The 72089-nt window shown below is 31.8% G+C and overlaps 2 protein-coding genes across 9 annotated transcripts; both read left to right on the top strand.

Moving 5' to 3' along the window:
* The first annotated feature begins 1613 nt into the window (after positions 1 to 1613).
* Positions 1614 to 20747, top strand: LOC139514310 (uncharacterized). 8 transcript variants are annotated; one of them, XM_071303392.1, is made up of 21 exons: positions 1614 to 1801; positions 2822 to 2974; positions 4383 to 4478; positions 5124 to 5324; positions 5965 to 6177; positions 6594 to 6719; positions 7384 to 7515; positions 8573 to 8701; positions 9122 to 9559; positions 9953 to 10048; positions 10454 to 10654; positions 11182 to 11394; positions 13844 to 13969; positions 14871 to 15002; positions 15232 to 15360; positions 17323 to 17433; positions 17832 to 17960; positions 18503 to 18988; positions 19738 to 19866; positions 20264 to 20317; positions 20692 to 20747. In XM_071303392.1, exons 5-20 carry the CDS (start codon positions 6006 to 6008, stop codon positions 20314 to 20316), a joined length of 2802 nt encoding a protein of 933 aa, XP_071159493.1. In that variant the 5' UTR covers positions 1614 to 1801; positions 2822 to 2974; positions 4383 to 4478; positions 5124 to 5324; positions 5965 to 6005; the 3' UTR covers position 20317; positions 20692 to 20747. The 8 variants fall into 8 exon arrangements, with proteins under 8 accessions (XP_071159493.1, XP_071159488.1, XP_071159494.1 ...); XM_071303387.1 differs by having other exon boundaries at positions 1664 to 1797; XM_071303393.1 differs by having other exon boundaries at positions 1664 to 1801; positions 7387 to 7515.
* An 11965-nt stretch (positions 20748 to 32712) lies between these two features.
* On the top strand, positions 32713 to 58194 carry LOC139514312 (uncharacterized). The gene is made up of 26 exons (XM_071303396.1): positions 32713 to 32761; positions 35549 to 35575; positions 36575 to 36676; positions 37125 to 37250; positions 38760 to 39047; positions 39590 to 39715; positions 40068 to 40187; positions 40804 to 40929; positions 41225 to 41353; positions 41851 to 41976; positions 43179 to 43307; positions 44445 to 44570; positions 45103 to 45231; positions 46072 to 46197; positions 46655 to 46783; positions 47953 to 48078; positions 49986 to 50114; positions 51284 to 51409; positions 52926 to 53054; positions 53642 to 53767; positions 54222 to 54344; positions 54931 to 55056; positions 55511 to 55633; positions 56613 to 56738; positions 57178 to 57301; positions 57768 to 58194. Exons 1-25 carry the CDS (start codon positions 32719 to 32721, stop codon positions 57267 to 57269), a joined length of 3078 nt encoding a protein of 1025 aa, XP_071159497.1. The 5' UTR covers positions 32713 to 32718; the 3' UTR covers positions 57270 to 57301; positions 57768 to 58194.
* The last annotated feature ends 13895 nt before the right edge of the window (positions 58195 to 72089 follow it).

The following is a 72089-nucleotide window of genomic DNA, read 5'->3' as shown; positions in this document are numbered from 1 at the left end:
TTTTTTGTTTTTCATTTTGGTCCAAATTGATATTGAATAACTAAACTGGACAACCGAGTGAGTTCATTCAACAATGCGGCGAACCAAATGCGTTTTCTGGAAGATTTATACAAAGAAAAACTGCTTGTTTGATAAATTTGCTCGATTTGTTTCTCAATGAATTCAAAAATAAATTATCGCTACGATCTATTTTACTACAATTGAATGGCTGCTAGGCCTTTTACCCATTAATGTTGATTTGTTGGTACGTAAAATGTAATGCCTGACCTTTAAAGTATTGTCTGGTTAATAGTCCATATGGTCCTGAACCAAAATATTAATGATATTATGTGTCCAATAATCACATGGTCAATTTCTAAGGTAACAGGCAAACATGACACATTTTGATTTATATAGCAACCATTCTAGCACCCTTATTCCAAAACTTTTCATTTTACGTCATTGACAAGAATTATTGTTAGTTCTAATGAATCAACAATTTATATTGATTGATTGATTGTTGGTTGCTGAACGTCCAGTGGCAAACATTTCATGCATATTCAGGACGAGAACAAGTTCACAATAAATACAATAGGTAGGTTGACATGAATGTGACCTACCGAATTAGACTATTTATCGGATTTGTTATCACATAAGCAACACGATGGGTGCCACATGTGGATCAGGGTCTGCTCACCCTTCTGGAGCACCTGAGATCACCCCTAGTTTTTTGATAGGGTTTGTGTTGTTTATTCTTTAGTTTTCTATGTTGTGTCATGTGTGCTGTTGTTTGTTTGTCTTTTTAATTTTTAGCCTTGGCGTTGTCAGTTTGTTTTAGATTTATGAGTTTGACTGTCCTTTTGGTATCTTTCGTCCCTCTTTGATACAATATAGACCATCTGGGATGATGGTCGGAGAAATTTGGACTGCCACTGGTAAATGAGGGTATATTGGATAGGGACATAAATTTTGCTTTCAACAGGTCACCTACGTAACCCTTAAAGAGTTGTTGTAAGGGTTCTTAACGTGCAAAGAGCGTGGCACTCTCTTTACACGAGACATCGGATTTAACGTCCCCCTTCTGTCCGGACGTGACTGCAAACTTGATACATCCCGCACAGCCAAACGGACGGCAAGCGTTTTACTGCCGGTCGGGAGGAGAGCAAGTGATCATATTTCTGTACCCCAGTCACCCTTGGGAGAATCAACAATTTTAATAGAAATCGATGCAAACATGTGTAATTTGTCAATGTTGTATAAACATTTTATAAATATGACATTGCTGTGTTATTTGCTCGGTCTTATGTTTCGAAACAATATATTAACAAATATATTCAAATGAAATCTAGTTTTTCTTCGGAATGACTGCAAAATAGGTGAAATTTCAACGCTGACTCTCATTGACTTATTTATAATGGCTACCTACACAAATGTAGCAGTATTGTTTGTGGCCTTTTTATGACTTTTTCACCTAATTATATGGAAGGTTTAATTTTCTGGAAAATCATGACTATGCGTACCGATCCCCCTATATGTATATAAGATGACTGAAGATTACATGTCGTAATTGATCTTAATGAATTGGAAACATACTTTGATAAAGTTTCTGAGGAGGAAATACAACACCGGATCAGACTTTATACTACATGTTAACATACAACAAGAAAAAAATACAAATATGTTTATTGTACTTAAACATTTTAGATGCAACATATGGTTTTGAATCTAGTATATAAGAAGGTTCTTTGGCTGATAAAACATCATCCGTCAAAATGGCTTGTGGGATACTAGTCCTACTCATTGCAGCGATTGCTGCATGTAAGTATTCTCGATAAGTTTTAATTTAATAATTAGTTTGATTTTTTTTCTCTATTGGTCAGCTTAAATTCAAACCTTAACTGCCTTCAGACAGTTAGTTTTTTTTATTTGTGTGTTCCAAGTACTAAAACTAAAAATATTTACAAAAAAAGTAAAAACAAAAGATTAAACAACTTTCAGAACTCGATAGATTGCAGACTTTTGAGTTTTGAAATGTCCCAGAAACTTAACTATATATAAATTAATTTAAAGTCATCTCATGTGCGACTCGTGTGTACAATGTACAGAATTTTTTTTCTGGAATGTCTCCATCTAACCAAAATTGAGGTTAAAGCTTTTTATATAATAGAAAAAAAAATATCAATCTTTTTTTCTATAGAGCCATTCAGTACCTTAAGAGTTATACATATTTTTTTTTTTTTTCGTTTTTTGTATAAGATCTTGTAATTAAGGAAATATTATTTGACTGTTGTTCAAAAATCATAAAGCGATAAAGCCAAAACAAAAAAAAGTCACACACCAAAATCGAGGGAAACACATAAACTAGCAGAAAACCCAATAGAAACTATTTTGGACTAATAAATAACATCGGCATTAAGATATAGAAATAGATATTTTTTTTAATTGATATACAGTAATTTTTAGTTGAGAAACAATTTTATGAATAAGTTCAGTTTAAATGTGCGTGAAATGAACTGTTGAGGGATATCATCGTCAACGATAGCACATATTATTTTCGTATTTCAATCAAATTAAATGTAATTCATTGTGTGACAAAAAAGCATTTTTTATATATAAAAAAAAGGTTACTAGAAAACTGGAATAAGATGTAAAATACTTTCCAGTGGCAAGTCTTTTTTACAGTTTTATAGTTTTATCTAATATTTTAAATAATATGCACATTACATGTATCTGTGATGGACATTAAAAGATCGGGGGGAAATCTGAAAGTTGCTATATTTACAAATTTTTATTTCTGTTTCATAATTGTTTTTTTTTTTTTTTTTTTTTTATCAAATTTCAGCTACGAATGGGTATGGCAGTAAAGACTATTATTCCGGTAATAAAGAAGACTATAGCTACAAACCTAAAGTAGTTAAATCAAGTTCATACTCAAGCTCAAGCTATGTTTCTCATGGTCACCATGCCGGTTATGCTGGGCACAAACTTATTACTGGTATGACTATTTGAGCGTTATATTTTTTTTGTGTCCGTCTGATATTGAGTTGATTGAATACATGCACGTCATGTGAACATTTTGAATATGTGATGGATAAATGTCTCATTGTCTCAGTCATACTGCATCTCCAAATTATTATATTAAGTGAGAGAATAATTGAAATAATCTCAGAAGATGATATGCTATATACTCATTCTACACCAAGTACTGATTGTATGTATTTAACCTAGTATGTAAAGGAAATTCGTCATTTTACTAAGTGATGCCCTTAGTTCTGTACTCGTGTTATTTGGCTTTGTGTACTTATTTTTGTCAACTTCCCTTACTTTATCAGGTAATAACTTTATTACCAATCGTGTTTTTGTTTTATTATTAACGAATATCTGGTTCGAAAAAAAGACAGTATCGATGCGCATGAGTTAATCGTTGGCCATCATCAGTGTTTTTGTGCTGTTCTAACTTTCATATTTTACTTTCATAATAGAAAAACAAAGAGTATGAGGTATTCATTCATAACACAAAATCAGTACAAACAGAGCAAATCCCACACAATAACCAAAAAGACTGCATTTTTATTGCTTATCTTCATCTTAAAGGCATGCTTGTGTTGTTCGGGAGTGTGTTTATATCAAAGATTTAACGAAATGAAAACATGTTCTTTTTATCAATGACAGGCATTTCTTGTGATCTTTGAGAGTCCGATTAGAATTAATACATGAAAGCTCTGACATCTTTGAAAATTGATATGAACAAATGTAATCAGTTGACAAAAAAAGAAATAGGTATTTGAATCTAAATAAAAGTGATTATTTCCATTTCTATTTTGTCGTCTGGTGTATGTCTCATTAAAGTCTGATTCATACCGATTTTTATTTTAAGTTCATCATAAAAAGAGGGAACAATTACCATTTTAGAAAAAACAATTCCCTTTAATAACAATGCTAAAAATACACGGATTTGGCAGATTCTACTTTCAGTTCTAAGGTTTATCAAAACTTGGGAATACGTGATGAAAAAATCATAAACATTACCAAATTGATAACTGTAATGCATTATATATAATGTTCAAATACAGCTGTAAAGTAACGCCAACGCCGTGATCTAAACAAATATCATCTCTTTGGATACTGATTATATCATGAACAAACTTTATTGGTATAATTGGAATTCCGACTCCGTGTCCAAACAGTTATTAACGACACAGTTCACATTGATGTCGACTTCACAGTCGTTGTCAAAGCAATATGTTTATTTTTTTTATTTGTGCATATTACAGAAAAAAGGTTAGCTAAGCTTGGGTTTTCGTCCTGCTTTGGAAGCACTTAAGCTCGTTCTTATGTGCATTTTATTGCCCTGAATTGAACATATATTTTATTATATTTTTGCTATTGTCTTGTACTTTTAGGACATGCCTACAAATTTAAAGTAGGGCGTATATTCAAACGTTTCCACAATCTTGGTGTTAAACTTATCGGACGTGGAATCAGATATAACGGATTCTGTAAGTAATATTGTACACTACGTTCGACTTTAAGAAAGAAACTTTTACGGGACTGTTATAATGTCAATGAATTTTAGGTGTGGTACATTTTGTATGAAACTTTAAGTTTTATAATTAAAGGTAAGAAATACCGAAAAAGGACTAATAAATAAAAAGGTAAAAGATCATACATTTTGCTGCAAAAATTCCAAGGAACAATTATGCGTGTTCCAAGTCTGGAGCCTTTCGCCTTTGTTAGTCATGTATGTCTGGGTTTTTTTGTTTTTTTTTAAATTTTGTCATTAATATGTTTCGGTGTTTTGAGTAACGTCTTTTTCATTGACCTAGTACACATTTGTGTTTAGGGTCCAGTTAAGCCCGCCTCTGACTGCGGGAATTTTTATTCACTGTTTTGCCTTGGGCAGTTTTTTACACTTTCATCTGATCGTTGTCTCTTTGACACATTTCCCATTTCGATTCTACATTTTATAGTGTCAAATATTGATTGAAAAATAAAAATGAAATTAATGAACAAAAAACAGTTCTTCCGTTGAGTGATTGTTATCATAGTATGACCGTAAATTTGTGTCTCTTTTTATTGTCTTTATAGATTAAGATTAAGTCTAAGCTACCCTTCATGTTATATTCATTTGTCTTTTGTTGCAGACTATGGACGTCTTTGCAGTGCAACAAAACTGTACGGTGCACTAAATTCCTGTTATGAAGATTATGGTGACATAGGGGATTGTTTCCCTGGTCTGATTAAACAAGGGTTGATTGGAAGACGCCACGTTTACCATAAATATGGTCATGGATTCGGTTTAGGTGTCACCTTTGTGAGAAGAGGCATTGTTTATGGAAGATCATGTAAGTACATATTTATTGTTTTGTAATTGAAAAATATTCCTCGAATGAGTAAACGAGAACACATCGTCTGACGTTACGTCTTGAACATATATTTTATTAGTTTACCAACATTTAGATACATTGATTTAAATTAAAAATTAGTGTCCCCACGTTATATGAGTGATTAGAAATGATAAGTAATTATTCAATAAGTATTGCGGAACAAGGGAAATGCAATTTACCCTATCGCATTTAATTACAACTGTTTCAATCTTTAAAACTGATGAGATTGTCTCCAACCATATAAAAATGACAATATGTTATATGGATTAGAATGTAAAAAATGTAGATTTTATACATGTTTTTCGTTATTTGACGTAAATTCAGTTTGACTGGGTAATCTCTCAGCTGCAAATTTGAAACACTTGAAAATAGTTTTAGCTATCTTAAGTATACATTTTGCGTACGTTGAACCGTTTCAAGCATTAACACATTGACGAACCTGTTTTCTTTATTCACCGAACGGTATGATGGTTTATGATCATTTAATGCAGTATGGTGGCCCATCGTTTTTAACAGGCTCATTTTTTAGGATCAGACTGATTGTTTCCTCATTGCCAATCTTACACATCTGATTATTTTTGATAAAATTATTTTTCAGATTACAAATATGGGTGCCGTCGGTCAAAGTTCATCCGTTATATGACTTCTTGCTACAATAAGTTCCATCATGCAAGCACCTGTGTGTCAGTTTTGAGAAAACGACATCTAATTCGATCACCTCATTCATATCATGGTCACATGCACCTTTCCGGGTACACACGTTTCCGAAGATTTAAGATTTCCCATGGAAGATTCAGATACGGAGGAAAATGTAAGTTATGTATATTTTACACAAAAACAAACGAAAATAAACAATTGACCACATACAAAACAAAAAATAAGAAAAGTACCGAAACACTATAAACGGGTGAACAGTTGAGTACAAAATAAATGCTCAACGTTATTTTGTAGTTATGTATATATGCTTCAATCATACATATATTGAATAGGATATCTCCGTGTTTTCAGCAATAGGGAACTTTTTTTTTGCTCTTAAAATCTTGAAAGAGTTCTTGATGACTTTGTAAAATTGATTGACAAATTGTCTATTCTCTAAGCAGTATGAGGTTATAACTTATCATAAGGGGTGGACGATCGGTAGTCTTTCAAAACACTTTTTTTATTCTGTTAAATATTTCTTTTGTTCTATAGATATCTTCTAGCCTCTTGTGTCTTTATTTCATATAGATTACAAACTGAGTTGCAGTAAGAGACGTTTCTACAGTTATTGGAACAGATGTTATGGTCGATACCACAGTGTTGGTAGATGTTTTGGATACCTTAGAAGGAAGCATCTGTTTTCATATTATAATGGTAATTACATGTACATTTAAAAAAAAGAAGATGTGGTATGATTGCCAATGAGACAACTCTCCACATGAGACCAAAATGACAAAGAAATTAACAACTACAGGTCACCGGACGGCCTTTAAATATGAACAAAGCCCATACCGCATAGTCAGCTATAAAAGGCCCAGAAATGACAATGTCAAACAATTCAAACGAAAAAACTAACGGCCTTATTTATGTACAAAACAATAAAGAAAAACAAATATGTAACACATAAACAAACGACGATCACTAAATTACAGGCTCTTGACTTGGGACAGGCACATGTAACACTTACAAATTCAAAGTTATAAATGCAAGGAACTGTTTTTGTTTTTATTACTAGTAAGTGGTCCATAGAATTTTAGGTTCCTAATCATGTATACATCAATGACTTTTCAGTAGTGAATTTTAGTACATTTATTTTAAAATTGGTAGAAAATTCACATTGTAAAGGCGTGAATTAATCTTATTTGTGGCAAAAAACATTGTTTTCAAATTAATATGCATTGACATTTCGTTTTGTTGTTTCGATTACTTTTTGTGGCTGTCTAAATCAGTTTACTTATCAAGTGAATATTTAAATGTTGAATGATTCTCCCCATCTTTTTCACTATCTGTTTTTAATTTTCCATTTTAATATAAATAGCAGGTTACTCAAGTGGTGGGTACGGAGCTGGTTACAGGAGTGGACATGGTGGAATTGTATATGACTATGGTTATTACAAAAGTCATCACGGATTTAGTATACACCATAATAGATTCACATATGGTGGAATTGGTAAGTAAATCTAGAAACATTAGTAGATCTATATTGAAGTAAGGTAAAATAAGGGACAAAATGGTAAACACACTGGTGGTTTAATGCATAAATGCATAACAATGAACAGCTGACATTTAACATTTTACGTTCCTATACAATTTTAATGCAATGATTTTGAAAGAATAGTAAAACAAACATGTTTAACCCCGCCGCATTTTTGCGCCTGTCCCAAGTCAGGAGCCTCTGGCCTTTGTTAGTCTTGTATTATTTTAATTTTAGTTTCTTGTGTACATTTGGAAATAAGTATGGCGTTCATTATCACTGGACTAGTATATATTTGTTTAGGGGCCAGCTGAAGGACGCCTCCGGGTGCGGGAATTTCTCGCTACATTGAAGACCGGTTGGTGACCCTCTGCTGTTGTTTTTTTTATTTGGTCGGGTTGTTGTCTCTTTGACACATTCCCCATTTCCATTCTCAATTTTAAATGGTAATGTTCATGTTAATATGATCGAACAAAACAACATACTTCAGTACTGTGGATTAAATCATAAAGACTCGTCTGAGAAAGCATATATTATTTGATAAGAAGATTATACCCAATGACAGTAATGTACACGGAGTATTGAGTCTACCTTTAACTATAGTAATTCCAGTAACCATTATGCATTTAGAATAAGACATCATAAATGTCCATATAAAGGAAACATATTGATGCCCGACTCGTAAAATACATTAAGTTAAATTGAAAACCCCAATATGATTGTATAAAGTTATAGCAATTAACTGCTTCTCATTTGTGTATTTGCAAATAAAGATAATAAAGACAGTGGCTAAAATATGAATATGGATAACATCATAATAGAAGTTGCTAACATTTCATATATTAATTTTTATCATAATACTTGCCATTGCTTTTTTTTTAATTGCTCCCATTTATGAATATTTTTATATCCAATATTTCTATCATGATTAATAACCGAGGATTCATCGTATGCAGTTCTTTTAGTTAATTAAGACTCAATCTTGCTTTTTTATAATTCAACACCCTAGAAACAAGATAGATTTTAATTACAGCATACAGACTGAAATGTAGCAGAAGCCGATTCTATAGACATTGGGGTCAATGTTATCATCGTTATCATAGTGTGGGGATCTGTTTTGATCGACTAAGAAGTCTTCATCTCTTCTACAGATACGTTGGAGGTACATTTTTCTAAATTTATATGACAGTGTATCTATTTCACTTCCTTACAAAATGAAATTGAGAAAGGAACTGTTGATGGTGTTAACGAGAAAAGTTTATAAAATACTATTTTATTTTTTTAATTTATTCTTCACCTTTTTTTTATTCATTTGTTCCATTTCACAATGTACTTCGCAACAAATAAAATTACAGCCATATCATTGATGCTATCGATTATTATAGAAATTTAATGGTTCTATCAATTTGTATTGAATACTATAAATTGCTGTTAACATGGTTGTTTTTATTTTTATTTTCTCAATTGAATGCTTTGCATAAAAAAAAAAAATCTTGAACATTTTTATATTGCATACTACATAAAACGAGCTCGATATGACATATATAGCAATAGTACAATATATGCTTCTATCATTTTACAGCCACTCATGCTATTCTGAACAAACACTTGTACCATCACAGAAGAATTGCTAACAACCATGCAAGAAGAATCCATAATGTAGCTAAGAGTCATGTCGCGAGAATATCTCATGTATCAAACAAACATATTCACAACATTCAACACCAGGCAAACAAACACGTAAGCAGAATTGCAAGCGTGGCTAGAAGTCATATGAATAGATTTAAACAACTCGTAGATTACCATCTTAGACGACTCCACAAACACACAAAATATCATTTGTCATCTGTTGAACATCAACATAAGAAGCATTTGAATGAACGCCAGTATCAGAACAACAAGCATGAATTAAACGTGAGACATCTCCATAAGAAACACGAATATTATCTTAAGAAACATGGTTATCGTTATGGTCATGGTCACAGCCTCATTCATCACAGATTTTCACATGGTGGCAAAGGTAAGATCAAATGTACCAAATATGTTTTTATCAGTCATTTTTTGACTCAATTGAATCAGTAATTTGTAACTTTTGACTTTTGCTGTGTTAAATTGATATTAATTCAGCAAACAAAGCACATAACTCCATTTAAATCAGATATTTATGAAAGGCAAACTCAAATTTATTTGGCAATACTGAAGATAAAACAAATAATACATATATAAAATTTAATAGAATCTGCAAATATATTATGCTTATTTCTGTCGACTTGTGTCTTTCACATTTAAGTTTGCTTCGTGTCTCTTTTCATTACCAAATCATAATATCAAAGGTCACACTATATTTTGATGTCACAATTTCCTACAGTTAAGGTAGATCTTATAATATTTCGCTATTGTCTTTGACTTTCAGGACATGCCTACAGATTTCATGTAGGACGCATATTCAATCGTTTCCACAGACTTGGCGTTGAACTTATCGGCCGTGGAATCAGATATAATGGATTCTGTAAGTCAACTATACACTGCACTAGACTTTTGTTGCAGAACTATTTTTTTTTCGGGATTATATTACTTAGAAATCTAATGAGGCAATTTCGTATTTACATTTCTAGTTAAATCTTACAAAATCCACAGGCAGTAAAAAAAACCTGTTCATTTCAGGTGCAAGTAACATATTTTTATTCAAAATGTTCCCAAAATTACTGTAGAACTAATATGTTTCAGTGTCAAATACTGAATGAAAAGTAATAATTATGAACAAGAAAGACAACTTTCTAAAAGTAATGGTTATAATGATTGTATATTTTCCAGGTTGAATCGGTTTTTTTCTTTATCATTTTCTTTTTAGATCTGAGCTGCATTGAATGTGTAAATGCATGTATTTATAATAATAAGTTTTTTTTTATGTCAGACTATGGACGTCTTTGCAGTTCAACAAAACTGTACGGTGCACTAAATTCCTGTTATGAAGATTATGGAGATATAGGCGATTGTTTCCCTGGTCTGATTAAACAAGGTTTGATTGGTAGACGACACGTTTACCATAAATATGGTCATGGATTTGGCTTAGGTGTAACTTTTGTAAAGAGAGGCATTGTTTACGGAAGATCATGTAAGTGCCATTTTTGTTTAAAATTGACTAATTATAATCGAATGAGCTAACAAGAAAAAGAAATTCGACAATGCTTTATCTCTTTGTATGTCTTGTACATATATTTCTAGTAGTTAACCAAAGTTCAACACTAAATTCGTTCATTTTTAAATAATACAATGCATCCATTCATATTACATTAAATCGGTTCCAATATTTAAAATAAAAATGCATTGCCCACAGAGCAGCTGTTTGTCAATATAAACAAATTGTGTACAAAATTTAATCCCAATTATGCCGATTTGTCTTCAAAACTTATTTGTATTCAAACCAGTTCTCTTTTCAATGATACACATATTTGAGCATGCACAGAATTGCTGTTTCTCTATTTTTAATTACCAAACGGTATGTTTTTGGATAATTGTAGAAGGTCGTACGGTAACATATAGATATTCACAGTATATTCCTATAGTCTCTGTTTGAATGGGTGGCTCATTTAAAATCATATTAAATCCCCTTATTCTAGAATAAACTAAACTTTTTTTTAGATTACAAATTTGGGTGCCGACGATCAAAGTTCATTCGTTATATGACTTCCTGCTACAATAAGTTCCATCATGCAAGCACCTGTGTGTCAGTATTGAGGAAAAGACATCTGATTGGATCACCTCATTCATATCATGGTCACATGCACCTTGCCGGGTACACACGTTTCCGAAGATTTAAGATTTCCCACGGGAGATTCAGATACGGAGGAAAATGTAAGTCATTTATATATCTATACATATGAAAAACAAGCAAGAATTAACTATTTCTTACACACAGAGCAACAAACAAGATAAACTGTATAACCGTATGAAATTATATATTTGGAACTGATTTTGACGATAAGTTGTGTCCATTCGCTTCATCACTTAAAAATAATAAAATAAAAACAAAAAGTTAATAATAATGTTACATTATAAATAAATACTAGAACACACCCGCGAAATCGCGGGCACATACAGCTTGTGAACTATTGTAGAATTATTTTTTAAAAAGATATTATGTATGAAGAATTTCATAAAAGGTATCAAAAGCCCTCTCCCTTTTTCCAAAGTCCGATATTTGTTTCCTTTCTGTTAAATTCAATTATTTTCGTGTTTCTGGCCTCAGACCACAATTATTCGTCTCTTTTGCTACAATGCTTTTTTTGGTAAAAGTCAAATCAAATTAAAAATTTGCACTGTTTCAAACATCAAATAAATGTAACTGCTTATATTTCAAACATCAAATAAATGTAATTGCTTATATATAGTCCATTATAAGTCTAATAAAATATGCTTCAAGGACAATCCATCAGTGCTTTTTTTCTTTTGAGTCTTACTAACATGCCAATGGTAGGATATGAATCTTGTATAAATGACTAAGACCGACTAAGGCTAATTTGAGGGGTGGTCGGAGGGGTCCTGATCCCGAAATCCCGAGATGCAGAATTTAAAGAAATTCATATTCCGAAATCCCGAAATCGAAAAATATATTCCCGGATCCCGTAAGGATCAATCCCCAAATCTCGAGTTTCAAAACACCCGATCCCGACGCCCGAAAAAGGCCCTGCCTCCTCTAATCTCTACGGCTTACTTTCATTTTTGCCAAATCACTATTTTCACTTTCAACAATAAATTGTTATGCCCCATCTAGTCTGTGCATCCGTGCGTTCGTTCGGTCGGTCGTCCGTCAGTCCGGCTTCAGGTTAAAGTTTTTGGTCGAGGTAGTTTAAGATGAAGTTAAGCATGTTTCACTTATTTTAATATATATGTAAGTGGTATGACCCCTTAAATAGTAAACATTTCAAAGAAAACAGTAGACAGAATCAGGGACTTTCTATACTAACATAGAAAGTCCCTGACAGAATACAGAGAGTCTCTATATATTAAAGTAGTATAATCGTAGTTTACATGTAGATAAACGCGAACAATAGTTGTCCTCTTTAAGGAGGTATAATAGTTGTGGTTCTTGCGATCTTTACACCATGAAATGAAACGCAAAAAATAATTGTCCTCTCTAAGGAGGTATAATAGTTGTTATTTTTGCTATCTAAACACCATGATATGGAGAACGCTCTGAATGGCTTATTTATTTTTCATTTTTGTTATCTATCATACGATTGTTTTTTTTAAATGTGTCACATGTTTTACTTATTTTAATATATATGCAACTGGTATGACCCCTTAAATAGTAAACAATTGAAGGAAAAACAGTAGACAGAATACAGAGAGTCTCTATATTAAAGTAGTATAATCGTAGTTTACATGTAGATAAACGCGAAAAATAATTGTCCTTTATAAGGAGGTATAATAGTTGTGGTTCTTGCGATCTAAACACCATGACATGGAGAACGATTTGATAGGCTTATTTATTTTTGATTTTTTGTTATCTATCATACGATTGGTTGTGTTTGTGCATGTTTCAAACCGGAAGTCTTATCTATGACTAAAAGTCAGTCTGATGACGGAATCATATCCGGACTCCTTTTTTGTCGTTTTTCTCCCAAAATAACTCAATCTGAATAATCATAAGAATGGATGACAAATGCGACTATGCATGTTACCTATAGGACACAGAGGCATGATGATTGATTTATTGTGGAAGGAAGAGAAGCGACACCCAAAATGAGGTCTTCTCGTTTAATAGTATAGATATAATATATACATGTATATATATATATACAGTTTATAACTCATTTATATATGAATATAAATGTGTATTTTATTTTATTGAAAAGATTGAGAAAAAAGTGTTCGAAGTTTTTTTATACATCTATCACTTTTCGCCGAAATAAAGAAGTTTGTGAAAAGTTGAGTAATTTTTAAATGTTCAATCTATATATGTAGTAGTAGGTACATGTCACAATTATACGGCCATTGATAGCAATGTCTTCGTGATTTCGTCCATGGAAAGCTTGATTTTCTCTTAAAAAGATTCTAAAAATGATTGAAAATTTGTCCATTCTCCAATAATGTATGGCTAGAACTCATCATAAAGACAGGCGATTGCCAGGCATTTAAAACATTCTCATTCCAACTGGCTTAGATGATTGGCAGATAGAAACATATTTCCCTGCGGCGTTTTTGTAAATTGTAATTTAGATTTTTCTTCTATATTAGTTGTGCTTAAAATTTTTGTTGCCCATTGGTATGTTCTTACTTTTCGTGTCTTTATTTCACATAGATTACAAACTGAGTTGCAGTAAGAGACGTTTCTACAGTTATTGGAACAGATGTTATGGTCGATACCATAGTGTTGGTAGATGTTTTGGATACCTAAGAAGAAAACATCTGTTTTCATATTACAATGGTAATCATATTAAATATATCATGTATACCACATACAAATTAAAGTTTAAAACTGAAGTATTTTGTTTTGGTTTAAAACATAAATGCCCTTAGGTGAACATTAGGCTATTCTTTAGAGTATATTAATTTCATTTTGCTGCCAAATATTTTTACATCATTGGTTTCAAAATAGTGATTTGAGTGATATCTGTTTAAATAAGAATAAAGGTACTGATGTTTTTTTTAAATTCGAGGGAAAAATATTTTTTTAGTCGTGATTGCTAAATAGATAATTTGTTTTAAAAGTGGTAAAAAGACAGAAATTTAATGCATGCACAAAGTATTTATTTGTATTTTGTTTTATTATTTTATATGAAAGTTAGAGAAAGCTATTAAACCAAGAGTTCCAAATGGTGAAGTTGAAATCGTCCCATCGTTAATTTTAGGGACCTCATCACGAGTTGGTTGACCGTTATGGAATAACCGTTTCACAAATGATATCGGATATGTTCCTTACGTCGTAACTACAATCCCCTTCCCTTTCATGAATTTGACCTACCGAATTAGACTTTTTACCAGATTTTTTATCACATAAGCAACACGACGGGTGCCACATGTGGCGCAGGATCTGCTTACCCTTCCGGATCACCTGAGATCACTCCTAGTTTTTGGTGGGGTTCGTGTTGATTATTCTTAAATTGTTCTATGTTGTGTCATGTGTACTATTGTTTGTCTATTTGTCTTTTTCATTTTTAGCGATGGCGTTGTCAGTTTATTTTCGATTTATGAGTTTAACTGTCCCTTTGGTGTCTTTCGTCACTCTTTTCAGAATCAATATGTTTATCAAACGATTAGTAACATGTGATTTTTTTTGTCAGCTCTTTTTAATATCAATTTTGAATTTTCTGGTTTTATATAATTAGCAGGTTACTCAAGTGTAACTCACAGTGCGTACGGAGCTGGTTATAGCAGCGGAATTACATATGACTTTGCTTATTACAAGAGCCATCATGGATTTACCATTAGAAATAATCAATTCACGTATGGCGGAATTGGTAAGCGAATCTTAAAATATTAGGAAATTCTTTTTTTTATGTGTAAAGTATATTAGAGGGTAAATCGTACATTCCTATACAATTTCCATTTAAATGCAATGCTAGAAATAATAGTAAAAAATTGAAAATGATCTTCATATTTCATCTTAATTCATATAACTTACTCGTTTGAGAAATTCAGTAGTATTTTAGTATAAACATCTGGAAATGAAAATCTCTAAAACTTCAGGATATAAACTGAAATGTGGAAGAAGCCGATTTTACAGACTATGGGGTCAATGTTATCACCGATACCACAGTGTAGGAAGCTGCTTTGGACGGCTACATCGACAACATCTATTCTATAGATACGGCGGAGGTATACTATTAAATGACAGTTTAAATATATATATAAAAAAACTGTGGTATAATTGTCAATGAGACAACTCTCCGCAAGAGACAAAATGACTTTACTTCAGCGCACGGCCTTAAGGTGGTACCAAACACCTTCACTAAGATTAATTTGGCTCGTTGAATTTTCATAAAATTTTTACAATGTATTCACTTTCACCCTATGACAAAAATATAAAAATTTCATAAAATTTGAACCTACTATTTTATCAGAAAAATTACACTAAGGCCGTGTTCCCATTGACCTAAACTCGGTGTTGTGTAAGTGTAACTCACACGTAAACTAAACAAAATTAAGTTCCCATTGATCAAACTCAATGTTTACATGTAGTGTAATTCATGTTTTGTCTACATGCAATCGATACTCGATGTAGGCCTTGTGTAGATTAAGTGTACATAAAAATAGGCATTCAAAACATTAGTTTCATCGTGCATATTTAAAGAAGAAACGATTTTTAAATACAATGGATATTTATAGCAATTATTATAAAGTTACTTACATAAATATTTGTCTAAACTTGATATATTTAATTGTTTTGTTTAGAAATAAAACTTAACGTAGCTTTATAAAGCCCTTATCAAGACTCAAAGCAGCATCATTGCCGAACACATAATTCATTTGAAAATTAAGGTCTTTCCGAATAAATTTGACTTACACAGAAATATTTGCCACTGGTCTTTACTCAAACAGCGGTTCACTCATAAATGGATTACTTAAAAAGTGTGAGGTAAATGTATTGTATGTGTAGTATCTCGGATCCTTGAAATTACACTTAGTTAAAGTTAAAAAAAAAATTACCCCCCACCCTTTTGCCAAATACTTCTTGGAGAAGAGTACCATTTGAACAAACAGAAAAGATAGAAATATAGTGATCCCTAATATATCAATCCTCCCTCTTCGTCTGTAAGCACGCTGTTCCAGCCTACGTTTTCTAATGTTGAATCGAGACATCTTTAGTATCTTTAAACTACTGCAAATCATCAAAATGGCTTTCATAAAGAAGCAACCACATAACTTTAAAAAAAAGAGGGGGGGGGGGGTATTTTGTTTATTTATCTGAGTCAGAATTATTTCCGTGCAAACGTTTTATTCCGGGTTTTTTTTTCGATGCTGGTAATCAAATTTTTTTTCTTCAAACTGTTACATTTAACTCTATCATGTATGGGGAAACTCTTGATTCACAATATTTTTTATCATCTGTAGAACCACAATTGTTTTCTTTATCCAATTGGGGATCGGAATATTTCCATTCCCCCTATTCAGAGTCAAATGGTCGTTCCCTTACTGCTAGAAAAGTTGTTCGAAAACTTTTCATTCGATTCTACGTAATGAACATTTAAATGACATAGAGTTTACAAGTGTGAACAAATCTTATGCACAGGTAATTAAACAAGGTGTATAGATGTGAACAAATTTAATGTGAAACCAATGTCCAGTGCATTACACTAATTGTAAACAAGTTTACTGTACATGGAGTTTGGTGTGAACACGGCCTAATTTTGATCATTGAGAAGCTTAATATACCCTTTACAACACAACGTAATTAAAACGTTTATCTGATTTTACAGATTTTATGCCTGTAGTGTTAGGTTCCACCTTAAGCATGTATTTTCTTTGTTATTCTTGTTTCATTTACAAATTCGATGAAATGTTGGTCCTATTATATTTAACAGTTAGTTGTCCACGTTTTTTTAACCTTACTGTATTTTTCGACATGAACCAAGAAAAAAAAAACCGTAACGAAACATTTATTCTGAGGATAAATTTTGTTCAAAATGTTCTCCGTGAAATTAAAACTGGATGCTGGTTAATATGAAAAAACTGGTATACATTAAATATTTAATTGTGAATGATTACATCGAAACATTGAAAACATGCTTTAAAACCTTTCCATCATTGAGTTTAACTATTATGTTTATCATTATGTAGAAGATTATTCCGAAATTGGTTACAGTTCCGGGCCTATATATGACCGTAGTTACTACTATAGCCATCATGGATTCAGAATAAGACATCATAGATTTTCATACAACGGAATTGGTGAGCGAATTTAAAAATACTTAAATATTTTCAAAGGGATAACGTCAATGGCGGAAATATTAACACAGTAACCATTTTGGTCGTTTATATTCATAGCAGTGATCCGCAATTTGTCCAGAATGTATGTTTATTTGTAAACAAAGAACACAAAGCCATTTGCAAATAGTATGAAAACATAAGAATATTAATAACTTATAATTCATATTTTACATTTCATACACGATACTTTTTAAATTGTGATTTATTTACACAACTCGTAATGAATGTTTGTAGTATACTTTTTAGTAGTTTTTTCATATATTTTAACTTTTTTTCATTGAGCTGTCTTATTTGACAATCCTCTTCAGGACATTTCAAGCATTCGACAGTTTTGAAAAAAAGACATTTTTTAATTGCAGCATACAAACTGAAATGTAGCAGAAGCCGATTCTATAGACACTGGGGACAATGTTATCATCGTTATCATAGTGTAGGGACCTGTTTTAGACGACTAGGAAGACATCATCTCTTCTATAGATACGTTAGACGTATGTACTTTAAACTTTATATGACAGGAGATATATTCGTATTTGTTGCTTATACTATTATTTTTGTTTGATTTTTTATACTTTTTTTATTCATAATTTCAGTTCAAAATATACATTTTATGAAAAATTATCTTCTCTTTTATAGATTCATTGGAGATAAATGTTCAAACGTAAATTGAAACTAAATACGTTTAATTCTGCATTGCTTAAAGACTTTATCGAAGACACATTACATATGATTCTTATCCTTTTTTTATATTTTGAATTTCTAAATTTTTTTTACTTTTTAAAATAAATTTAAGAGTGCGGAAATCTACGATTTTACTACCATTTTACATATCAATATGCATTGATAACTATCATCACAAGCAATTAAGGTATTTGACATTGACGATTATTTCATCACGAAATCAATTTTTAATCGGGTTATTATTTTTCGTTATTCTATTAATTCTGATATCTTAAAACATAATTGAAATATCGTAAATTTACCCACAATAATCATTACTATCAGTACATATATTTTATTTATCGTTTTACAGACCATCATGCTCTGAGAAAGCACCTGTACCGGCACAGACAAATTGCTCATCACCATACAAGAAGAATCCATAGAGTAGCCAAGAGTCATGTAGCGAGAATATCTCATGTATCAAATAAACATGTTCGCCACATTCAACACCAGGCTAACAAACACGTCAGCAGAATTGCAAACGAGGCTAGAAGTCATATAAATAGATTTAAACAACTCGTAGATTATCATGTTAAACGACTCCACAAACACACAAAACATCATTTGTCAACTGTTGAACATCAACATAAGAGGCATTTGAATACACGTCAGTATCAAAACAAGAAGCATGAGTTGAACGTGAGACATCTCCATAAGAAACACGAGTATAATCTCAAGAAACATAGTTATGCTTATCGTCATAGACACAGTCACAGGCATGTACGTTACATAGATTACTACAAGAAATATCATGGATTTAAAATCAGACAGCACAGATTTTCATATGGTGGCAAAGGTAAGAACAACTGATCAAAACAATTGAATTGACCAAAAAATATTAACGTCCACAATAATTGTTACTTCAACATGCCTACAAATGCTATAACAATGTTAATATTTCAAATAAAAAGTATTTACATTCTCTGCACGTCACAGGGTCGTGTCTTTACTTCCAATATAATTTCTCATTTAGAAAATAAATGTCGCTCATCATATTAAACCTGTCTAACTTTTAATGCAAATCAGCGAATTATTACTAGAAACGAAATATGCAAATTGGCGAATTATTACTAGATACGAAATATGCAATTCATCATTTATATTACGTGCCTTTTCAAACTGTTTTAAAATAATACTTCATTGTAAAAAGTAAATTATATATTAATCATATACATCCCATCTCGTGTTTTCCTCGAACTGACAGTCTTTTTAATATCTCAAATTAACACTGAATATAAGATACTTATGAAAGTCGTATCCATATAAACTTAATCTCAAATAGAAAAGATATATACTTTACTACAAAAATAGACGCATGCATGGGTTATTTTTTTTATACCTGGTTAGATATAGCTGCACTTGTCAAAAATAAACTAAACAACAAGCATTGTAAAAATTTTAAAATAAAAATTCTAGATGTGTTACATTAGGGAAGATTAATGTTTACCATATTACCTACAATTTATATTCGCGTTATTATGTTACTGCGAAAATCGTTAATATTAAGTTGTGGTTAACAATATGTATCATGTAATTTATTTGTAGCATACCAACTGGCATGTGGTGATAAACGATTCTGGAGGTATTGGAGTCATTGCTATTCACATTATCATAGTAGAAGCGTATGCTTTGGAAAACTAAAGAAAAGGCGCCTGTTTGATCTATATACCGACGGTAAAACACATATTTTTTATGTTTATACATATACCATTTACAGAATTTATAGAAGGTTTGGTCAACATACACCCCACGTGAACTGTAAGGTTGTTTTTCTTGGAATATATAACTCGGTTTCATGTATATTTGAATGGAAATATGTTTAACGGGCTTTTCTTGTGTTATTGACTGTTTATATTTTTTAAGGAGCCTGATTACATGCATTTGCTGTTGTCCCTAACTAGATTTCAACAGCATGCACTGTAAAGTTATGAAAAATTCTTATTGAAACTTCTTTATAAAACTTATAATCTTTACGCATGCATTGCAAAATTTGTATATTGCATAAACATAAGAAACAAAAAATTGTACGTAATCAGTTATTGCTATAATTGACATTTTTTTTAACAATTAGGATATGATGAAGAGGATGGATACGAACCAGCGGTCAAAGAAAAAGTGTACTAATGTAAGACATGATCATTTTATTATTATTTAACACAATACCAAATACAATTTATCTATTATTCTAAATAACAATGTTAAACACACTTCCTTGTGGCATAAACGATAATTAGCGAGAAAAAAAATACCAACATTTTTACCCATTTGGAAGTGACCATAAAAACGAACATAAGACCACACCTAATTCCATCCTACACAAGTCGTTTTGTTTACTATACATTTTGCCGGTATGATATGTCTCAAGTACTAGTATCTTTATCACTGTAAGAAGCTGTAGTTGCTTTAAAAGTCATATATGAACTGTTTTCTCTGCAATGTTATTGAATGTTTGTACAGAAATTTATTTGCATACTGATATTCTTTTTCTTTTTATTGTAGGAATACCTCTATATTGTATATGGAATTATGTTATTAAATAAAAACATTTTATTGTATAGCTCTTTTTTTATTTGATAGACGATTAACCGAGTAAATATTTAACAAAATTTACCCCTTGACCAATAGTATTTTAGAGTTTATAGTTATCTATTTCATTTAATTGTGAACTTAATTTTATAAATTTACTGTTTGCAAAAGTATAAATTATTCTAAATGATAAGGATGTTCTGGTAACAAACATAAAACCCTGGCCGTTTTCGGCACAACTTTTTTGATCTTTTGGTCCTCGATGCTGTTCGACTTTGTGCTTGTTTCGGCTTTCAAACTTTTGTATCTGGGCATCACTAGTAGATCTTGTGTGGATAAAATGCACTTCTGGCGTATTAAAATTTTCAACTTGTTGCCTTTTGTTGGCTGTTGTTCGTGTGTTTCTTTGTCAATTGTATTCTCCAATTTATTTATATTGTAGTCCTGTGGTGTTGAGTTATCATCTTAATGTTATATTTCACATGGCTATAAAAGGGGAGGTTTGGCATGCCACAAAACCAGGTTCAACCCGCCATTTTTCTTTAAAAATGTCCTGTACCAAGTCGGGAATATGGCCATTGTTATATTATAGTTCGTTTCTGTATGTGTTACATTTTAACGTTGCGTCGATTGTTTTCTCTTATTTTTGAGTGTAAATTCACATTGCGATAAGACGTGTCACGGTACTTGTCTATCCCAAATTCATGTATTTGGTTTCGATGTTATATTTGTTATTCTCGTGGGATTTTGTCTGTTGCCTGGTCCGTTTCTGTGTGTGTTACATTGTAGTGTTGTGTCGTTGTTCTCCTCTTATATTTAATGCGTTTCCCTCAGTTTTAGTTTGTAACCCCGATTTTGTTTTTTGTTTATGGATTTATGAGTTTGAACAGCGGTATACTACTGTTGCCTTTATTTAACACAAACAATCACAAGGTAATTTTTCATTCCTTATTGGTTTTGCTTTTCTGGCAACTTTCAATCTTCCTCCCTAATGAGTCTTATAAGATCGAATACTGACCTGAGATCAGAGGATCTCGAGATAATGTATAAGACTTTCACAATAGAAAACCTTAACATTAATCGTTAAGCCACCAAATAAAGTGAAAAAAAACCAAGGGATGGTGTCAAGACATTATTGATAATCTAAGAAAGACATGCATTTGTGCTAGTCAAAATTTAAGTATTGTTCATAACAGTATAAAATGCAGTTTTCAAAATCAATTTGAGTATCGACAAGGACAATATCCAAAGATCTTAATGCAGGTTTAAGTTGATTACTTTTACAAATAAGTGTATTCAAAAGATCCATAGGTTTATATGGATCTAACTTAAGTAAACTTCGTAAGTGACCGTAACAATTCGAACGCCATATTCCGTTTGTCGTATGATTTTTAAATCTACAGCCAACCGTCTATATCAAATAGGTGTTGTATCTATGAAATATTTTATTAAAACTTTATAAGTATTTTCATAGTTAAGAATATCTCTTTAACATTTACCAGTTAATAAAAAATAACGTTTAACCCCACTCCATCCATGGACTTTGCAAACTTGATGTGAATCATGCATTCCTACAGAAAGAAGAAAAACAACCATCAACAGTCTAATCAAGGAACATTAACAATGTGTGAAGTGTTATATCCAAATCTAGCAGACTTTTATATTAGGTTGACTCACAGACAAAGAGAAATCATTATGAGTGTCCAATGAAGATCTAGACTATAAGAATTAAAGATAAATATTGTCGATTTATAAATCGTAATAATAAGTGTGTACGCCTTAATCAAAATAGTCAAATAAAAATTTGTAAAACGAAAAAACGGTTTCGGCAAACTATTCCATTGGTAGAAAATTAAGTGTTTCAAATAATTTGATTTTGTTTGTTTGTAGATATGAAATTAACTAACTATACTTTCATCTTTTACTCATTACTATTTATAACTGGAATGCTGAAGCCAACATCGACACCGGTTGTCGCAATTCATCAGATATACCAGGCTTATAATTTGAAAACGCAAAACTCACGTTACGTATAGATAAAACTACTCAGTTGGGCTCTTATAAAACACAAACTTTAAACTAAGCTATGTATTTATTTCTACTTTGATAAAATATTAGATTGTTATAAGGTTTGGTTGATGTTTTTCACTCAGTTTTAGTTTGTAATCCTGATTTGTTTCATCGCAATCGATTTTTGACTTTTGAATAACGGTATACTATTGTTGCCCTTATTTACCTCAGCCTGTACAAATTTAACGATAGAGAGGAAAATTCATCAAACGATTTTTTAAAACTCATGAGTTGAAGATAAAAATTAACATCAGTCTACAAACAAATCATAGAAAAGACTATGCAACACTTACTCCACACACAACCGGTGATTTCAGGTGTTATGGATGATCCTGCTTAACAGGTGACACCGGTTGTGTTACTCATGCAAGTGAACGTTTGGTGATAGATCACATACAGTAATTCACATTCAAGGACAAGAAGTAGAAATTGGGATTACGGCAATTGTAACTTATCAATTGTCATTTGTGAAAATGATATTTCATTACGGTAAAAAAAACTACTATATCTAATGATGGTGTCTCATTTGTACACATCGAACGCATTCACCAGCACCTACAAGTTATGTTATATTCGGCTGCTAAAGATTAACCTATTTCAAAAATCTAGATATAAATAAAAAAAAAAAAGATGTATGCACTGAACAGGCTCATTTGGTGACTCGTACGTTGTCTTCGTCCGTTAACTTTGATGGTAATCTTGTCTATTGAAAATATAGAGAAAATATGAACAAAAACTGGAATTGACGTTAAACGTCAAAAGTAAAGCAACCAACAACACATTGTCAATGGACAGTATTCTTGAGCTAGTTTTGAAACCAGGTGTAATCTGCTATGTTCTACAAGAGGGAATGCCAGCACTAAGTCAGGAATATGACAGTTGTTATCCAATCGTTTGAGCTTTTGATTTTGACATTTCATTATGGACTTTTCGTTTTGAATTTTCCTCGGAGATCAGTAATTTTTCTATTATAGACTAGTCACTGTATTAAGAAGGGCCGTTAAGTTCAAAATTAATTTTGTTACAAGTACGCTATAGGTAAACGTAACAGGCCATTCACGTAACCTAAATAACTAGAGTTACACATAACACTTTGTTTACGTACCCTAGAGGTACACGTAACACTTTGTACACGTATACTAGAGTTATGCGTTACTAATTGTTCACATACACTTTGGGAACGTATACCATTTGTTCACGTACTCTAGAGGTACACTTAACAGTTGATTTACGTATGCTGAATAATCCTTATACCCTATGCATAAGGAACTCGTCTGTTGAAGATTTCCTATTGGCCAGAGAACAGGTGAGAAAACTCTGGCAAAATGTTTTTGTCAATTCAAATTTCATCAATGTACTTCATCGGCTACTTAGATAAGACTGAAACTGTAAATGATTCGACTAGATCACATATCTTCTGTCTTTAATACACAAATATTCAAAACTTTAATTGTTATCTTGAAATATTATAAGCATTAGTATATCGCGGAAAAACTGTCTTAAAACCATTTTGTAATTTTTAGAAGCAAACATTTAATTTAATTTGTCAGCGTTTATCTCTCTTTATTTTTACCAATAACCCCTACTTGATTCAAAGACACATACAGCGGAAGTAATTTATGTACATGTCATTCGATTTTATAACATAATAAGGAATAAATTATATATTATGTTATATAAATTTTTTGATAATTTTAAAACTCGGTTAGAATTAATGATGTAAACCTATATTAATAATTCAATATCAAACATTAAATTTAGCAACAGAATGTGTACATGCATGGTGAACACTATGTTAGGCGGATTTTAATTGTATAAATATAATGAAAATTGATGATGTTGACACAGATTATTCTTTATTCAAGAAAAGTGATGACAAGCTGTCTGTTGGGGCTAACTACACGAACTAACATATACACTTTCCTCCAAGGTACTTGAAAAAACTGGTTTGCGTATCTCTGGCGTACGTGAGCAAACTGTTACGGGTACTCATAGGAACGCAAAAGCAAAGTATTACGGGTACTCATAGGAACGCAAAAACAAAGTATTACGTGTACCTCTAGAGTAGATGATCTAAGTGTTAAGTGTACCGCTAGGGATATACGATCTAAGTGTTACGTGTACCTCTACGGTACATGATTTAAGTGTTAGGTGTACCTCTACGGTACATGATTTAAGTGTTACGTGTACCTCTACGGTACATGATTTAAGTGTTACGTGTACCTCTACGGTACATGATCTAAGTGTTACGTGTACTTCTACGGTACATAATCTTAGTGTTACGTGTACCTCTATGGTACAAGATCTAGGTGTTATGTGTACCTCTACGGTACATGATATAATTGTGACGTGTGCCTCTAGAGTATGCAAACGACCTGTTATGCGCACCTTTGGCATACGTGTCAAGAAAATGAATTATGACCCGAATGGCCCTCCATATTATATACATCCTGGTAGCTCGTCACCTTTATTCGAGTAGCAGATTCTCAATAGAACTAATAAATTCGCTATAGTTTAATAAGATGATTCCCCCAGAGAATGAGTACTCTGATTTTGTTAACTATTAAGTAGTTTAAATGATATCTTGATTTTTCTGAAGGTACTTAAATCAGATACTTATTAATATTTTCTTTATGTAGTCATGTGCGGCATGTTAGTTGGCAGGAAGGTCAAATAGGATATACCGTTAAATTATGTGTATTACCTTATTAAGTTATCTTACAAGGGCAGGAATGTTCCAAAATTAAGGATCTACCTACTGTCTGTTTATACTTTGACTATTAAATGACTTTTAAAATAAGTTATTGTCATTAAAAGACAAGCTTTTCTAAAAATAAATTGAGTTTCCTGTTATCCTGCAAAATATTTTAGATCTGAGAGAAAATGTTTATAGGACTAATTTACAGTCGACCTTTTATGTGCCTAAAATGACGTTTTTTACAAATTGTTTCCTTTTACCTAGTATGTTATAACTATAATAGATAAGAAGGTACGTATTTTTTTATGTTTGGTTTTGTTTTGCGTTTTTAGTCTATAAGGATTTCAATAATTGTTTGTGAAACCAACCGTAGAGGTCTTTGGTTTTTGCATCTATATCCAATTGTGTTGGTTCATTAATTCTGTTTTCTTAGGTTCACATATTTACCTCTCAGTTCCGATTCAATGTAGGATTATTATCATTTGTTCTAATTTTAACATTTAACGAAAATGTGAAGCAAGTAAGATATATACAGCATTCATACAGTGTAGGAAAATCTGTATTTGACGAGCTTTTGAAACAGAGAGGAAAGCGAGGTTCTCCGAATACATTTTGTTATTATATTTCCTACACTGCACGAATATAGTTTTTATCCTGCGATATAACATTGAGCTTGAACGTATGTTTTTCTTTCATCTCAATCGTTGAATTTGTTTTGAAATGAAATCGTCATGACTTAAACGCTGACCGCAATGACGACCCCAAATTGATCTGTGATGTAAACATTAATTTGACACAACTGTTCGCTCGCAACAGAAGCAGGATGCCACGAAACATTAAACTGTGTAGTATACGTTTATCGCTTTGTGTTATCTGTATACACATATTAGTGTAGTAGAAAAGTCGATTGCAGAATAAAAAATCATGTCTGATATGATATATGATCCAAGACACACTTCATTGTAAAAGTTAAAAAACGTAAATATAAAAATTAATAACAAATAGTCTTCAAGATTGCCACTGCAAAGAATCAAGTAAGAAAAATAAATACCTCATCATATAGAGAATACAGTAAGGGACAAGTGTAAAATATAACTTCACAACTAAAAGAAAAGAAAGATGTCAGTTTACGAGTTTGTATCATTACAAGAGGGGCAAAAGATACGAGAGGGACAGCCAAAATGATAGATCAACAACGCCATGGCTGAAATAGAAAAAGACAACAGACAAATAATAGTACACTAGACACAACATAAAAATATAAAGATTAAGCAACACAAACCCCTCCATAAACTGGGGAGGGGGATCTTGGGTGCTCCAAAACGGTAAGCAAATGCTGAGCCACATGTGGTACCCGTCGTATTGCGCATGTCATATAAGCTATACTTTATAAGGTATTTCACCTTCCATTTTTTATGATAATATTCTTAACAAAGCACAAAAATGTCGACATTCACCTCAAAAGCTAACAAAACCTTTAAATAGACATTATTATTAAGAAAGGATATAGTTACAATACTGTCGTCAGGTCATTAAAGATTGCATATTAGTATGTTCGCTTTAATATTGATTCACTTATAGGCCTGTACATCGGATATAAACACATGTATTCTCAAACCAGTTGTTGGCCTAATACGGGTTATATTATTCTCAAATATTTTATAATGGTAAAATACTAAACCCCAAACAAGAGGGATTGTACTTGATATTCATAAAATACATGATCGTTCAATCAGGTTATTTGAGGCCTGGAGCTGGCATGTCAGTGACTGATAGTTATTTATGTATCATTGTCACTTAGTTTAATTTCTTTGTTACCTTTTCTGCAATCGGACTCGGACTTCTTTTGCATTGAGTTTACTGTGCGTTTTGTTGTGTGTTCGTTTTTTCTACAGTTGCTAGAGGTATATAGGGAGGGTTGAGATATAAAAAAAACAACATGTTTAACCTCTGCGCTATTTTGCTTGTCCCTTTTCAGGAGCCTCTGGACTTTGTTAGTCTTGTATGATTTTTAATGTTAGTTTTTTGTGTATATTTTGGGGTTTAGTATGACTTCCATCATCACTGAACTAGTAATATATGTTTGTTTAAGGTCCACCTGTATCACACTTATGGGTGCAGGAGTTTCTCGCTGCATTGAAGACCCATTGGTGGCTTTCGGCTGTTGTTTACTTTTTGGTCGGGGTGTTGTGTCTTTGACACACTCCGCATTTCCATTCTCAATTTGATATTATATTCCCGAAATGTTATTATTAGTGAATGAATGAAATGAGACTACAACAATTCTGTATATTGAATACAGAAAAAAACAATTTATATATAAGAAGTTACAACATATGTAACAGACATACATGGTGGTGTTAAAATTTTCTAGTTATTTACTATCATTTGTCAATTTTCCAGTAGGAACATGATTAAAAGCAATATTTTCCAGTCAAAGTCTGCATTTCCTCATGGATATACAATGACATGTGTAATTCTTTATTGTTCGTTAAAAATAAATGTACTGAAACAAACTGTTGAAGCAATATTGTTGGTTTTTGTATTTTGTCATATTACTTCCGAGGTTATAGTGCATATAATCATGCGTAAATAAATCCAGTTGGTATAATATCAGATCCTTTGATATCGTCTAAAATCGCTACGTCATATTTTTTTCATTCACAAAAGTACTTGAAACATGCATTTTTTAATTGTTTTTCATAGCAAATTAAATTATCTAAGATACTTAGGCGTTCTCATTTCATAAAGCCTCTTTTCGTTTACTTATTGTATCTCGAAATTATTAATCCGGTGTAGGTGTTTAAGTTAATATTAAATATACTAAAACTTTATCGGAAACAATTTATTAGACACACCCTCTTAGAATCAGAGGACGTAAAGAAGAATCGGAGGAAACAGCCAGCGAAATACCATAATTTACAGTTTTAGGGAAGCAAAGAGCATTTGGTTGATTTGATATACCTGGTTAATAGCCATATGAAATTTGAGTGGAAATACAAACCTTTCCGATACTTGTAATTGATTGTAGCAACATACATTATTTTACAAACTCAATCCAAATCTCATTTACGTATTGTGTTCGTTATTGATTTTAAATTCAAGGCGTTTTGTTTTTGGCATTCGTCTACTGTCGACAAAAAAGGGGATTTAGCCTAACTTCCAATCTCAGTAATGGCTCAACTTTATTCTTGTACCGTGAAACTGTGTATTTATACAACCGAATAGCCAAACGTACGCAACCCTCGGAAGGGTATTTTGTCAATATAAGAGGTCAAGAGATGTTGATGTTTCTTAAACAAAGAAAATCATTTGGATTTCAAAAAAAAGAGATAAAGATATATATAGTCATTAATGCGACAGCAACCCACAAATACACAGATATATCAAAACATAACAAATTAACATAGTCTCAAGTCAGGAGCCACTGGTTTTTGGTATTCTTGTTTGTTTTTTGTTTGTTTTGGTTCATTTATACGTTCCTAAGGTTTTTATACTTAACTAGTACACATTTTTGTTTAGGGATCAGCTGAAATCAACTTCCGGGTAAAACAATTTTTTTGCTGTGTTGAAGACTAATTTTTTGCCATGGGCTGTTGTTATTGAACAATCCTTTCATAGATAATCCTTTTACCTTTCACGAATGTAAACTACCGAATTAGACTATTTACCGGGTTTGAGCAACACAACGGGTGACACATGTGGAGCAGGATCTGCTTACCCTTCCGAAGCACCTGAGGTATCACCGAGTTTTTAGTGGGGTTTGTGTTGCTTAGTCTATATTTTTCTATGTTGTGTCTTGTGTACTATTATTTGTCTGTTTGTTCTTTTCTTTGTTAGCCATGGTGTTGTCACTTTATTTCGATCTATGAATTTGACTGTCCCTCTGGTATCTTTCGCTCTTTTTGAATGTTTGGTCGGTTTGGTGTCTCTTTTTGACACATTCCCTATCTCCATTATCATTTTGTTTGTAATATAAAGATGAATACACAGATTAATAAGCTCAAAACATGCCAATTACTAAACAAATCGGAGTTTATTCAAGACCTATTTGTCGAAGATATGACAACAGGCACATTTGATTTTCTATTATTTATCGTTACAGGTATCAAAACATGTAAAGGAACACGTGTTTTTTTTTTTTTACATATATCACCTGCCCTGTTCTGGGGAAATTAAAAACGGTTTCGCAACTGTATAGTTACTGTAAAATAAATGATGATAATGGATGATGGCTAGTGGCAAATCAAATAAATTTGATATATAATTAGCAAAAAATTAATAATTGATAAATATGAGTTATTTGTAAATTAGAATTGAAAAATTTATAGATCATTTATTTAAAACAGAAATTACAAAAAATTATCAACAAACAGCTTGTGTTTATAATTTAAAACGAAACAGTTATGTATTTCAGTCGAAAGGAAAAAAATACATCCTATGGAAACATAACCGTGGACGAATTCGACACTTTAACTGCTTTATATTGTATATTCCTTTATGTTACTATTATATTTTTGATATTTAGAAACACGTTTAAATGCATATGGGATTTACATGTCCCAACTCATTTTTGGTATTCAGAAGCTTATAACCGCTACTCAGGTTTTATAAAACTTCAACAGAGTCTGAGCAGAAAGTTCATGAACCAGGTTTACGTCAACGTCCTTTTTCTGAAAAAAAGAATAAGGTCAGCGGAAACTACCATGACCTTGATGATTGTAAGTGTGTCATAATGTTATTATTTTTTATTGTATATTTTTAACCTTTATTGTTTAGTTCAGTGTTTTGGAAATGGCCCTTTGACGTGGCTCGGTATTTATACATCCTGCTATTGTGTAATTGTGCTGTAGTAATTATGTTTTTTGGAGTATTTTTGTCTTTTTTAGTTTCATTTTTGCAGATGCCATTTGCCCAAAGAATGTCTATTGTCAGTTTTGTTATTCGTAATTGACAAAGTTGTTGTTTTTAAGGCATCAATATTATATAGTACAATATGAATTGATGTATCAATATTTAAAACATGTTTACCTATTATGTCTGTTTGATTTACTCACACGTTGTTAAAATCGTATACGACTGCCATACAAATGAGTGGTTTGTTAGATAAAACAGGGTTTAATCTGTCCTTCTCTGAATACTGAAATGCATGTTCATGTACCAATTCAGGAATAAGACAGTTGTTTTGCATTCCTTTGGTGTGTTTGAGCATTTGATTTAGCATTTAATGGGGGACTTTCCGTTTTCCTAGGAGTTCAGTATTTTTCCTACTTGACTTTCTATGCATAACCAAAGGTATTGAGTTTATCGATTTATCTAGTTGGTTCATATTTTTTTGTTCGTTTAAATCATCATACCGCATGAGCATTAGTTCTAGAACATTTTAAAAACTAATGTCTATACAAAAAAGTAAAATCAAAAAAATACTGAACTTAAAGGAAAATCTAACCGGAAAGTCCATAATCACATGGCAAAATCAAAAAACAAAACATATCAAAAACGAATGGACAAGAACTGTCATTTTCCGGACTTGGTACAGGCATTTTCAAATGTAGAAAATGGTGGATTAAACCTGGTTTTATAGCGCTAACCCTCTCACTTTGATGACAGTCTCATCAAATTCCGTTCTATTTACAATGATGCGTGAACTAAACAGACATAATAAATAAAATAGTCAAAGTATGGGTACAGCAGTCATCATCGTGTAACAATTTTAAAAGGAACAATTTAACAGAAAATAAAAACTACAAACACATTCATTGATTCGCGTGTCTGACGTCAGAAAATGTATATACAAACATTTTAAAAATTTCACATAGGCAATGTTAGCATACAGGGTTAAAAAAATCAAAAGTTGGTAAGAATTAATTTCAGAAATAGACCGAGATTTAAAATAGTCCAAAAGTTATATTTAATTTATAAGAATCCAAAAATAGTTCATACCACTACGCGATTAAATAATTTTTACGTTTGAGGTTCAACGTATTTTGTAATTCATAATAGAAATATATCATAATTTAAAAGTATAGAGTCACGTTATAAGACCCAAAGAAATACAAAAAGTCGCATATTCAAAACACACCAGCAAAAAATTAAAGACAATACATACACATTGACGGGATGTTTAAGTACCGAGCCACGTTAAATGGATATCACATAAAACAATTCAAAAGTTACAGTAATATTAATATACGTGTGTTTTGATTTTGTATAAACTCAGGCTATTTCTTAGAATAGGTCTGACTCGTTTAAACTTTCTATGAACTGATTTATACATTACTCGTGCATTTTTGTCGTGGAAAACATGATACATCTATAACTTGTCATTTACTTTTGACTAGCTAAATTAACTGTTAATACTGGTACCGTGTTTTCGTCTTGGTGTCATTTTTTTTTGTAGCTTGTGCTTATTTGAATTGAAGCGTCAGGTAATTTACAAATTAATCTAAAAGTTTGTTCTCGTGTTTTGCTGAGTGATGTTAAAATACCAGAGGAACATTCAAACTCATAGAAAATAACCTGGCAATACCATGGCTAATTATAAAAAAGAAAAAAATCAACGGAATAACAATAGTTAAACAAGTAAAAACTTAGCAACAGGAGCTATACCCAAAACGGGCCTGATATTAGGTACTCCGGTAGAGTAAGCAAATCCTGCTCCACATGTGGTACCCGTCGTGTTGCTCGTGTTGGTACAAACTCGGTAATAAGTGAAAATTCGATAAGGCATATATATTTACGTTGTTTCATCATTACATTAGTCAACTTGGAGTAAAGTTGACTATTCAGTGGGGCTTTTGGTTATTGGTAAATATAAAGGTCATACCATTATCTAACGCAACTTTACTTTTAATTATGTGAATATTGTCATCATACACAAATATTACTTCACCTTCTTATGTCAGTACTGTCAGCAAAATAGATGAAAGAAAAAAAGTATGAGAAAAAAGAATGCATTCTTTAGAAATTGTATACCACTACAATCACTTACATATGTTAAAACGACTTTTGACGCAGACAAGAGCATGTTACTTTTTTTTTTATCCGGTTTGATTTTCATGTTGAATTTACAGAACACGGAAGTTTACTCGTGCAAGTACATATGTTATAACACAATAAGTAGAAATGAACACAAAAACTAAACATTTTGTGTCAATATTATACTGTAACACATGGCAAAGTTAACACAGTATAAAATAACTAAACTCCTACTTCTAATCGCATTCAATATCATGGCTCACGGAATACGTCTTCTTCTAGCTATTGCACTTGCAGGTAGTTAATTTTTTTTCTTGAATTTCTATCATCATGGCGCAAATATAAATTAAAGAATAAGACATATATTTGGTCGTTCTTAAAAGGTGTATTCTGAAATATCGATAATGCATTTAGATATAGAAGACATCATTTATATATATATGTCGTGCACATTTTTTTATTTTGTACAGGTTATTACCTGTACAAAAACTTTGTAAGAGTAATTACTTGTATGATGCCATCATACAAGTTATTACTTGTACAAATACAATTGTACGAGTAATTACCTGTACAGTATTTGTTGAGCAAAATATAATAACTTGTACAACTCGCTATTTTTAGTTTCATTTGTTTCTTCCTTCTATCTGCTTTTTAAGTAGATTATAAATAACTTCAGCAAACCACTTTGAGCATATTGGGATGAACAAATGACTTTCTATTTTAAAACTTTGATGAGTTCTAAAAAGGGAAATAACTCTTGTAGATTTCAGGCAATTTTTTTGCATTTTTATCCAGTTTTTATGAAAAAATCTTATTAGCCCACAAAATGTTTTTGCAGAAATGAGAATTATCAATCTTTTAGAATAAAAGCTATTTTTTAGTTTATTCAGGAATGGATGCGTTCTTTCATGAATTAAGAAATAATTCCTTCATATCATGCTCTTTGCTCATTTTAACATGGGTAGGCATTATATTTGTCGATATTTTACACTGAGCGTTAGCGAGGTGTAAAATGTGGTCAAATATAATGCCTACCCATGTTAAAATGAGCACAGAGCATGACATGAAGGAATTATTTCGATTCTAATAGGACAAATACAGTATTTTTATAGGTCGAAGCGTACGAAATTACCGTAAAATTGTTTGGTATAAGCCAACAGTTTTTCATATGTAACCATTAATGTTTCGTATGTCATGCAAAATAATTTATTCTTCCAAGGTATGATTCAGCTAGACAATGCATCCTGGCCTATATATTATTATAGACCAGTTTCAATGTTAGGATCCGATATTGTTTTCACCTGAAGATTTACAGGATTAACTGTCCCTTTGGTATCTTTCGTCCCTCTTTTACAGTGCAGTTTCATGTCCAGTTTATTGACAAAATTTTGACACAATTATTCATCAATTACAAGATTAGCTTAGAGAAAAATTTAAGAAGAGGCGGCTATAAAATGCGAAGAGCTGTTAATTGTTATCAATGGTAACATGCTTCTAAAACATCGATGACGTGAATAGTACCGAATAGTATGTTATGATTAAGGATCAAGCATTGAACCCAAGATGTTTAATTTATAAAACGTTCAGGATAACGTGAAGGTCGTGCTTACACTATGATACAAACATGTTGAATTTGAAAAACTGAAATTCATTGAGTCCATGGCCAGCGGCTTGGGCGAATATAAGTGTTTCAAGAGTCAAAAACCACATATTTACAGAGACAGAGGATAGTAATTGTTTTGATTCCATATTCCGAGTACCGTGTCAAAGAAACGTATGTAATAACAACTATTTACCAAAACCAATTGTGCATCAAACGATTTTATCATACTTATACATATTAAATCACGCGACGGTAGCGCGCGAAGATAGCACCAAACAGCAAGTATCACAGTTATAGTCATATTTTGATTAATTTCGGAAAATATATAAGAAAGACGTCATTAACCAAAACGAAAATCTTCTGGAACATGTGGAAGTAACTATGTATTGCTTTTTGCAAACAAATAGTTACGTTTTGAAACGATTGGCATTCTACGATTTAATATATAATAACATGTTAGATTGAACAAAAAAAAACATATCAAAATGCTCTTGACAGCAACTTTAAACTATACGTTAAATTTTGTGTTAACATAATCAGGGTTACAAATTAAAACTGAGGAGGAAAACACATCAAATATAAGAGGAGAGAAACACTATAATGCAACACATACAGAAAGGAACTTTACAATAACAACTGCCATTTCCCTGACTTGGTACAGGACATTTTGAACCTGGTTTTGCGTCTAACCAAACCTCGCGCTTTAATGACAATGTTCAATATAACACTAAGAAAACAACATTACATGACAGGACAACAGTACAAATTTAAAACACGTTAAATAGTAAAAAATTGGAATGATTCTTTAAATGCAACTCCTTAATATTTGATTTCTGTAGGGTTTGTTTAACACTTTTCCGTGTGAGTTTTTAAATATAATCTAATTGTCCGTAGAGATGATCGCCAAACATTCTGTTATGTGACTTGATTTTAATATAGTTATGGATATAACTTCACATAAAAGCACATGTATTCGTATAACGACAATATTTCTAGGCTGTTTGACTTTATTTCATAGATTAAAAATATTTAAACCGCTTCCCATGGATTTGAATGTTTTCCGTGTGCAAAGTTAGTGTATAAAAGATACCTTAATTGTGCTTATCTTATTATTCAATGTTGCGATTCGTTGCATAATAAATAAACATGGTCAGCTCATGCGTAGACCCTGCTAGTTATCACAGACCAGAAAAGATGTTCACTGAAGTTCTAATGAAAACGTATTCAAATGACTTTGTGTTGAATTATTGTCAATTTGACAGGAACAGTCAATAACACACCATCGATGTATTTGGGTTTAAGTTGTAAAATTGAACCAAAACGGACTGCTCATAGCGAAATATCATTTCACAGTTCCGCTTTTATAAACGGTTGAATCATATTCAGATTTTTTTTTAAACTTCGTAGCTAAGACAGTTTACGTTACCTATAATAGTATTTGTTTTGTAATCTTAATTTGATTTTTTTTTCTTCATCTTCAGTGGCGATATGTGAGGGGTCAACCAATAGTAAGTACATGTAGCATACAGCGTCCGCAAATCATGAGAAATTAATGTATTGTAATAGAACTCTATTTATGTATCGACGTGCTATAGCCAAAAATGTAAGTATTTTGTTTCCGCGAACATCACACAGTCAATGATATTGCCCTCTGGACGTTTTTTTTTTAAATCAATATTAACAGCTGGTATGTATGAGTAAGTGATATTTATATCATTCGTTGAATTTGTTAGTATCATTCATACCGTAATTTCCCGGTTACTGGTATGAAATTTTAAAATATTTTCAAACCTTCTAATTTTATCAGTGTTATGCTCGAATCCAAAAAATGGCAATGTTGGTATTTTGTTATCATCAAAGATATTAGAATTTATAATTGTGTACACTGCAGCTAGTTTTCATAAAACAGATCAGTAGTATTCGTTTGAAAACAACTTGGTGACCAATTAAAATACTTAACTTTGAATCCTTGGCCATCCTAGGGGAAACATTTTTCCTTTTAGGATTATAAACCGTTCTGTCGATTTTTAAGTGTTGAAATTTGAAAAATATTTGCATCAAGTATCAATTAAAATACAATTATCACAGGATAGGGAGTTAATATTGTCTTATAATCATAAATCAATGAATGACTTACATTGTATCAGCTATTAAACAAAGTATTCGTCACAAGTAGAAACTGATACACAATACATTTATAAATCATGTCCTTGTTCGGAACAAGCCATAACCATATTCAGTAATATTTGTTTTTACTAAGAAATAAATGCGAATTATTAATAAAGCTTTCCTTTAATGTTGAAAAGCTAGTATTGGTACTTAACATAAACCAGTGTTTCAGCTTCGAAACGTGTTCAATTATATACATTTTATTCTGATATCTTCAGAAGCTTTAATAACTTGATAATCAAGATAAACGCCATTATCTGATATCTTATCCGTTTTAATATTGTTACTATATAACAATGTTACATTCAGTCTAATATGTAGTTTATCTATTCAACAAGGATATCTTCACCAAGTTCACCATGGACACATCCAAACATTCAGTTGTAGATTTCAAGGAGGATTCAGAATCGTCAATAGTAGATTCACTTACCATGGAAATCGTAAGTGACTTAGCAATCAGATTAATGTAAATGTAGATACTCGTTTGAAAAGGGGCCGAAAATCCAATGGCAAAACGTGCATCCATTGCATTTGTTCAACTACAAAGTGACGAAGCCATAGCAAATAAATGAAAGACGACTAAACAACGACAAGCACAATTTCTTCTTCAAAAGACAATACAACAAACATATATTGACATTCAAGTGTAGACAGGAAAAGCCGATAAATGAACAACGACGTAGTCACGTTGTATTTCACATATGAGCTATATTTAAAACTAAACTTTGACATTTTTTTTTTTTTTTTTTTTTTGTTAACAAGTCAAGAATATTACAGTTATCTTCCATTCAGTTGGTCAGCTCGAGATTTTGATTTTGCCATTTGTTTAGGGACTTTCTGTTTAGAATTTTCATCGGAGTTCGGTATTCTTGCTATCTAACTTTTCAGATTTCAGAGTGACATGCAGTAGAGGACGGCTCTTCAGTCTTTGGAATAACTGTTTGCATAGACATAATACTATAATACAATGCTTCAGAGAGATGAGGAAACGAAATGTTTTTAGATTGGTTGGAGGTAATATTGTCGAATACTTAGAAATGAAAAAAAACCGCATCATTGATATCAGGAATAAAAGACGCGCGTTTCGTCTACAAAAGACTCATCAGTGACGCTCGAATCAAAAATGTTATAAAAGGCCAAATAAAGACACGCGAGAGACATTCAAACTTATAGATAGAAAATAAACAGACAAAGTCATGACTAAGCACGAAAAAGACAAATAGACAATAAATAGTACACAAACATCATTGTAAACTAAAGACTTAGCAAAACGAACACCAGAAAACACTGGGGTGTTATTTTAGTTACTCCGGATGGGGTAAGCAGATCCTGCTTTTCCCGTGGCACCCGTCATGTTGCTCGTGTTAGTAAATAGACGATAAGAAGTCTAGTTCGGTAGATCACAGTGTCTTATACTTAGTTACACAATTCTAGATAGTCACTAGTAATTGGTACGTATAGTTTTTCAAAACATTTCGATCGAGGAAAATAAGGCAATAGTTATTATACGCATTAGTATTTTGTACAGGAATATTTAAGTAATTGTGCCTTTGAGGTTGGAGAGGAGTTAATACAAATTTATTTCTATATTAAGTATACAGCAAATAGATAAAAGAGAAAAAAACAAGATGTTCTCAAGACATAAATAGTTTGATATTGGACTGAATATGAGATCAGTTATTGTCTTTTCAAATACTTAAGGTAGATGGGGTGTCTAAATTATAATCCATAGAATCTTTTAATAATTTGCCAAAATGTAGTTCATATCCTGCTTGTTTAAAAACATTAATAAAAAGAATGGGTCACCAGACTTATTTTCACGCTACAGGTTGTTCAAAATTGTCAAGATTTTGTATAGATTATGCATGGAAAACCCATTTTTCCGCCATAAAACGCAAACCACACCATAGAATTTTGAGATAAAATATGAGAAGATAGCTTCAATATTATGCTTTCAGATAAGAAAAAGAAAAAATGGGGTCATCGGACTCGTTTTCTTGCTACATGTAAAAATGGGTAAATTCCTAACACATTCTATTGTAAAAGTAATACTATCTGGATTATCTGCCCTTGCATTTGAGTTGCCTCCCCTTATTTGACAAAGTTGGAAAAAAATGAATCAAACAAAAGAATTCTTATTTTTGTAAAATACAATCATAAATATGATCAAACATGGCATTTTCTATATTACAATGAAAATTCTTACACATGAATTACCTACTACTATAAAAATTTGCACATTTCATCAAAGATCTAGACCTTGCTTTTTAGTATTTCAAAATCCAAGATGGAGGAAGACACCCTATCTACCTTAATAGCTTCTGTTTAAGCATATGCTAATATACTCTCTAATGTTATGGATTTTTTTTCACTCACATCGCATGCAGGATTGATTTCTAACTTTTAAAAGCTCATATCTCGAAAAAACGGCAAACGTTTGATAACTTTTATATTGATGTTATGTGATTATGATTTTATCTAGAAAACAAAGTGAGTTTAAAATGGAATATTTTTTTCTTGAAGAACACAGTACATGCAGTAAATTGATAGGTCACAGTTCTAGAGGGCATATAATTCACCATGCCATTATCCATGGACACCATGCCATTATCCATGGACACCATGCCATTATCCATGGACACCATCCCATTATCCATGGACACCATATAAGTCACCATCCCATTATCCATGGACACCCTTTAAGCCACAATTCCAGATTTATCCATGGACACCATATAAGTTACATCGATTACTACAACCGATACCATGGATTCAGAATTGTTGATAGTAGATTCCATTACAATGGACTAAGTAAGTCAACTGTGTGTTTATTAGTTTAATAAAATTATTGGTATGTTAGGGGAACAAACCATTAAATATGAATGCTTGTAAGTTGTGTCATAGAAATGAGAGCTTTCTACAGTAATAGCTAAATTTTCTCACAGTTGCAATATGTTTTGTAAAAACGTAATATAGTGTTTGCAAAATTGCAAACTATTACCTTTCATTGAAACAATAGACATATAAGTTTAAATGAGTATTCAAATTAGTGTTAATTAGGCCCGACAAACGTATTGCATAACCTAATGTTGAAATACACGAATATTTTAAAATGAATTATTATAGTCATATAATTCTTGATAAAAATGGTAGAGAGCTAATATTTGGGTGCTGATGTGTTGTTGTGATGCTGACTTATTGAAATCTACTGTGCATATGTTTTACATCATATGAAAAAGGAGGCATCTGCAACTTAATGCATGATTACACATGAATAAATATTTAGCTTTAAATAACTGGTTGTTTGTTATGTAGATACATTACTAATGGTTTACCCATTTACATTATCTTAGCATATCAGCTGACATGTAGTGGTAGTCGGTTCTACAGTCTTTGGGGAGAATGTTATACAAGATACCATAGTAGAAGTAGATGCTTTGAATATCTAAGGACACAAGCATTATTTGCACCGTTTGGAGGTAATATTGTCGTATACGAAGTGATTGAAATTTAGTCACATTCCTTAGTGCAATGTCATATATACTGTAATAATCTTAAAATCATGTTTATCGAAGATATAAAGCTAAATTTTAATGTATTACAATTGTGCAAGAATCTAACAAATTACGTTAATTGATATGTGTGAGCGTAGTGTAACCCCGTGGATTTTGTTATGTATGAAGTAGAATCCATTAGATAACAAAACGTATTGAACGCATAAATTGTTTCTTGTGCCAGTTAAAGAAATAGTATTCCTTTATATTTCATGATAAACAAATATAATTTGTTAATACGTTTTTTGTGAAGATTTTTTATTTTTATTTTGTTTAGGACACAGTATTGGAATCGGTAGAAGATTTATCAATGGACCACAAATAAATTACAACGATTATTACAACAGATATCATGGATTTCGAATTGTTGATAGTAGATTTTATTACAATGGTTTAGGTAAGTTGACTGTTAATGTAATAAATAATAACAATTCAAGAAAAACATTGATGAAACAAACAAATATAGAAGTTGTATAACAGACAAGAGAGCTCGACATAGATGGTTCAATGTTCACACAATGTCGCAATCGGGATTCTTTATTAATAAAAAAATGTATTTCTAAAAGATTATGGTTTATACTTTAACTGCCACTTATAATAAATTATACCTCATGAATATTTGCAAGAGGGAATATCATATACCCTAACGACCGTTTGTAATACAAACTATGTATTAAGATTATATAACACAATATTTTTAAAAAGTTTATAATACGTTATATCATTCTAGTCAGTTGAAATATGAGAGACATATGTGGTATGTATGTGTTCTTAGGTCGCTGTATTACTAAATCAATGTTATCGCTGGTAATTTTAATTTACATTGTATCAAATCAAATCAAATAGAATATAACAATATATCATGTTGATTAACAATATAAGAACTAACGATATAAATAAGAACGAGACTAAATTAAAGCATGATAATGATAACAGTGTAGCATTCATTGGGGAAATATTTGTCATGTCAAATCAAGTCAATTACTGATTGTTCATATTAACTTTCATCACAGCGTACCGATTGTCATGTAGTAGTCAACGTTTCTACAGTCTTTGGGGTGACTGTTATACTAGATACCACAGTAGAAGTAGATGCTTTGGATATCTGAGGACACAAGGTCTTTTTGCACCATTTGGAGGTAATATCATCTTAAACAAAGTTATTGAATACTCGGAACAGTACAATGAAATAGTTAATATAATCAATAAAACAATTTCGATCAAATACATATTGCAATAATAATAACTGTAACTAACACATTATATCTATAAATAAATATTTCTGTGTGCACGTTTTATGAATCATATTAATGTTTTTGTGTTTGGTGTGCATCAAAAAGATTTAAAAAGTTGAAAAGATATTGTGAAAAAAAAACATTCTTAAAGAAAATATATTATATGAATTTTTTTTTAATATTTTTCTGTTTTATAAAGGACATGGCTTTGGAGTTAGCCGATACAATAATAGATTTGCCAGTGGACATCATATTAGTTATAACAATTACTACAACAGATTCCACGGATTTAGAATCGTAGACAGAGGATTCTATTACAATGGTTTATGTGAGTGAACCTATCTGTCAATTTGTTTAATTGAATAAATGACGAAAAATCAAAATTCAAGTCATGAGACAAAGATATTTAAAGGCAATAGACATGGAAGCTCTACATAAACGATTCAAAACTCACCTAGAATTACATTAAGTGTACTTTATAAGAGAACAATCGTGTTTGTTACTAAAACGGGTATGGGTTAGTCCAAAACTGCCACCTTCTTAAGACTACACCATTTTTATATGTTTTTTTTTCTCATTCTAGAAAGAAAATGAAATAAAGGACATATGTGGAATGTATATGCTGATGAGTTGCTTTCGATGTAATGCCCCTTTGATAATTTTTCTATCAAACCAAAAAATAAATTACAAAATTTCATGTCAGTTGACGATAAAAATAACGTCGCGACTAAATTAGACCTCAGTTATGATAACAATAATACATACAATGATGGTATTTATGTCATGTAGTTTATTACTGATTGTTCATATTAACTTTCATCACAGCGTACCGATTGTCATGTAGTAGTCAACGTTTCTACAGCCTTTGGGGTGACTGTTATACTAGATACCATAGTAGAAATAGATGCTTTGAATATCTGAGAACACAAGGACTATTTGCACCATTTGGAGGTAATATTGTCTTTGACCAAGTTATTGTAGAAGTTATCAAAGGCACCACGCTTATAATTCAATACACCAGACGCGTGTTTCGTCTACATAAGACTCATCAGTGATGCCCAGATCAACATAGTAAGAAAGCCAAACATGTACAAAGTTGAAGAGCATTGATGATTGTATTGAATACGTATTATAACGTTTGAAAATTATGCACAAGAACGTACAAATAATACTATATCTGATTTAGCGTTTAAGGGATTATGGAAATGTATTTGTGTTTTCGTATGTTTAAAACAGATCAAAGGAAAAAGGAAGATGTTTAGTCTGTTGTAAAACTGAAACTAAGATCCGTAGGTATTTTGTTGATATATTTGAAAGCTAAAATATAGAGAATAATACATGGCAAAATCCGTTTCATATGTCGTGTCATACCTAGACACCAATATCAGCCCGAGGGATGATATTGGTCGAGGGTGATACGGCATGTGATACGGATTTTGCCATGTTTTATACGCTTTATCATATATTTAAACAGGGGAGTTATATTATATGAACTGTTCACTGGATTACCTTCAGTTCTACTTTTGTCTTGTTTTAAAAGCCTTAAAAGAACTGTTCAATTACTTATCCAAAGCACCTGGATTACCTTACAATTTGCGTGTTGTTGTTTTAAAAATATTTTGTTTATTATTGCATTTTTTCGTGTGTTTTGTATTTTTTTTTACACTTGCATTTAGTGTGCCAAAAAATATGAAAACTAGACGTTTTTGACGTCACATGTACATACCAAACAATGACGTCATTCAATAAATTGCGTCACACCCGAATGACCGTACCTATTTTGAGGAAAAATATTTCTTAGGCAAAAAAAAAAAAAAAAAATAGGGGTGTGATAAAAGGTATGCGATAAAAGGTAGGGGTGTGATAAAGGGTATGCGATAAAGGGTGCGCATCAAAGTTGCGCGATATAGATTAAACAGCAGGCTATTTATCAAATATTCAAAACTACTGTATTTACTACTAAACGAATGATAAAATAGCATTATATACTCTTTTTACATTCCTGGCTGATATTGTGTTTGATATGGTTTTCTGCCTGTTAAAAAATTGTCATATTTGTTTTCGAGAAAGATAAATAAGTATTCACATTGTGTTCTAAACAATATATATGATATGAAATTTTTTTTGGAAGACTTTTTATTTGTTTCATAAAGGACATGGCATTGGAATTAACAGGTTCAATACCAGATCGATCAGCGGACATCCTATAAGTTACAACGAATACTACAACAGATATCATGGGTTTAGAATCGTAGATAGAGGATTCCGTTACAATGGGTTAGGTCAGTTAACCTATCTGTTATATGTTTGTTTAATTGAATAAATAATAAAATTTCTAAATTTTAAGTCATGAAACACAGATATTCAAACGTAATAGACATTAAAGCTCTACATAGACGATTCACAACTCACCTAGAAAAACATCAAGGGTACTTTATTTTAAACAATAGTGTTACTGAAACGGGTATGGGTAAGTCCAAAATTACCACGTTTGTAATATTAATCATAATAAATATTTAACCGATGGAAGATTATGCATAACGAGCGTTTCCCATACAAAGTACAAATCTAGATTATATAACACACTTTTCATATCATTCAAGACACAAAAACATAAAGGACATATGTTATAAAATTGAGAATGGAAATGGGGAATGTGTCAAAGAGACAACAACCCGACCAAATAAAAAACAACAACAGCAGAGGGTCACCAACAGGTCTTCAATGTAGCGAGAAATTCCCGCACCCGGAGGCGTCCTTCAGCTGGCCCCTAAACAAATATATACTAGTCCAGTGATAATGAACGCCATACTAATTTCCAAATTGTACACAAGAAACTAAAATTAAAATAATACAAGACTAACAAAGGCCAGAGGCTCCTGACTTGGGACAGGCGCAAAAATGCGGCGGGGTTAAACATGTTTGTGAGATCTCAACTCTCCCCCTATACCTCTAGCCAATGTAGAAAAGTAAACGCATAACAATACGCACATTAAAATTCAGTTCAAGAGAAATCCGAGTCTGATGTCAGATATGTTGCATGCATGTGTTGATGGGTTGCTTTCGACGCAATGCCGTCTTGATAATTTTTCTATCAAATCAAAAAATAAATTACAAAATTTCATGTCAGTTACCGATATAGAGTCTGATATGTTGCATGCATGTGTTGATGGGTTGCTTTCGACGCAATGCCGTCTTGATAATTTTTCTATCAAATTAAAAAATAAATTACAAAATTTCATGTCAGTTACCGATATAGATAATAACGTCACTAAACTAAAGCATGATTACGATAACACTGAATCATTCAATTATATAATTATTGTAGATAATAACTGTTTACTCGCCTTTACTTTTATGACAGCGTATCGATTGTCATGTACTTTATTACTGATTGTTCATCTAAATTTCCATTACAGGGTATCGATTGTCATGTAGTAGTCAACGTTTCTACAGCCTTTGGGGTGACTGTTATACTAGATACCATAGTAGAACTAGATGTTTTGCATATCTGAGGACACAAGGTCTTTTTGCATCATTTGGAGGTAATATTGTCATGAAACAAGTTATCAAATTTTCGCGACAGTAATTTGAAGTAAATACTATAATCTTAGAAATACTTGGATCAAATATACATTACCATTCTATTACATTTGAAAATTCTACACACAAACTACCTCATTATAGTTATAACTATATATGTGTGCACGCTTTGTGGATTATTTTACTGTATTTTTTTTTTTTTTTTTTTTGTGTTTTGTATGTATGAAAAAGATTAAAGGAAGTAACACGATTTTGATGTTATGTAAAAAAATGTTTCTTGTAAAACTGAAACTAAGATCCGTAATTATTTTTGTCGATACATTAAAAAAAACACAATTGAAGCATCTTATACTTTGATTTTCTACATTATTGATCACTGTTTTATTTAAGATGTTTTGCTAAATATGAAATGTTTTAAATATTCATACTCAAGACAGTTAAATTTATTCTGATATTAGTTATTCATATTGTGTTCTAAGAAAATATATGATATGAAAATGTTTTTTATGAAATATTTTTGTTTGTGTCATAAAGGACATGGTATTGGAGTTAGCAGGTTCAATACCAGATCGATCAGTGGACATCCTATAAGTTACAACGATTACTACAACAGATATCATGGATTTAGAATAGCGAATAGTCAATTTTATTACAATGGTTTAGGTTAGTTGATATATTTGTTTAAGGTGGTACCTAACACTACAGGGAGATAACTCTGTAAAATCAGCTAAACGTTTTTATTACGTCGAGTTATTAAGGGAATACTAAGCTTCTCAATGATCAAAATTAGTGTTTGTCAAACTGCTATGTAACCAGTGTATTTTTTCTGATAAATTGGTTGGTTCAAATATTTAGAATTTTTTACATTTTTGTCAAAGGGTCAAAGTAAATACTATGTCAAAGTTTCATGAAAATTAAACCGAACCTAATTAATTTTAGTGAAAGGGTTGGGTACCACCTTAATTGAATAAATGATAAAAATTCAGAATTCAAATCATGAAACAAATATATTAGAAGTAATATACATGAGAGCTTTACATAGAGGATTCAAACTTACAAAGGCGGGGCGAAAGATACCAAAGGGACAGTCAAACTCATCGAAAATAAACTGACAGCGCCATGGCTATTAAAGAAAGGCAAACAGTTAAATAACAAGACACAACATAGAGTCACATACAGGGTGATTTTTAAGAGAAAAAAAAAACCGTGTTACTAAACGAGTATGGTTTAGTCTGAAACTACCACTTTCGTAAAAATTAAGCATAATTAATATTTCAAACGAGGAAAGATCATGCATGCATGTGTTGCTAGGTTGCTGTCGTTATAATATACTTGGTAATCTTCTACCAGATCTAAAAGAAAATTACAAAATGTCATGTCAGTTAACAATATAAATAAGATCGAGACTAGATTACAGTATCATCATAATAACAGTGTTGCAAACAATAATTGAATTTATGTGATGTAGTTAGTAATTGATTGTTCATATTACCTTTATCACAGCGTACCGATTGGCATGTAATAGTCAACGTTTCTACAGACTTTGGGGTGACTGTTATACTAGATACCATAGTAGAAGTAGATGCTTTGGATATCTGAGGACACTAGGTCTTTTTACACCATTTGGAGGTAAACGTTGTGTTATTCTACGTATATTGAAGAACATGGCAATTCTTAAAATCAACTAGATTGAAGAATATGAATCGCAATAGATTTCAATATTTTGCTCCGGAAAAAAAAATTCCTTCATAAATGCGGGTGTGTGTGTATGTGTGCATGACAGGGTTGATATGACTGTATCTGTAAATTAAATTACATAAGTAAAAAGTTATCAGACTCATATGTAGTTCATGCAGCGCTGAGATTCGTGTTTTTTCGTCAGTTATTTTGAGAGCAAATGATACAGCATCTTATAATGTGTTTCCATAGACTCTGCCCTTTATTATGGTTATGTTGCTTGTCTTTTTAACATTCAAATATCAGAAAATGAATTACCATAGATAGCATTTCCTGGATATTTTATGCTCAGAATATTTTCTATATATTAATGTGTTTTAGTGATGATATACTTTATAATTTCGTTAAGGACATGGTATAGGAGTCAACAGGTTTAGTACTAGATCGATCAGTAGATATCCTATAAGTTACAACGATTACTACAAAAGATATCATGGATTTAGAATCGTAAACAGTCAATTTAATTACAACGGCATAGGTAAGTGAACTATATGTTTAATGATTATATTGAACAAATGAAAGAAATGAGATGATAAAATTCACGAATAAAACATTGATTGGAATTATATTATAGAAATGAGAGCTCTACATAGACAATACAATTCTTTTACGAATCGCATACAGACTGTTTCAGTTGACAAAAGTCATTCTTCCAAATACACAAGACCATCCCTTTTCTTGTCACTTGTGGGACACTTGAACAAATGAACATGTAAACAAGAGTTTCGAGCCGAGTACAAGTGTTTCGTTATTAGTCATTTTCATTAAAATTGTCATTGTAAGTTTACTATTTATTCTATATTTATCTTTAATAAATAATAGATATTAAAAGACAATAACATTAACGGTACCAACTTTTCTGCACCAGATGCGCATTTCGACAATACATGTCTCTTCAGTGATGCTCGTGGGCAAAATACTTGAACTCCAAAACTTTTATAAAAGGTGAAGATATATCATCAAATAGGGCTAAAAAGTAAAGCCAAATCCGTGAAAGGAATTACAGCTTTGCATGAGGGAGATACATTCCTTAATTTTTAACAATTTCTAACATTTTGTAACTGTAAACTATAACAACACAAAAAATCCGTATTTTCATGCCAACAAAATTCACGATATACCATTAATAGAAACTAAATTATGAAAATGAGAGCTCTATATAGACAGCTGAAATCTATTACGGAAATCATTCAGACTGTTTCATTTGATAAAAGACATTCTTCAAAAAAGCCAAGACTATCCCCTTAATTTCCACTTGTGGAAGACTTTAACAAATGAATATTTTAATGAGAGAGAAGGCGACTAACGCGTATTTCTCGTATTCTCGTACAAAGAATGGATGCAAATGATAAGCTCAATATTTTACAAATGCGTTAGATTACTTTCATATCGATAAAGACAAAAAGAAATAAATATCCATAGTGATGTCAATATGTTGTTGTGGCAATGTATACTTGACTATTCCATTTTTTTTTCTTTTTTATTCTATAAAATAAAATAGAAGATATCAACATGTTATACCAATTTAAGATATATGTTAAACTAGTCTAAATTAAGTCATGATTATGAATAGCACCTTAGCATCAAATAATGAAATGTATGTGATATAGCTAATTGCTAATGTTTCACCTTGAACTTTCATCACAGCTTATCGATTGTCATGTAGTAGTCAACGTTTCTACAGTCTATGGGGTAACTGTTATACTAGATACCATAGTAGAAGTAGATGCTTTAGATATCTGAGGACACAAGGGCTATTTGCACCATATGGAGGTAACATTTGTGTCATTCTAAGTATATTGAAGAACATGGCATTTCTTAAAATCAACTAGATTGAATAATATGAATCGCAATAGATTTCAATATTTTGCTCCGGAAAAAACAATTCCTTCATAAATGTTGGTGTGTGTGTGTGTGCATGGCAGTGTTGATATGACTGTATTAAAATAAATTACATAAGTAACAAGTTATCAGACTCATATGGAGTTCATGCAATGCTGAGATTCATGTTTTTTCGTTATAGTTATTTTGAGAGCAAATGATAAGCATCTTATAATGTGTTAAAAGGTCATTAAAGATTGCATATTGTGGCGTTAATATTGATTCACTTATAGGGTCTTTGCATCGGAACTAAACACATTTATTCAAAAACCAGTAATTGGCATGACACGGGTTATGTTGTTCTCATACATGTTATGGTGGTATGATACTAAAACCCTAACGGGAAGGATTGTGCCTGATGTTCATATGATGAAATCATAATCTTTCAGTCAGGTTAATTGAAGTCTGGAGCTGGCATGTCAGTTAACTGCTAGTAGTCTGTTGTTATTTATGTATTATTGTCATTTTGTTTATTTTCTTTGGTTACATCTTCTGACATCAGACTCGGACTTCTCTTGAACTGAATTTTAATGTGCGTATTGTTATGCGTTTACTTGTCTACATTGGCTAGAGGTATATTGTTATGCGTTTACTTTTCTACATTGGTTAGAGGTATAGGGGAGGGTTGAAATCTCACAAACATGTTTAACCCCGCCGCATTTGTGCGCCTGTCCCAAGTCAGGAGCCTCTGGCCTTTTTTAGTCTTGTATTATTTTAATTTTAGTTTCTTGTGTACAATTTTGAAATTAGTATGGCGTTCATTATCACTGGACTAGTATATATTTGTTTAGGGGCAAGCTGACGGACGCCTCCGGGTGCGGGAATTTCTCGCTACATTGAAAACCTGTTGGTGACCCTCTGCTGTTGTTTTTTATTTGGTCGGGTTGTTGTCTCTTTGACACATTCCCCACTTCCATTCTCAATTTTATAGGGGGAGGGTTGAGATCTCACAAACATGTTTAACCCCGCCGCATTTTTGCGCCTGTCGCAAGTCAGGAGCCTCTGGCCTTTGTTAGTCTTGTATTATTTTAATTTTAGTTTCTTGTGTAAAATTTGGAAATTAGTATGGCGTTCATTATCACTGAACTAGTATATATTTGTGTAGGGGCCAGCGGAAGGTGCCTCCGGGTGCGGGAATTTCGCGCTACATTGAAGACCTGTTGGTGACCTTCTGCCGTTGTTTTTTCTATGATCGGGTTGTTGTCTCTTTGGCACATTCCCCATTTCCATTCTCAATTTTATTCCATAGACTCTGCCTTTTATCATAGTAATGTTGCTTGTCTTTTTAAGGGAGTTCGCTTCTCAGTTTCAAAGTAATTAACTTTTCAAAAAACTAGTTTATATAGATAGGAGATTAATAAAGGAATCCAAAGAGCAAACAAATACATAGGTCACCGTGCTTGTTTTCGAGATATTAGCCATTGAAATTGTGGCGGGAAAATATTCTCTCTTGACTTTTCATAGCTTTATCATTGACAAGTTGAAGTTCTCAAAAACTGTTAAAAAGTAATTAAAATTTTATAAGACTTTTACAGATGGCTTATCATTATACATGTAAAAGATTTACAAACAAAAAAATGGGGGTCACCGGGCAAATTTTTTCAAGGCATTCAAATGGATAAAACCAGAGGATTCTGAAAATCTGACAAAAAATCTAAAACATGACAAGCCAGCTTCCTTAATATTCAAATATCAGAAAATGAATTGCCATAGATAGCATTTCCTGGATATTTTATGCTCAGAATATTTTCTATATATGAATGTGTTTTAGTGATGATATACTTTATAATTTCGTTAAGGACATGGTATAGGAGTCAACAGGTTTAGTACTAGATCGATCAGTAGATATCCTATAAGTTACAACGATTACTACAACAGATATCATGGATTTAGAATCGCAAACAGTCAATTTGCTTACAACGGCGTAGGTAAGTGAACTATATATTTAATGATTATATTAAATAAATGAAAAATATGAGATGATAAAATTCACGAATAAAACATTGATTGAAATTATATTATAGAAATGAGAGCTCTACATAGACAATACAATGTTTTTACGAATCGCATACAGACTGTTTCAGTTGACAAAAGTCATTCTTCCAAATACGCAAGACCATCCCTTTTCTTGTCACTTGTGGGACACTTGAACAAATGAACATGTAAACAATAGTTTCGAGCCGAGTACAAGTGTTTCGTTATTAGTCATTTTCATTAAAATTGTCAAGGTAAGTTTACTATTTATTCAATATTTATCTTTAATAAATGATAGATATTAAAAGACAATAACATTAACGGTACCAACTTTTCTGCACCAGATACGCATTTCGACAATACATGTCTCTTCAGTGATGCTCGTGGACAAAATACTTGAACTCCAAAACTTTTATAAAAGGTGAAGATCTATCATCAAATAGGGCTAAAAAGTAAAGCCAAATCCGTGAAAGGAATTACAGCTTTGCATGAGGGAGATACATTCCTTAATTTTTAATAATTTCTAACATTTTGTAACTGTAAATTTTAACAACACAAAAAATCCGTATTTTCATGCCAAAAAAATTCACGGTATACCATTAATAGAAACTAAATTATAAAAATGAGAGCTCTATATAGACAGCTGAAATCTATTACGGAAATCATTCAGACTGTTTCATTTGATAAAAGACATTCTTCAAAAAAGCCAAGACTATCCCCTTAATTTCCACTTGTGGAAGACTTTAACAAATGAATATTTTAATGAGAGAGAAGGCGACTAACGCGTATTTCTCGTATTCTCGTACAAAGAATGGATGCAAATGATAAGCTCAATATTTTACAAATGCGTTAGTTTACTTTCATATCGATAAAGACAAAAAGAAATAAATATCCATAGTGATGTCAATATGTTGTTGTGGCAATGTATACTTGACTTTTCCACTTTTTTTTCTTTTTTATTCTATAAAATAAAATAGAAGATATCAACATGTTATACCAATTTAAGATATATGTTAAACTAGTCTAAATTAAGTCATGATTATGAATAGCACCTTAGCATCAAATAATGAAATGTATGTGATATAGCTAATTGCTAATGTTTCACCTTGAACTTTCATCACAGCTTATCGATTGTCATGTAGTAGTCAACGTTTCTACAGTCTATGGGGTAACTGTTATACTAGATACCATAGTAGAAGTAGATGCTTTAGATATCTGAGGACACAAGGGCTATTTGCACCATATGGAGGTAAAAGTTGTGTTATTCTAAGTATATTGAAGAACATGGCATTTCTTAAAATCAACTAGATTGAATAATATGAATCGCAATAGATTTCAATATTTTGCTCCGGAAAAAACAGTTCCTTCATAAATGTGTGTATGTGTGTATGCATGGCAGTGTTGATATGACTGTATCTGTAAAATAAATTACATAAGTAACAAGTTATCAGACTCATATGGAGTTCATGCAGTGCTGAGATGCATGTTTTTTCGTTAGTTATTTTGAGAGCAAATGATACAGCATCTTATAATGTGTTAAAATGTCATTAAAGATTGCATATTGAGGCGTTAATATTGATTCACTTATAGGGTCTTTGCATTGGAACTAAACACATTTATTCAAAAACCAGTTATTGGCATGACACGGGTTATGTTGTTCTCATACATGTTATGGTGGTATGATACTAAAACCCTAACGGGAAGGATTGTGCCTGATGTTCATATGATGAAATCATAATCTTTCAGTCAGGTTAATTGAAGTCTGGAGCTGGCATGTCAGTTAACTGCTAGTAGTCTGTTGTTATTTATGTATTATTGTCATTTTGTTTATTTTCTTTGGTTACATCTTCTGACATCAGACTCGGACTTCTCTTGAACTGAATTTTAATGTGCGTATTGTTATGCGTTTACTTTTCTACATTGGCTAGAGGTATATTGTTATGCGTTTACTTTTCTACATTGGTTAGAGGTATAGGGGGAGGGTTGAGATCTCACAAACATGTTTAACCCCGCCGCATTTGTGCGCCTGTCCCAAGTCAGGAGCCTCTGGCCTTTTTTAGTCTTGTATTATTTTAATTTTAGTTTCTTGTGTACAATTTGGAAATTAGTATGGCGTTCATTATCACTGGACTAGTATATATTTGTTTAGGGGCCAGCTGAAGGACGCCTCCGGGTGCGGGAATTTCTCGCTACATTGAAGACCTGTTGGTGACCCTCTGCTGTTGTTTTTTATTTGGTCGGGTTGTTGTCTCTTTGACATATTCCCCATTTCCATTCTCAATTTTATAGGGGGAGGGTTGAGATCTCACAAACATGTTTAACCCCGCCGCATTTTTGCGCCTGTCCCAAGTCAGGAGCCTCTGGCCTTTGTTAGTCTTGTATTATTTTAATTTTAGTTTCTTGTGTACAATTTGGAAATTAGTATGGCGTTCATTATCACTGAACTAGTATATATTTGTGTAGGGGCCAGCGGAAGGACGCCTCCGGGTGCGGGAATTTCTCGCTACATTGAAGACCTGTTGGTGACCTTCTGCCGTTGTTTTTTCTATGGTCGGGTTGTTGTCTTTTTGGCACATTCCCCATTTCCATTCTCAATTTTATTCCATAGACTCTGCCTTTTGTCATAGTAATGTTGCTTGTCTTTTTAATATTCAAATATCAGAAAATGAATTACCATAGATAGCATTTCCTGGATATTTTATGCTCAGAATATTTTCTATACATGAATATGTTTTAGTGATGATATACTTTATAATTTCGTTAAGGACATGGTATAGGAGTCAACAGGTTTAGTACTAGATCAATCAGTGGACATCCTATAAGTTACAACGATTACTACAACAGATATCATGGATTTAGAATCGCAAACAGTCAATTTGCTTACAAAGGCATAGGTAAGTGAACTATATATTTAATGATTATATTGAATAAATGAAAGATATGAGATGATAAACTTCACAAATAAAACATTGATTGAAATTATATTACAGAAATGAGAGCTCTTCCTAGACAGTACAAATTTTCTACGAATCGCTTACAGACTGTTTCAGTAGACAAAAGTTATTCTTCCAAATACGCAAGACTATCCCTTTTTATTGTCACTTGTGGGAGACTTGATCAAATGAACATTAAAACAAGAGAAGAGTGCGATCAACGGGTATTTTTCGTACAAAGAATGTATTTGAATGACAAACTTAATATTTTGCAAATGCTTAAGTTAAGTGGTATCAATAAAGGAACAAAAGATATAAAAGATATCTTGTGATGTCAGTATGCTGTTGTGACAATGCCTACTTGAAGTTTCCGCTATTTTTACTTGATTCTAATAAAATAAAAGATATGAACATGTCATACCAATTTAATGATATATGTTAAACAAGAGTAATTGTAGTCATGATTATTAATAGCGGCGTCACATATGATAATAAACTGTGTGTCATGTAGGTATTTGCTAATGCTAGACCTTAAACTTGCATTACAGTGTATCGATTGTCATGTAGTAGTCAACGTTTCTACAGTCTTTGGGGTAACTGTTATACTAGATACCATAGTAGAAGTAGATGCTTTGGATATCTGAGGACACAAGGACTATTTGCGGCATTAGGAGGTAAAAGTTGTGTTATTCTTATTATATTGAAGAACATAGCATTTCTTAAAATCAACTAGATTGAAGAATATGAATCCCAATAGATTTCAATATTTTGCTCCGGAAAGAAAACATTTCCTTCAGAAATGTGTGTGTGTGTGTGTGCATGGCAGGGTGGATATGACTGTATCTGTAAAAATAGTTATACAAGTAACAAAATATCAGACTAATATGTAGTTCATGCAGCGCTGAGATTTATGTTTTTTGTCAGTTTTTTAAAGGGCAAAAATTACATCCTCTTATGATTTATTGCATAGATTCCGTCTTTTATCGTATTTAGGTTGCTGGTCTTTTTAAATTAATATATCAGAAAATCAATTTACGAATCGACAGTATTGTCTGCATATGTCATGCTCAGAACATTTTGTAAATATTAAAATGTTTTAGTGATGATATATTTTATCATGATTTATAGGACATGTCATTGGAGCAATCAATACTGGATTGATCAGTGGACATCCTATAAGTTACAACGATTACTACAAAAGATATCATGGATTTAGAATCGCAAACAGTCAATTTGCTTACAACGGCATAGGTAATTGAACTATATATTTAACTATTATATTGAATAAATGAAAGATATGAGATGATAAAATGCACGAATAAAACATTGATTGAAATTATATTATAGAAATGAGAGCTCTACCTAGACAGTACAAATTTTCTACGAATCGCATACAGACTGTTTCAGTAGACAAAAGTTATTCTTCCAAATACACAAGACTATCCCTTTTATTGTCACTTGTGGGAGACTTGAACAAATGAACATTTAAACAAGAGAAGAGTGCGATCAACGGGTATTTTTCGTACAAAGAATGTATTTAAATGACAAACTCAATATTTTGCAAATGCTTAAGTTAAGTGATATCAATAAAGGAAAAAAAATAATATAAAGATATCTTCTGATGTCAGTTCGCTGTTGTGACAATGCCTACTTGAAGTTTCCGCTATTTTTACTTGATTCTAATAAAATAAAAGATATCAACATGTCATACAAGTTTAAGATATATGTTAAACAAGAGTAATTGTAGTCATGATTATTAACAGCGGCGTCACATATAATAATAAACTGTGTGTCATGTAGGTAATTGCTAATGCTAGACCTTACACTTTCATTACAGTGTATCGATTGTCATGTAGTAGTCAACGTTTCTACAGTCTTTGGGGTAACTGTTATACTAGATACCATAGTAGAAGTAGATGCTTTGGATATCTGAGGACACAAGGACTATTTGCGGCATTAGGAGGTAAAAGTTGTGTTATTCTTAGTATTTTGAAGAACATGGCATTTCTTAAAATCAACTAGATTGAAGAATATGAATCCCAATAGATTTCAATATTTTGCTCCGGAAAGAAAATATTTCCTTCAGAAATGTGTGTGTGTGTGTGCATGGCAGGGTTGATATGACTGTATCTGTAAAATTAGTTATACAAGTAACAAAATATCAGACTCATATGTAGTTCATGCAGCGCTGAGATTTATGTTTTTTCGTCAGTTTTTTAAAGGGCAAATATTACATCCTCTTATGATTTATTTCATAGATTCCGCCTTTTGTCGTATTTAGGTTGCTGGTCTTTTTAATATTAATATATCAGAAAATCAATTTACGAATCGATAGTATTGTCTGCATATGTCATGCTCAGAACATTTTATAAATATCAAAATGTTTTAGTGATGATATATTTTATAATGTTTTATAGGACATGTCATTGGAGCAATCAATACTGGATTGATCAGTAGACATCCTATAAGTTATAACGATTACTACAAAAGATATCATGGATTTAGAATCGTAAACAGTCAATTTAATTACCGCGGCTCAGGTGAGTTAACAATTTGTTTGTGAGTAAAATTAGATTCATATTCTTTTCAAGGAAAGAGCCCAAAACAAGTTATATTATAGAAATTAGAGCTCTACATTGACGGTTAAATCCTCTCAGAATCCGTATACGTTTTTTTGTCAATATTAATTTGTATTATTCAAAAGAGTCGAAAAGGTTTTCTCTTTAACTGCACTTAACACACAATTATAATAAGTATATGATGATGAACTTGATGTTCAATTGTTGTCGTTTGTTGGTGTGGTTACGTGTTTCTCGATATTCGTTTATATATATATATATATAGATCAGAACGTTGGTTTACCCGTTTGAATAGTTTTACACTTGTCATTTTAGGGGCCTTCTATAGCTTGCTTTTGGGAATCAGCTAATTATCCGTGTTGAAGACCGTACTTTTATCTTTAATGGTTTACTTTTGCAAAATTTTACTTGCATTGAGGGTTATCTCATTAGCACTCATTCATTGTCTTCTCATATATATTTGAACTAACGCAATTTATGTCCGATTAACGTATTACACTCATATAATGTGTCAAAAAAATAATACTTTACTGTTTGTATTAAAATGGTTTATTTTAGTAGTATGAATGTTAATGTTATCTTTATTTGATGAGATATGCCATTTTAACTAGTTTGTGATTTAAAGCACTGTTCCAAGCTATAAATTTAAATGGATTATTGGTCGCAAACATTGTAATTCCCCAGCTTTTGTAAAGCCCTTACCCAAACGAAGAGCGTCTGATTTAGTGTTTTTCTTAATTGGTTTGTACACAGGCAGTTTTTTTATTCTTTTAAGTGTATCCTATTTGGCATTTCCGAATCCATATCGCTTTCTGTTTGTTATTGATTTTTTTCGTAGCAGAAGGTCGTATTGTTATCTATCGTTGCCTTCTTTTAAATTACGAAATGATTTATAATTATATACATTACTGATGTTTTACGTATTATTATTTCATTGCAGCTTATCGACTCTCATGTAGTAGTCAACGTTTCTACAGTCTATGGGGTAACTGTTATACTAAGTTCCATAGTAGAAGTAGATGCTTTGGCTATCTGAGGACACAAGGACTATTTGCACCGTTTAGAGGTAAAATGTTTTATTCTTTGTTGCAAAAATCTCACCATTTGCAATATCTATTGTTTAACTAGAACTTCATCGAAATTAAATGAAGGAAAGGAAAAGTAGAATATTATGTTAGAGAAATGTATTGTGGGGGACAAAATGTCAAAATTTTTTTTTACTGTTTCTGAAATGTGTTTACGTACACAATTTAAAATCATGAATGTTGAAGTGATAAAGAATAAACTCCTTACACAAGAAGGTGTATAAACATTTAGATTTTTATTTGATATCATAGTGTTTCTTATCATGGCCATGGAAATATTAATTGAAAATATAGGTTAAATAAATTCAAAAATACGTTCCAATAGCGTTGCATCGATATATTTTGTGTCCATTAAACGCTTTCTGTATATGACAGTTTTGATAATGAAAACTTTATTATAAATTTTTTCTCATCATAAAGGACATATTCTTGGATTAAACCGCCGGGCCGATGTTGTAGTTCACCATATACACGAAGTTGTACTTAACCGAGAACCTAATTCCCACTATTAAGTGTCCACAACTTATCAAGAAAGATTTTTTATGTGAGTAATTTACAAAAAGACAATTGTTAATATGAATACCTGATTTTGTCGTAGGTACTTCAATGCAAATAGAAGAATTCGGTGGTATTATCTGTTGTATTTATTTAAAATTATATATATTCAGTACTGGCATAAACAAGTTTGCATTGTTTCATTACATTTTGCTCAAAAAACGTTTTTAAATGTAAATTTTTTTTTTATCTTTATCTCTTTTTCCCTGTCTTTTTTTAACTGTCCTTTTTAATCATTGTAGTTTTATCAGTTCATTAATACAAAAATATGAAAATGTGGGGTACAACATCCAACATTGTGGTATAATCTTAATCAATATAAAATAAAAATGTAACGAATGTATAACAGTTTAAAGATATACAGCACGTTTTTAAAGTTACTAAAAGAGTGATCAAAGCAGATTACGCCTACTTTTGTGATCATCAATACATAAATGCTTTTTTTGAAATTGTAGGTTTCGGCTTGCCAATGTTGTCAACCTTATGCATAACTGAAAAGACTTTTATAGTAGAAATGCAAACCTGCTTTAGTTAAATTTGTTTTTCTATGCTATTTCATAATATAATGTGCATATCATAAAGATCAAATTCTTAATTTTGATATTAATAAATATCTATTCAATATGTCAAACAATTCTTTCCATCATATAACAATAAAATAATCATTAGAACTGCCAAGCATAATAATTCTGCTAATTGTTCTTGTCTTGATATGAAGCAATTAAAATGTCACACGTGAATAACGACAATTAGCAGCTTTTCATATTTTGTGTATTAGAATTGATATTTCCAATTTGACCATTTGTTACAATTATATCTGTTGTATTTTCAGAGTTGAAAGAATAAGAATAATCGGCACGAGACAATAAATTTAGGTAAACACAATCAGTTTGCGTTTCTTTCATTAACAGATATTGCATAACCTAGATGATATAGATTGACAATCTCGCTCTCTTTATCCCGAATGTGACCGACTAACGACGATTGCAAAATGTAGAGCAGGATCTGCTTTCCCTTCGTGAGTTTCTGCCATCACAAACAGTGTTAGTGTAGTTACAGGTGCTCACGCAGTTGTCTATGTTGCGTTTTGTGAACTGTTGTTTTTCTGGTTTCTAGTTTAACTGGCCCAAAGTGCCAAGTCAGCTTTTCTCATCACTTTGCGTCCGTCGTCTGTCGTCCGTCGTATTGGTTAACAAAAATCTTCTCCTCTGAAACTACTTTGCCAAATTTATCCAAACTTGCCACAATCATCATATGGGTATCTAGTTTAAAAAATGTGTCCTGTGACCCGACTAACTGATTAAAATGGCCACAATGGCTAAACATAGAACATAGGGGGGGTAATGTAGAGTTTGGCTTACAACTATGAAACCAAAGCATTTAGAGAAAATCTGGTCGGGTAAGATTGTTAAGCAAGTCAAGATATATCTGCCCTGATATTTTCAGAGGAATCGGAAACCTGTTGTTGGGTTGCTGCCCCTGAATTATTAATATTAAGGAAATTTTTCTGTTTTTTGGTTATTATCTTAAATATCGTTATACTAGATAGAATAAACTGTAAACAGCAATGGTGTTTAGCAAAGTAAGATCTACAAATAAGTCAACATGACCAAAATGGTCAGTTGACCCCTTAAGGAGTTATTGCCCTTTATAATCAATCTTTAACAATTTATTAATTCAGTAAATTATTGTCAATTTTTAAAAAAATATGTTCCTCTGTAACTAAAGGGCCAAGTTTATTATTCATGTGTTTCTTTGTCTTATATGTTCGCCTTTTTTATTTGTATTGTAGTCCTGTAATATTATGTTGTCATTTTAATGTCATATTTAACATTGCCATTAAAGTGCGAGGTTTGGCATGCCACAAAACCAGGTTCAACCCACCATTTTTTTCTTTAAAAATGTCCTGTACCAAGTCAGGAATATCGCGATTGTTATATTATAGTTCGTTTCTGTGTGTGTAACATTTTAACGTTGTGTTTCCGTTGTGTCGTTTGTTTTCTCTTATATTTGAGTGTGAAATCACATTACTATAAGACGTGTCCCCGTACTTTTCTATCCCAAATTCATCTATTTGGTTTTGATGTTATATTTGTTATTCTCATCGGATTTTGTCTAATGTTTAGTCTGTTTCTGTGTGTGTTACATTTTAATGTTGTGTCGTTGTTCTACTCTTATATTTAATGGGTTTCCCTCATTTTGTTATCCCGATTTTGTTATTTGTCCGAGTTTTGAACAGCGGTATACTGCTGTTGCCTTTATTTGTTATTGATATAGAAAATTGTAACTAACAAGAATGTTCAGTAAAATAAGATCTACAAACACATCACCATCACCAATACACAATTTTGTCATGGATCCATTTGTGTCCTTTGTTTAATATGCACATAGACCAAGGTGAGCGACACAGGCTCTTTAGAGCCTCTAGATTTCCTCATCTCATTATGAAATTGTGAAGAAAATGATGTAGGCGTGCGAATGAAACAAATCTCTGTCAAAGTCTCAATCCGAAAACGTAAACCATTTTAGTTCAAAGTACGGTCCTCAACAACGAGCATTAATTGGTTCACACCGAACAGCAAGCTATAAAGGGTCCACAAAATTACAAGTTTAAAACCTTTCAAAGAGGAAAACCAACTGTTTATTTTAGTTTATTAACTTTATGCTCGACTTATGCCCTATATGTATCTTTCGTCTCTATATCAGTGTTTAAGTACTAGCGGTAAAATATTGATTGAAACGTTCATAGTAAAATGGGCATATTTGATTTTATGACATGAATTTAATATCAATGACAGCTTATGTTCATTTGGTATCTGAACTCGTATTTGTTTGTCTTATACATTTTTTTTTATTCGAGCGTGACTGAAATTTCTTTTTACATGATGTGCATATCTAACATTTATCTGTGCTATCTTCAATGAGTTAAATCAATGAACTATGTGTTCGGTTTTTAAATTACTAAGGGCTTCTTGTCTTTCTACTTTTTGTAAATACACCAGAACAAGCTTTCCATGACTTTCATTAATAAGAAAATAATTGATGAATGGTCTTCGTAGCAAATTTACCTAACGATATTGGGATATCGGTATTTAGTCGCATCTTAACTTGTACATGCGATTTGTTACAAACCGGTATTTTTAAAAATAAACTAACAAATGTCGAAATGTTCAGGACTTAATTAAATCTGTATTTGGGTAAGATGATGCAAACATACGATTTTTATTGCGTCTTACACTTTATTAAAATAGTGTGTAAAACGTTAATTATGAGCTATGAAAGTCAAGTGGCTCGAGCATTTTTCTGAGGAAGTTTTAAAAAAATTCAAAGAAATATTGTTTACAGTGGGTTAGCTTTCATTAGTCTTCACATCCTATAGATTAACAACTTTTGGTTTTATTTATAATTAAGAATCTTCATTGAAGGTGAAGCACGAATGCATAGTTAATTAATAATATTGATGTGCCATTTGTATGTAAGAGTGACATTCCTTTGTATTATGTGTCGATTCGAAAAAGATATGCGAGTATTGTCTCCCTTGAACAGGTTCATTATTTTATTATTAAGAATAGGTTTCTGATATAATATTGAATACTTACAAAATGTATCAATTCAATATATTTCAGTTTTTGTTATTGGTGTATCAAAAACAGTGATGTAAGAATATAATTTCATAAATTTGAAACGTTTAAAATGATTAAATACCAATATAAAGAACCATTCATCATTTTTGAAAAAGACTATAAATGAACGACGAATTATTTATCTCCCCTTAATGATAGATTGAGTGCGAAATTCACAAGAGTTATCTAATATCAATCACAGACAGGGACTAGCAAGCAATTTTTAATTGTAGCTTATTTAACATTAAAACACCTTATGTTCTTATTCAATACTTCAAACGAACATAAAGCATTTATAAAGTAAAACTCAACACCGTTATTTGGTTATCAGCTCGCCCCGACAGCACAGAAAGCTTCGAATTTTCTTATAACGACTTTTAATCTTATCAGTTATGTCAAGAACTAATCTATAGGCTTGTGTATTGGAGTTGGGGATGAATTTTGAAAGTTTGTTAACAGTGTCTAATAATTCCTCGTTAAAGGTGTACTGAATTCTGTTTCCTTCCCCCTTAAATTTTAGAGTGACGTCCTCCTTAATTTTTCTCTTAAGGCAATCTTGTTCTTGTATGAGTTCAGATTTCAACTCACCTAATTTGCTGTCTAAAATTGTCTTAAAAAGCTCCACAGTATCTACCAAATCAGACGATTATCAGCTGCTTTATGAATATTAGGTGGCGGTATACTATTATCTCCTTCAAGTAGTATGTCTTCGTTCAATTCCAGACGTGGAGAAGATTCGGACATTTTACCAAGTGGCGATTTACGAAAACGAACCTTTACTGTCGGATAGGCGAACCTCGAAGGACAATTCTAGACTTTCTTTTTATAATTTTAGCGCTAAAATTCTAGCATGAAGTTATCATGATTGATATAACTTAAACCGGTAATAACTTACTGATTGTCCAATCAAATTAAACATAAACATGTTTTGATTTAAACACACGTGCTAAAAAACAAATACACTTGTTCCCGAGTAACCTTTATAAATACATTTTCCGCTATAAACGAATGTTATGTTATACAAATCTAGTCTTCGTTCATTAAATCGTTCCGGTTCCGTAAATTTTGTATTATCACTTAGAATCATAAGAAGCACACCAATATATTATGTGACAGAGAAAGCGACAACATCTTGATAAAAACAAAACAAAAAAACACAAACCATGGCCACGAAAGAGACAAATGACAATATACAAAACTATATGTGAGCAACACGAAAACACTTAGACTCATATTTTAAAATTTCAAATATCATTTACGTATTCACATCACTGTTACCTACAAGTTTGGGTATTTGATCACACGTGGCTGTTTTTTCAGTGTAACTCAATATGGACGCCAGTTACTCACACAATATTTTGGTAAAACTCCCCATCCAAGTAACAATTTATAAAGGTAAACCATTATAGGTCAAGGTACAACTTTCGAAACGGAGCCTTGGCTTACATCGCACAACAAGCTATAAAGGCCCCCAAAAATACTAGTGTAAAATGTTCAAACGGGTAAACGAACAGTCTAATCAATATAAAAACGAGAAACGAGAAACACATATGAACCACATAAACAGACGACAAACCCTGAACATCAGATTCCTGACTAAGGACAGGTGCAAACACTTGCAGCGGGATTTAACGTTTTAAAGGTACCAAACCTACTCCCTTTTCTAAGAAAAATAGTAAAATTTTACAACATAAAAAGACACACTATAAGATATCAATTAGAATTCTTAACTCAATCAAAAAACGTAGTTACACAAATTAACACACAATGAACGAATACATTTGATCTGTGATACAAGTAATAAAACTAAAGGATAAATAATTAAGCTGTAAGGTAAAAAGTAAATAAATAGGTTTAAACTAATATGAAAGTCTACAACCGCTGTGAAATGTTAAACAACTTTTAGAAAATCATCAACTTTGAAAAGGAATTACGTCATATTATACACAGGTACATGAAAATAATTGTGTTGTTAAGTATACTTCTTCTATAGTGTGTATAATCTTCCGTTTAGAAAAACAAATTAATGTCTTGTATATCAATAAAACTAATGGAAAACTTGGTACATATGGGGTGAATATCAATAATAAAACTATACAATTGGTGCTCGATCAAACTTCGTGTTCTTCATGTACAGGTACCGGAACAGTACTTAAGGAGAAATGAAATAATTTCAAAGAGGGACGAAAGATACCAAAGGGACAGTCAAACTCATAAATCTAAAACAAACTGACAAAGCCATGGCTAAAAGTTAAAAAGACGAACAAACAACAGCACACACGACACAACATAGAAAACTAAAGAATAAACAACACGAACCCCACCAAAACACTAGGGGTGATCTCAGGTGCTCCGGAAGGGAAGGGTATGCAGATCCTGCTCCACATGCGGCACCCGTCGTGTGGCTAATGTGATAAGAAATCCGGTAAATAGTCTAATTCGGTAGGTCACATTCAGGAAAGGGAAGGGGATTGTAGTTACGACATATCCGATATCATTTGTGATACGGTTATTCCATAACGGTCAACCAACTCGTGATGGCGTCCGTAAAATTTACGAAGGGATGATTTCAACTTCACCATTTGGAACTCTTGGTTTAATAGCTTCCTTGTAAGCAGCAACCCTCTATCTAGAAAATCATGATAGGAAATGCAAGCACGGGAATATCGTTTCAATTGGGAGATATATACCCCGTATGCAGGTGCTGCTGGAATGTTGCTACTTAGAAATGGAAAGTTCACAATTGGAAAGCTGAAATCATCTCTTTTGTCGTAGAGTTTGTTTTCAACCGACCCTCATTGTCAATTTCTAGATGTAGGTCAAGATATGAGGCCGACTTAACTGTATCTGTAGTATCCTTTATCTCTAGCTCGATTGGATAGATGCGTTCCACATAGTCACCAAATTTTGAATTATTTAGTGAAAGAACATCATCTATATAGCGAAAAGTAGAGTTAAAGAATAGTGCTAACTTCTTATCTTTCTTCCTAAGAAGGTCCTGCATGAATGTTCATAGTACGAAGTAGTGAAAATATGTTGTTACTTGAAACAACCAAAGCTAGTATAAAGACAAGATCCATGTTACCATTAAATAATAATAAAGGCATTACAAATTGTATTAATAGGTCAAATTCACAAGAAAGTCAGATATGAGAGTACTCGCATTGACATTTACATGTAAGTCCGTAAGTCCGTGTAAGTTGATACACTGTAGTCCAACGAATAGAACTTGTCCTCGAAAAACCTATCTTCGGGAATAACTCTTGTCATGTTTCGATGACAACTGCAGTATTAAATTGACAGTTGAAGCGTATCTTCGAACTATTCCGACCTGAATAATAGCATTGTGCTCCTATTGTAAAAATATTCATTATGTATTTTCTACTTAGATCTCCCATTTCATAATTTTAAAGAAACAAAAATGATTCCTATCAGTAAAAGCACTAGTTCTGCATCATATCTTGATCTTTTTCTCGATAGTGATACAGATGGAAAACTGTAAACTAGTATCTATATGAAAGACAATAACAATCAAAATCAAGGAGTAAACAAAGACTCACAAAACAAAGGGACATTTACACCAACAGTTAAAAATAATAAATAAGAAACAACACAAAATCCACTAAAAACTGGGAGTGAAATCAGGTGCTCAGGAAGGGTAAGCATTTCCTGCATCGTACACGGCACCTTTCGTGTTTTTCCTTTGTTAACAACATGCCACTAAGACTTCATTCACCGAAATTTGAGGTTATATTTAAATTCCGTACCGACTTGTTTTCGCGGTCTTGGATCTTATGATAGCAGTGAAGGCAATTAATCTGTAATTTTAACTGTTGTGTTATTTTCCCTATATTTCAATTGAATGTGAATAAAATAGACGAACGATGCATAACAGGACTTTGAGAAATTGTTGAAAATCACAGTTATACGGACTTTTTTTCTAAACGCCTTCAGATATTTGGCTGAGTTTTGGCATGTGAGGTAACCATAATGAGTCAGAGGTCAAGTTTAAGTTTCGTTCCGCTCCGCTAATTTTTGCTGAAATTACGGGCTTTGGACTTGAATAAATTATTGAAAATCATAGTTTTATGGATTTTTTTACTATAAGCCTCCACATTTTCAGCTGATTTTTGTTATGTGAGACTACAATCATGTTTGTGTCCTCATGTGTTTATAATGAAATTGCAGATTTTTCAATTTTGGGGGACGGGGCCATTTGTGTCGCTTTGACACATCTAGTTATGCATTTAATCTCCCCACCGAGCACACACATACAGTATATATCATTCAAAAGAGGAAACATTGTACTATAACAAAATACCTGTCGTAAGGACCTGATGTGGTCACATTTTTTTAATTGAGTTCAAAGGTCACTTTGAGTTCAAAGGTCACTGAGATCACCCCTAGTTTTTGGTGGGGTTCGTGTTGTTTATTCTTTAGTTTTCTATGTTGTGTCATGTGTACTATTGTTTTTCTGTTTGTCTTTTTCATTTTTAGCCATGGCGTTGTCAGTTTGTTTTAGATTTATGAGTTTGACTGTCCCTTTGATATCTTTCGTCCCTCTTTTACAAATCTGTCAAACTTTTGAAGGGTTTCATTTTTTTCTATCTATTTCTAATCTCTACCTCAGTACAAATGATACTGTTTTGGCTATAGTAATGTTTGTTTTTATACATAAACCTTATTCATTAATATTTTTAATCAAAATGTTTCACAAATCGACGTTTATTAAAAAATATTTAAACAATCCAGTTTTCGACCCATGAAAGGTTTAGAGCCCCTTAAGCTTATAAATAGATTCAATTAAAGGTAAAAAATCAAGTGTTATGAACGACAATATTTTATTTGCTTTTAACTAGGATATTGGGTAAGGTATCAAACCAGAAGCAATAGTACACTACAGACAAATAGGACCTCGAATTGAATGTGCGGATACATCTTGTTTTAAAACTACAGGTTCTTCTGGGGTTTTTTTACAATCTATGCTGCTTATTATCATTATCAGTTGTGTATTTTACTCTGGTTAATGTATTTGTAATGTACCTATAACTAGCTCCCTTATTCCATTTGCAAGGTTCCACAAACTTCAAAGGTATTCAATATAAGAAAGTAAGAAGATGTAATATGATTTCCACTGAGACAACTCTTAACAAGAGACCAACTGAGACATTAATTTATATCTATAGGTCACGACGACATTCAACAATGAAGGAAACTCATGCAAAGAGTCAACTCTATTATTCTAAAAATGCCAAATGTACAACAAATGAAATATATAACGGACTGATTTATGTGCAAAATATTGCAAACAGATATAATATATAGCAACAAACGACAATCACTATATTACAGGCTCATGACTTTAGACAGACCAATACATGATTTGGCGAGGTTAAACTAGTTCGAAGGCTAGATTATCGCTGATTGTTACTCCCAGGTATTAACTAGCTTCCTTGGTTTCGAGTGTGTGTCCATGTAATTTGTAATTTGTTGGTATTACAGGATGGTTCTTAAGTTGTATTCGGATTACAATGCATTTTTCGTATTGAAGCTCATTTGCAACTTATTTTCCCAGTCCTCTAAAGATGAAAGATCTATCTACAGTAGGTCACTTTCTGCTTGGTTGCTTGTGGTTCTATAGTAGAAGCTGCCGTCTGCAAATAGTTTGGTTTCTGATGATGTTGCGGTTCCTGGCATGTCGTTTATGTAGCCCAGGAACTTTGTAGGTCCAAGAACTCTGTCTTGAGGTCGAAGAGAGAGTATTGGTCCTTTTTCAGAGACAGCTTCTTCTAGGATAACGCTTTGCAATCTGTTGTGTTGGAATTATCTTATTCACTTGTTTGCTTTAGAGTTTACTCAGTAGTACTCAAGTTTATGTTGTAGGCGATGGTGTGGCACTTTATCACACACTTTTGCAAAATCTAGTAGAATGATATCTATCTGGCTGTTTCTTTTTAATTTTGATGCAATATCATGAATGGTGATGATTAGTTGGAATTCGAAAGATCGTTATTTGTGGAAACCATGTTTTGTGTTTGTAAGAAATTGATAATGGAAATGGGGAATATTTCAAAGAAACAACAATCCGACCATAGAGCAGAGAACAGACAAAAATCAAAATGTTTCATTATACTGCTGTGTACAATGTGTTCCAGGAATTTGCATGTGTTGATGGTAAGTGATACAGGTCTGAAATTTGATGCAATGTGTCTTTCATCCTTTTTTGAAAAGTGGGACTACATTTGTAACTCCTCCTGTGTTGAGAGTTGCTTTGTTCAGTTCTGTAAATGTCAGGTTGAAAGCTTCCTCACTCTTAAAAAGGAAACAAATATGTGTACTTGTGTGATCTTTTTAGCAAGAACGATTGTATAATTCCTGCAATTCTTCCAATTGAAAACTACCAAATGAAATAAATACATCTAGAACTTCATCCAATCTTTTATTCATTTGAGATACAAAAATTCATTTTCCCAATGCTAGTAAATTGACTTAAACTTTCAGTCGATGTATTTTTTGCATATAATGTTTAACGACTTTCGTCTTTTTTTAGCACTCGATGGAGTCAGTTTAAACGGACCCGCGGAATTTAAACTGAAACTATTCGTCAATTACTTTGATTTTATACAATAAGAATTCTGAAAATATATTTTACGGATAATCACAAAAAAATAGAATATAAACATAAACATAAACAAACAAACTTTGTATCATATATATATATGCAATCGATTGAAAATATGTGTGCACAATAGCGAAAAGGGTAGTAATTTTAATTATCTGTTGAGCATGTTGAGTGCATAATGATTGATAATAAACAAAATGTGATGGAAAGAAAAGGATTAAGTTCCGTATAGACAATGTTGGTATTTATCAATAAGTGTCAATAATAATGCTTTAGTGGAAAAGCGAACTTAAGGCTTTTTTGTATTAATATACGGCTGAATTTGCAATAGATAAAATGACCTCACTTTTAAACAGTCAAAACTTTATAAATTTGATTCACTAAAAGCAAATTAAATACTGAAAAGAATAATTTTGAACTGTTCTTATAGCTAAGGTAAAAACATATGAATTAAATGTAAGCAAATATATTAAATATTATTTTGTAAAAAGGGGGTTGAAAACTTCCAATATACTACTAGTCATTAAATCTACTTTTAAAATGAATATGATCATACGAAATTCCTACGCCAGATCAGAAAACAAAGAGTTTTTTTTAAAGTTAAGATCATTTTTAGCCGTGTGTTATTTAGGAAGATTAAACTTGAAGTCTAGACGACTTTTTACACTCTGTTACCGCACTATAATTGGTTTGAGTAAATACCTTAATCGAAGAAAAATGCAACACCATCCATATTGATGTTTATTTGTTGGAAATCTAAAGAAATTGACACATACAAAATATGTCTGCAAAAATATTTTAATGCGAAGGGTTGTCTCAAATTTTCAGGAAAATATAATGAAAAAAAAAAGGGCCGTCCATGAAAATGGATAATATCAAATGGTTTGGTATGTTTTGGTAATATCGCTCTTCAACTGTAGATTTGCTGATACATTTCACATTTTCATTTAATTTTTCAATTCATTATAGTATTTGCAAAAATAAGATTTGGAATACTTGTCAATAAGACAGTTTCGACCTCAGACTAAATAAAGTAACAAGTTTTGACTTAATAAAAAGAACTGAAGAAGAAAATATACCTGGACTTCTACTTCTTTTAGACTTTGAAAAAGCATTGGATACTCTTGAATGGTCATTCATAAATAAAGCACTTGAATTCTTAGGTTTTGGTCCTGATTTCTGTAATTGGGTAAAATCTTTATATTTTAATATCGAAAGTTGTATCATAAATAATGGTCATTGCTCTAGTTTCTTTAATATAGAAAGAGGGGTTCGTCAAGGGGATCCTTTATCCCCTTATCTTTTTATACTGGCTTTGGAACTTATGAGTGCAGCAATGAAAAATAACCCAGATATTAATGGTATTAAGATAGATAACTCTGAATATTTGCTTAGTCAGTATGCAGATGACTCAACCTTAACTTTGGATGATGATGAAAAATCGTTAGAACAATCTCTATATATTTTAGAAAAATTCTCTGAGTGTTCTGGTTTACGAGCAAACTTAGAAAAAACTGAAGCCATTTGGATTGGGTCAAAAGCGCATTCAAAAGAAATATTTCACCAAGGAGAAAGATTAAACTGGAATCAGACAGGGAAATTTAAACTCTTAGGTATAAACTATGATCTATTTGCTGTCGACAAGACTGCCTATAATTTCAAAGAGAAAATTGAAAAGATAAACTCATTATTAAATACTTGGATTTACCAAGATCTTACATACCTAGGAAAAATAACAGTCATAAAGTCTTTAGCATTGCCAATTCTCATTCAGTCATTAACAATATTGCCAAATCCCTCTTTTGAAAATTTTAAGAAAATTGAAAATATTTTTTTAAAGTTTCTATGGAATGGCAAACCAGATAAAATCAAAAGAAATGTACTAATTGGATCATATGATACTGGAGGACTAAAGATGCCTCATATTGAATCCTTCTGTTATTCATTAAAAATGACATGGATCTATAAATTATTAGACCCTTTCAATCTTTCTCCTTGGAAAATTCTTTTTAATGATAAGTATAGAAAATATGGGGCAGATAAAATATGGATGATGAATAAGGACAGTATTGAACAAATTTCAATATATTTTAATAGATTTTGGAAGGACATCCTTCTAAATTGGGCTAAACTGAGGAATGCTTCCCATGACCATAATGATTTAATGGGCCAACCTATTTGGTTTAATAAACTTTTAAAAATTGATAATAAAACTATTTTTTATGAAAAATGGTGTGAGGCAGGAATATTTTTTGTCAATGATTTACTGAATGAGAACAATGAATTTCTCTCTTTTAATCAATTTAAAGAAACATATGATATCGATACAAATTTTCTTCAATTCTATGGTATATATCATATGATCCCAAGTAGTTGGAAGGACCAGATCAAAAACTGTGAAAAGAAAATCAACATTACTTGCGATAATTTAGACTTTTTGAAAACAAATCAGAAATCATGCCCATATTTTTATAAATTATTTTTGGCTACTTATCATAAAAACCCCACAAAATCACAAAATAAATGGAAAGAAATTTTGCATATGGAAATAGCTCACTGGGATCTTTTCTATATGCATCCTTTCAAGTGTTCTTTGAGTAATAAAATGATCATTTTTCAATACAAAATTCTGCAAAGAACTTTAAGCACAAATAATCTGCTATATAAATGTAAACTTAAAGAAACACAACTATGCAGTTTTTGCAATGAGACAAAAGAAACAATAGAACATATTTTTTGGGAATGTTACATTGTCAAAAACTTTTGGTTTCAACTAGTTGATACACTACATTCAAATCGCAATTATGAGCTTCTGATATCAAAACAAAACATTCTCTTGGGATCAGATATTATAGATATATCAGGAAATTTTTTTACTGTTCTCATGAAGTACTATATTTATTCTTGTAGATTGAACTCACTGTTACCTTGTGTTAAGATTGCACTAAAGAAATTGAAAAATTATTACATTGTTGAAAAACTATCTTCCACTTTTCACAGTTCTTCTGCAATAGGTGAAAAAATAGAAAAAAAATGGGAACCATTTCAACAACTAATTTTATGATACAAGAAAGATAACTCATACTTAACTGAAAATAAATGTGTAACACAACTTGATGCACATCACAATTGGACAGTGGTTAGTGTGCATCATATAGATATTATATATATGTATGTATGGAAGAATTAAATATGTGTTACTATGTTATGATAATAGGAGTTTAAATACTGGTTGGTTTTTGTTTTTTGTTATGTGATTTCCAGATATTGTTAGAGTATGCCACTATATATATTATATTATGATCTGAGTACATGTATGAATAGAATAATTAGATTGCATAAATAATAATTATAATCGTTTAATACCAATTTAATCATTTATGAATATAAGTCAATGATTTTTTATATTTATTTTATTTTATTTATTTTTTGTTTGTTTGTTTTTTGTACTTTTTGTTTTTGTATTGTTCTTTTTTTTTTGTTTGTTTGTTTTTAGTTTTAGTTGGTTTTTTTTGGGGGGGAGGGGGGTTTATTTGGTATAGGGAGGGGGATGTTTATAAGCACTGACACTGACAGGTCAAAATGAATAAACTTGTATTGTATTCTTCTTTATAAAAAAAAAATGCATATAGATATTGTATGAGATGAAGAAATACCAAATAAAGAATTATAAAAAAAAAATAAAGTAACATGTTGCATATTTTGATAAACGTATGTCTTTCAACCATGAAAATGCAATTGTTTCTCTTTAAAAACAATCTAGCAATTTATCGCCATTGACTTCCATGCAGCTAGCTGTTTTGCGCAGCAGATGCAGCACGTTTATAAAGTGTTACTTTGATTTGACCTAAGTTTTTCGATAAAAAAAATGTAAATTTGATTTACCATTGTGAAAAGATGATTCGTTTCCTACTTTTACTCTACTGTGGAACAATTCAAATATATTGAATTCCGAGGCAAATTCTAAACGAAAAGTTTCTAATGAAAGGTCAAAATCAAGCTCAAGCATATCAATCAAATGGAAAACATCTGTCGTATTCCTGACTTGGCACAGGTATTTTATTATGTATAAAATGTAGATTAAACCTGATTTTAAAGCTAGCTGAACTTTTTACCTCTATTACAGTCACACAAAATTTTTCCCAAATAGTTTAATATTGCTGGGTCTGCAAAGTGCTCCATGAAACAATTTGGTTTCTGTAAAAATGTATCATTATAATAAAAACAAATATATTTGAATTGAGAGGGCAACAATATAAAGCTTTCTGCAAAAAAGTATGCTAGTGTAGTCACGAACTTGGTATTTATATTAAATCATGCTTTAATTCACAGCAGTTGCCTCAGTATGTTATTGTCAAATGCAAGAGCATTTATTGTCTGTTCGGGTTTAACTATTATTGACAAAACTGAGCAAACGCCGTTTTATGTTTAATTAATTCATATTTGTTTTTAATGTTTGTTCAAAGCGTTGATACATTCACCTTTCATAACTTGGAAACAATGTTGGTATTTATTAATAAGTGTCAATAATA

The sequence above is a fragment of the Mytilus edulis genome, chromosome 3 (assembly GCF_963676685.1).
Source record: "Mytilus edulis chromosome 3, xbMytEdul2.2, whole genome shotgun sequence".
NCBI lineage: Eukaryota > Metazoa > Mollusca > Bivalvia > Mytilida > Mytilidae > Mytilus > Mytilus edulis.
The sequence above is the reverse complement of the archived record's forward strand: the minus strand, read 5'-3'. Positions and strand labels throughout refer to the sequence as shown.

Bases quoted from the DNA above. Each gene is read 5' to 3' on its own strand.
- LOC139514310 (XM_071303387.1), top strand. From the start codon at position 1,752: ATGGCTTGTGGGATACTAGTCCTACTCATTGCAGCGATTGCTGCAT. The intron at 10,655-11,181 runs GTAAGTGCCATT...ACTTTTTTTTAG, and splicing joins CATTGTTTACGGAAGATCAT to ATTACAAATTTGGGTGCCGA. The intron at 11,395-13,843 runs GTAAGTCATTTA...TATTTCACATAG, and splicing joins ATTCAGATACGGAGGAAAAT to ATTACAAACTGAGTTGCAGT.
- LOC139514312 (XM_071303396.1), top strand. From the start codon at position 32,719: ATGGCTCACGGAATACGTCTTCTTCTAGCTATTGCACTTGCAG. The intron at 50,115-51,283 runs GTAAGTGAACTA...CTTTCATCACAG, and splicing joins ATTTGCTTACAACGGCGTAG to CTTATCGATTGTCATGTAGT. The intron at 53,768-54,221 runs GTAAAAGTTGTG...CATGATTTATAG, and splicing joins ACTATTTGCGGCATTAGGAG to GACATGTCATTGGAGCAATC.